This window comes from Hibiscus syriacus, unplaced genomic scaffold, assembly GCF_006381635.1.
Source record: "Hibiscus syriacus cultivar Baekdansim isolate YM2019G1 unplaced genomic scaffold, ASM638163v2 tig00000340_pilon, whole genome shotgun sequence".
In the NCBI taxonomy this organism is placed as follows: Eukaryota; Viridiplantae; Streptophyta; class Magnoliopsida; order Malvales; family Malvaceae; genus Hibiscus; species Hibiscus syriacus.
This window is the reverse complement of record NW_024061783.1, coordinates 3,159,269-3,219,778: the sequence shown is the minus strand read 5'-3', so window position 1 is coordinate 3,219,778 and position 60,510 is coordinate 3,159,269. Positions and strand designations below refer to the sequence as shown.

The 60,510-nt window shown below is 35.8% G+C and overlaps 2 protein-coding genes, 1 long non-coding RNA gene and 2 pseudogenes across 4 annotated transcripts; 4 read left to right on the top strand and 1 right to left on the bottom strand.

Annotated features, from left to right (window-relative positions):
- The first annotated feature begins 11,695 nt into the window (after positions 1–11,695).
- LOC120195892 lies at positions 11,696–19,476 on the top strand (annotated as a pseudogene).
- A 462-nt stretch (positions 19,477–19,938) lies between these two features.
- LOC120195713 (serine/threonine-protein kinase UCN-like) lies at positions 19,939–21,220 on the top strand. Its single transcript, XM_039197671.1, has one exon. The coding sequence runs from the start codon at positions 19,982–19,984 to the stop codon at positions 21,218–21,220; it is 1,239 nt and encodes a 412-aa protein (XP_039053602.1). The 5' UTR covers positions 19,939–19,981.
- A 2,353-nt stretch (positions 21,221–23,573) lies between these two features.
- LOC120202897 lies at positions 23,574–33,567 on the top strand (annotated as a pseudogene).
- Positions 32,029–53,771, bottom strand: LOC120202906. Its single transcript, XR_005523768.1, has 3 exons — positions 53,752–53,771; positions 43,611–43,613; positions 32,029–32,192 (listed from the first exon to the last, which is right to left on the bottom strand). It is a non-coding gene; the product is annotated as an uncharacterized LOC120202906 (long non-coding RNA).
- Positions 51,808–54,266, top strand: LOC120202883 (transcription factor bHLH122-like). Of its 2 annotated transcripts, none has more exons than XM_039203244.1 (7): positions 51,808–52,143; positions 52,309–52,849; positions 52,969–53,237; positions 53,339–53,515; positions 53,664–53,729; positions 53,822–53,890; positions 54,143–54,266. In XM_039203244.1, exons 2-7 carry the CDS (start codon positions 52,312–52,314, stop codon positions 54,194–54,196), a joined length of 1,173 nt encoding a protein of 390 aa, XP_039059175.1. In that variant the 5' UTR covers positions 51,808–52,143; positions 52,309–52,311; the 3' UTR covers positions 54,197–54,266. The 2 variants fall into 2 exon arrangements, with proteins under 2 accessions (XP_039059175.1, XP_039059168.1); XM_039203237.1 differs by having other exon boundaries at positions 51,823–52,143; positions 52,963–53,237; positions 54,143–54,265.
- Positions 54,267–60,510: the final 6,244 nt, after the last annotated feature.

Here is a 60,510-nt window from a genome sequence, read left to right as displayed (position 1 = left end):
CGCAGCCTTCCCTTAAAATGGCACACATGGAACCACACAATGTCAAAGGATGAAAAACTGCATTAATTAAATCATGCTAAAAGTTCCTTTATTTAAGAAACATGCCAAGTTTTTCTCTATGTATATTTTTTTGCTTTAGATTTCCAGTTTCTAAATGTTGAAAATAGCTCCTAATTGCGCATATGAGTGTAATTAGCATTAATTAATAAAAAAAGTGTAATTAGCTTTAATAAAATAAGTGTAATTAGCAATTAAAAAGTCACGGTTTAAAGGAATCGTTGTTATTCCTAGAGGTTACTGGTTCGAGCATCAGCGACTTCAAGAAGGTGATTGAGATTCATTGTCAAATGATTGAAAGTATTTGGAACATATACTATTTTATAATCATCTTAACTTAATAAATAAAAAAAGTCACAGTCTTTTTCATATTTCAAATTGATTTGAGTATATATATATAATGAGTATAATTATATTATTAATTGAACTATAGTGATATTTTTAATTTTTCATTAATATACATGACCACTTCACACATATAAAGTTCGAAATTAATATTTAATTCTTATATTTCACATAAGTTGTGAATTTAGCTTCGATACTCATCAATTTTAGTCGCAATATTTTCAAAACATTTTAATTTTAATCCTAACTCAAATGATTCAATGACGATATAATTAAATTACTTAAACTAAAATTTTTAAAATTTAGATAAAATAATACCTTCTTTAACTACCAAGAACACCAAATAAATTCACTTGTACGATGCTTATTTGAAGTGTACATAAGTCGGTGACATTGAAAATTGGTACTAAGAGGCGACTACCGTAGAAGTTTGACTATGCGCGTAACTAGTTAATGAATTATGGTGAGATTTAGAAGTGATTTATTTATATAATTGTAAATTTTCAAGTCTCGTGTCTTCATTTATTAGGCATAAATACCTAAAAGAACATGCAATCAACATTATATAAATACATATGGTGGTCCTTTCGGGAAATTATAGTTTATGTTTTGTCAAACAAAATAAAAAACGAATTGTTCGATTGAGTGAAAAATTGAAATGGGTGATTGAAATGATAGATAAACATTTTTTTAATAATTTGAGTGATTATAAGGTAATATTTGTTCATACGGTAGATGAATATTATACTATTTAATCAATAGGTTAAATTATACGTTTAGTACATAAACTATCATTTTTTGGTCTATTTTTAATACCTAAACTTTTAATTATTAAAATAAAGCAAACACTAAATGTTAGATGTGGTTTTTAAAATTTTGAAAGTTTAAATACTAAAACGGATCAAAACTGATAATTTAGGTATTGAGTTTACCCTAATAAATCAAGACGATGTTTATAACTCTAGAAATAAATCAAGACTGATATAAGTCCAGATGTGTCACAAGGACCCTCTATAAAAACGAAAATAACACATATCCACTGGTTGTCTCATTCGCCCACACACCTGGCACTGAGGTCTAGATGATGAACTACCACGACCCCTGCCTCTGTTATTACCATATTCAGAATTGATACGGTGACCAGCCTGTCTAGTATTATATTCAGTATGAGCAGATCGATTATAAGAAGACCTAGAGGATGCGTCAGTGGTAGCATGTTGAGTGGCGACATGAGCATCTGCATTAACAGCGTCAACAAGATTAACTTGTCTAGCATCCGCATCAAGCAAAATTGTGCTAACAGTACTTAGATCCGAAAAAGTAGAACTAGCAGTGATGACAGTTATAATGGACTCGTATTCGGGAGGCAAACCATTGAGGACAACAGAAATGTGTTCATGTTCGGAAATAATTTCACCACAACTAGCAAAAGTATCACAAATACTTTTAATTTTCATTAAATAATCCCTCATACTAAGGTATCCCTTGTTGGATATATGAACTGCAAAACTACACCGTTAGCACTGACTGAAAATATAAACAGTAATTAAGAAGAACAGATTCGTAAACCGTGTCGTGGTAAGAACCACTGCCTTAGAAACGAATTCGCCTCGATGTGTGTAATCGCTGCAGTAGGCGGACCGTCCCCCGAGGTTAACACGGTCGCTCCGAATTCCGTACACCCGAAACCGGAGTGGACTGCTGGTGGTATTGCACTTCTGATCGGAAAGCACTCAGAGAGAACTCACAGAGAGAACTTTAGAAAACACTTTGGTAAGTGAATTGTGAATGTTTTGGAGTAAGTTGAGAAGCTGAATATAGCTCTCTATTTATAGGCTAGAAATAGGGTTAAAGTCGTCCATAAAATTTCAGGATTAAACCTCTTATTTGTAACAGCTGAAACGACTAGATGAACCTGACTCAGAAATAGTCCAGGTTCATTGTATCATTATTCAGCTGTTATAACTCCCCGAAATTATATCATGTAACCCCTGGAATTAAATCAAATAACTCCTGTAACTCCTGATATTAACAGCTTGTCTCCTCTGTACAAAGCTGTAAATCAGTCCAGGTACATCTTAACGTTTCTGATTTAATTTAGGAATAAACTGTTTAATTTCTGATAAAAAATAATTCAGCTGTTATTATTTGAAATTCAAACAGTCCTCAGCAGCCTATAAATATCAGTTGATATCTTTCACATTTTCCATTTGTTTCTTTCAAAGAGAAATTCCTCAAGAATTTTCTCTAAAAAGATAGTATCCGCGCGGACGTGTCGAAGACACGTATTACCACGACCACGACCACGACCACGACCTCGACCTCGACCTCGACCACGACCACGACCACGAGCCGAGCCGAGCCGAGCCGTGCCGTGCCGTGCCGAGCCGAGACGAGACGGACGGACGGCGGCGGCGGTGCGCGAGAGCCCCCCTTGTTATCTATCACTCAACAAGGAAGTGGAATGTCAAGCCTTAAATACCATTCCCAATAGTGTTTCCAACACTATGTGGGATTGAGCATTACCAACATTCCCCCACTAATGCGAAAGAAATCTTCTGAAACTCGAAAACAAGCTTTCCAGAAGAGTAATAGCGAGATTAGTTGCTTAAGCACTAGTGAACATATCTGGAACTAGTACATAGTGATGATGAGCAATCCTTCTCTTAGATAAGTGAAACTAGTCTGGAACTTTCTAAGATCAGGGTAAACTCATAACACACAACTAACCCCTTCATCCACCTGAGTCCTCGATGTGTAAGATATATATACAAAAGTATATATTTGGCCATCTTACCTCAGGATTCTAGTAAGTGTGCTAGAAAAATAGCCCAACATTTTTCATAGAAGGCGGCTAACCCTTCTCACTTACATAGGTTATTTCATCAAGTTTATCTCAACATAAACCACCCTTTAAAAAGGAATATGAAATAATTAAGAGCTTTTATAATAGCTCAACCTCACAAAGGGTATGGTGACTTTTTTCAAGTTCATTATAAATGAACCACCCAAACTCTGGGCTAAGAAGTCATTAAGAATAAATATTCAACCTCATTTATCGGTAAATTCAATAAGTCCTTCTCACTAGAACCATCCAAATACTTGGATTTGAATTTATTAAGAGTTTAACAAACTCAACCTTTCTGTCGGTAAGTTCATCATTTCCTACCCACTCACTCTGGGTTATGAACTTATTAAGAATAGATATTCAGCCAAAATCGGTAAATTCATCAAGTCTTTCTCACTAAGACCACCCAAAGCCTGGGCTATGAATTTATTAAGAGCAATTAAGCTCATCCTGGGCATGCACATTATTCATCATAGGGATAGGCAGTAGGAATGTGCACTATGAGTCTTTCCATGGTTTCGTTTGACCACATGGAACTTAGATAACTAAGTTGGGTATCCACCATGAATTCCTCAACCAATGGGCTTTAGACCCATCCCCCTCGACGAATCTAGGACCAGCTTCCGACTTAACCCTTTGGTAAGTGGATCTGCTAGGTTCCTTTCCGACTTCACATACTCTAAAGAGAGCACTCCATTCTTTATCAAGTGTCTAACTGATTCATGTCTTATGCGAATGTGTCTTTCTTACCATTGTAAGCTTGGTTCTTAGCCACACATATCGCAGCTTGTGAATCACACAACAATGAAACTGGAGGAGTCGGTCTTCCCCACAACGGAATATCTGCTAACAAGCTTCTGAGCCACTCGGCTTCTTGCCCAGCTAGGTCAAGAGCTATAAACTCTGACTCCATGGTAGAACGAGCAATACAAGTCTGCTTTGATGATTTCCACGAGATCGCTGCTCCACCCAAAGTAAAACATACCCGCTCGTAGAGCTTACCTCATCATTATCAGAAACCCAGTTGGCATCACAATATCCTTCCAATACCGCAGGAAAGCCAACAAACTCAAGTTTCCAATTCACAGTACCCTTAAGATACTTTAGTAAGCGTTTAAGCGCAATCCAGTGCTCACCACTCGGATTATGAGTATATCTACTTAGTCTACTCACAGCATAAGCAATATCAGGCCGAGTATAGTTCATTAAGAACATTAAACTTCCGATTAATTTAGCATATTCAGTTTGGGAAACACTACTTCCTTTATTCTTAACTAGATGTATGCTAGGGTCATAAGGAGTTCGAACAGGGACGACATCAAAACTGTCAAATTTCTTTAGCACTTTTTCTATAATGTGCTTGACATAAAGAAAATCCCTTCTCAGTTTTGGTAATTTTGACTCCTAAGATTACATCTACTTCTCCCAAATCTGTCATCTCAAACTTAGTGGACAAGAAATTTTTAACTTTGTTAATGGACTCAATGTTAGAACTGAAAATCAACATGTCGTCAACATAAAGACTTATGATAACACATTCAGTTTCAAACATCTTCGAATACACACAAGCATCCGAACCATTCACAACAAAACCAAAACTAAGAATAGTTTTATGAAATTTCTCATACCACTGTTTAGGAGCCTGCTTAAGTCCATAGAGTGACTTTTTGAGTCTACAAACTTTGCCTTCCATACCAGGTGCCTCAAAACCTAGTGGCTGCTCCATGTAAATCTCCTCATCTAGATCCCCATTCAAGAAAGCAGTCTTAACATCCATTTGATGTACCTGCAACTTATGAATAGAGGCTAGTGCAAATAATGCACGAATCGTTGAGATTTTTGTAACGGGAGAGTATGTATCAAAGTAGTCTAAACCAAACCTTTGAGTGAACCCTTTGACGACTAACCTTGCCTTGTATCGCTGAATCGAACCATCTGGCCTTAGTTTCTTCCGGAAGACCCATTTGTTGGAGATTGGTTTGAATCCCTTAGGCAAGTCAACTAATTCCCAAGTATGATTAGACATTATCGATTCTAGTTCATCATTAACAGCGCTTTTCCAAAAACTAGCATCGATAGATCTTATAGCTTCTTCAAAAGTTTTAGGATCCTCATCTAATAGAAAAATTTGAGCTATAGGATCTGAAATGAAGTCTAAATCATTTATCTCAGAAATAAAGGAAGTAATAAAATCTGGTCCAAAAGAGGTTTCAACTCTTGCCTTTTACTTCTTCTAGGCTCAAAATCATTTTGTTCAGAAGACCTAGCAGGTTTACTAGAAGAAGTTGATGGAATATATTCTATTTGTGTTTCAATATTTATTCTCGGTTCCTTTAAAGGAAAAGTATTTTCAAAGAAAACAGCATCTCTTGATTCACAAATAGAATAATCTTGTAAAAGCATGAATCTGTATGCAGCACTATTCGTAGCATACCCTATAAACACTGCATCAACGGTTTTAGGTCCGATGGTGAACTTCTTAAAGTCTGGCAAGCCCACTTTAGCCAGACACCCCCACACTTTCAGGTATTGTAAATTAGGAGCGTATCCTTTCCACAATTCATATGGGGTAGAATCTAATTTCTTATGAGGAACTCGGTTCAAGATATGAGTTGCCGATAGAATGGCCTCCCCCCACATGTTATCAGATAACCCAGAACTTATTAGTAAAGAATTCATCATCTCTTTTAAAGTTCTATTTTTCCTTTCGGCTATACCATTCTGTTGAGGAAAATAGGGGGCTGATGTTTCATGAATTATGCCATTCTTTTCACAAATATCTTTTAAGAAATTAGATCCATATTCACCACCTCTATCAGATCTAACTCGTTTGATTCTCCTATCTAACTGATTTTCAACTTCTGCCTTATAAATAAGAAAGAAGTTTTCAGCTTCATCTTTAGTTCTTAGGAGATAAACTTTTGTATATCTTGAATAATCATCTACAAAAGTTATGTAGTAGTGTTTTCCTCCTTTACTTTCAGTGTTTCTAAAATCTGCTAGATCAGTATGAATGAGTTCTAACAGTTCAGTCTTTCTATTAGAAACAGTCTTAAAGTGAGGTTTAGTATGCTTAGCTTCTACACAAATCTCACATTTGTTAAAGCTAGTTGTGTCTAGTTTAGGCAGAACATTCATATTCATTAATTTCTTTAAAGCATGAATATTCACGTGTCCTAATCTAGCATGCCACATATCAATGGATTCAACAATATAAGCAGAAGTGGTAGCTTTATTTTCATTAAATTGAGTTTCTATGACAAATAAACCATTGCTTAAAAACCCTTTCCCCACATAATCACCATTTCGGGAAAGTACAAGTTTATCTGCCTCAAAAACTAACTTAATGCCTGCCTTATTCAGAAGCCCACCACTTATCAAATTTCTACGCAAGGCAGGTACAAACAGAACATTATTTAAAGCCAGAGTTTTACCAGAAGTCAGCTTGAGTAAAACCTTGCCTTTGCCTAGCACTTCAGAGCTGCTAGAGTTCCCCATGTACACACGTTCACCAGTGTTTCCATCCTCGAACTCAGTGAAAAACTCCTTCCTTGCGCAGAAATGCTTCGAAGCGCCAGTGTCAACTACCCATTCTGAACTGTTCTCCACCAGATTAACTTCTGAGACCACCGCAGCAATGATCTCATCATCTTCTTCTACAACGTGCATCTGTGGCTTGTTGTCATTCTGGCGGTCTGAGCGGTGTTGGCATTGGTAAGCCTTGTGGCCAGGTAAACCGCAGACATAACACTTGAACGTCTTTCCTTCCGGTTTGGCCTTTCCTGACTTCTTGAAGTTGGTAGCCTTCTGTGGTTTCGTCTTTTTGTCTTGATTCCCACGTTTCATGATCTTCTTAAATTTGGACTCAACCAAGTTAGCTCTAAAAGATAAATTACTCATAGAATTAGTAAGCTTATCTTTTAAACGGTTGGCTTCTTCAATCTTCATATGGCCCACAAGTTCTTCAAGCGAAATGTCTCTTCTTATGCTTAAGAGAGTTACGGTAATCGGACCAGGACTTGGGCAGTTTCTCAATGAGTACATTGGCTTGCAGCACCTCACACATTTGCATCCCTTCAGCGATGATGTCAGCGACTAAGTTCTCATAGTCATGGACTTGATCCATTATTGGCTTGTCGTCTGTCATCTGGAATTTGAGCCATTCGCCGACAACGTACTTCTTGATCCCCGCATCATCCGCACCATACTTCTTGTCGAGAGTGTCCCATATTGCCTTGGCACTCTTTTCTCTAAGGAACATATCAAATAGTTTATTTGACATGTGGCTGAGCAGATGTCCTCGTACCGTCTTGTTATCCTTCTCGAATTTCTCGTAAGTAGCGAGAGCGGCGGCGGCAGTTGCTAAGGCATCATCATTGAGGACCACATCAGCATCATTACCAACAGCTGGGGTTGGCGGCATGGTAGGTGGTGGCTTGAGCAACACGTAATCAAGATCAAGTTGCTCGAAGAATATAAGAATTCTTTGGGACCACCTTCTATAGTTCTTTCCATCAAGTGCATCGAGCTTGGAAAGATCGGGAATGAGTTTGCTCAAAGGTGTCGACATGATTGCAGTTTATGGGAATTCGTTTCTAAATTGTTGGATATATGAACTGCAAAACTACACCGTTAGCACTGACTGAAAATATAAACATAATTAAGAAGAACAGATTCGTAAACCGTGTCGTGGTAAGAACCACTGCCTTAGAAACGAATTCGCCTCGATGTGTGTAATCGCTGCAGTAGGCGGACCGTCCCCCGAGGTTAACACGGTCGCTCCGAATTCCGTACACCCGAAACCGGAGTGGACTGCTGGTGGTATTGCACTTCTGATCGGAAAGCACTCAGAGAGAACTCACAGAGAGAACTTTAGAAAACACTTTGGTAAGTGAATTGTGAATGTTTTGGAGTAAGTTGAGAAGCTGAATATAGCTCTCTATTTATAGGCTAGAAATAGGGTTAAAGTCGTCCATAAAATTTCAGGATTAAACCTCTTATTTGTAACAGCTGAAACGACTAGATGAACCTGACTCAGAAATAGTCCAGGTTCATTGTATCATTATTCAGCTGTTATAACTCCCGAAATTATATCATGTAACCCCTGGAATTAAATCAAATAACTCCTGTAACTCCTGATATTAACAGCTTGTCTCCTCTGTACAAAGCTGTAAATCAGTCCAGGTACATCTTAACGTTTCTGATTTAATTTAGGAATAAACTGTTTAATTTCTGATAAAAAATAATTCAGCTGTTATTATTTGAAATTCAAACAGTCCTCAGCAGCCTATAAATATCAGTTGATATCTTTCACATTTTCCATTTGTTTCTTTCAAAGAGAAATTCCTCAAGAATTTTCTCTAAAAAGATAGTATCCGCGCGGACGTGTCGAAGACACGTATTACCACGACCACGACCACGACCACGACCACGACCTCGACCTCGACCTCGACCACGACCACGACCACGAGCCGAGCCGAGCCGAGCCGTGCCGTGCCGTGCCGAGCCGAGACGAGACGGACGGACGGCGGCGGCGGTGCGCGAGAGCCCCCCTTGTTATCTATCACTCAACAAGGAAGTGGAATGTCAAGCCTTAAATACCATTCCCAATAGTGTTTCCAACACTATGTGGGATTGAGCATTACCAACATCCCTTGCGTTGAGAATGTAATAGTCTCGTATACGACATCAGCTTAGATGTTGTTTTGCTGCTACATAATCGATGCAGCGTATTCCATATATCAGAAGCAGTACTAAGACCGATTAAATGAGGAAGAGTCTCGCCAACATTCAACAACAACCAGGTAGCTACAGCACCATCCTGCTCTTCAAACCTCTCAAACTCAGGATTAATGCTAACATCATTCTGAGTAACATATTGATGAGGACTGGGAATGTTGCTATCTATGAATCGAAGTAACCTATGAGTTTTAATGATCAAATACACTTGTTGATGCCAGAGTAAATAGTTATGATCGTCCAACACTACGTTAATTTTTTTAGTGGAAAACAATTTAGATGTGGCCAATAAATCAAAATCAGAAACATTACTACTATCGGCCTGAGTGTGTAGAGGTAAATCAGTATCACTTGGATCAGTGTTCGTTATACCAGAAACCAAACTAAGCAGCAAAGTAAAGAGCCAAACAAGACGAGGCAAGCAGAATGAACACAATCACACGATTCAAACGTTAACACGAGTATAAATATCCGATTATGAGAAACATAAAAACAATAATCGAACGAGCAAAGAGAGAAGATGAGAGCAAATGCAACCACACGATTGAGATACACAATCGAAGAATTAGAGAAAATCACAGAAGAAAAAGAACAATCTCACCAGAATCAACCAAAAGAAACCCTAACGAACCAGACTGGATGTGCAAAAATTCCCAAGTTACAATTGAGAAACCCTAGTAAAGTTTTTGGCAACCAGAGAACTCCAAACACTAAGTCATTATCTGGAAACTGAGATATCAAAAAAGCTCTGATACCATAATAGAATCTGACTGGTAAAGAACCACCGTAGAAGATAAAGTAAATGACGAGGGAGAGACTAACTGAAATGAAAACAATAAAGGGAAAAAATATGTTTTATTCCATTGATCTAAAATATCCACCATACAAGAGATATTAGGAACTCATATTTATAGCTCAAGACTTAAAGCCCAACGGCCTAACAAAAAAAATAATTGGCTTAACAGCTTGCAACCGACTAAAAGTCTTCTAAACTATCTATATGATTTGTATACTCTGGTAAATCTCTACATATCACTAATCAAATACATACATTAGAATAAAAATTACAAATAAATGAACAAATGAGATATGATTATTCTATTATTGTTTACGACGACCCTGCATCAAACCTACTAAATATTTTCTAAACCATAAAAAAGTAAGTGGATTTTTTATCAAACCTTGTAAGGATCTTAATATATATACGTGGGCAAGATCTAATTACATTGTATAAAACTCTTTAAGTTTTAAAGATCGAGATTAATGGTAAAAACGAGAAGATATTTACTGAAAAAGAATAAAGAGTTAGTTTTAGTATTTGATTTTCCTCAATCTAATAATTTTAAAAATGTGTAAAACTAAAATAGTTATATACAGTGTAAATGATATATATATATATATATATATATATATGGTTACAAACGAAATGGAAGGAAAACAGTGTCTAAGCTCCATGTTGGCTAACAACCATGCTGCCAAGAGCATCGAGCTCTAAAACTCCATGAACACGAGGTGCGTATTGGGGCACGTAAGGATGAAACGAGGGATAGACGAAAGTAGATGTTTCTTTTAAAATTTTAATTTTTTTATATTTTAAATTTTTTGAACTATTATATATTAATAATCTATTTTTTCCTTAAACTTTATAAATTTTTTCTCTAAAATTTTTTAATCTCAACTTATAACATAAAATTTTATGTCATGAGAGCCAACCATATATATATACACACGCATATAATTCATGTTATAGAAATGTATAAATCCGCATCGTATTAGGTATAGATCCATGTATACTGATATTTCTAATGAAGATGGAGTACTTTTAATATTAAATATGTCGGATATTTTGGGATATAATAATGCATGTCCGTACGCACACTCCTTCAACACATGCAGGGGGACTCGGGGATCTACAAAAAAGAATTGGGTTGTTTTTAGGGAGAAATTTCTGGGGAAATTAGGGTTCATGACTTTGATCTCGTCTAACCTGATATATTTGAAAGAGAGAGAGAGAAAGAGAGAGAAAGAAAGAGAGAGAGAGAGAGAGAGAGAGATGAGTTAGCTTTACGTAGAGTGGTCAATGTAGATGATTTGCAGAGTGTGGGAATGCTGGGCTTTTAGGAGTCATGCTTGCTTCGTACGAGGCCCCCGAGATAAGCCATGTGGGATGTAGAAAGAGAAACTATATATATATATAAGTTTAACAAGGGTTACAAGGGATTGGATTTTTCTTAGATGGAATGGCGGGTTTGTCTTGCTATATTATACAATCAACCCTATCATGATTAAGTGTTGGGAAATGTTGTTTCTGCACTTGGAAATGACCCCTGCAAAAAGGGTCTTTTAACAAAGAAACTCTCTTTTAATATGCTCATGTTTGTATGTATGTATATATATACATACTGTATCTTGTATAACATTTTCTTCTCCTTTCAGGCCCTTATCTTCTCTCAGGTTTAGTTTTCCTTCTAAAATGTCTTAGCTTGCCACCATAAAAGCTTTAACCGAGAAGACAGAAGAAGCCAGACCGGTCAAACTCAAACCCTTAAACTATCTCATCATCATTAACTTCGGTTAAGTTTCCTTTTTATGATCATTTCTGTTGTTGATGGTCGCTTGATCATCTTGTGTTTCCTTTTCTTCACTTGCAGATGACATTTGATTTGTTGTTGAAAGGCTAAAGCACAGTCTTTTGAAATGGGTTCCATGAATTCGAACAACTGGCTTTCTTTTCCTCTTTCTCCCACTAATTCTCCTTTGCCAACGCATTTGCACTCCTCTCAGACTCCCCATCAGTTCAATCTAGGGTTAGTGAATGATAACATGGAGAATCCCTTCCAAATTCAAGGTAGCATCTTTCTCTTTGTTCTTATTTTTATGTTTTTGTTTTAATCTAACTGGATATTTTGACAGAATGAAACTTGATAAACACGAGTGAAGTTCCAAAGGTTGCAGATTTCCTCGGAGTTTGGAAATCCGAAACTCCTTCGTTAGATCTCGCGTCGGCCTTCAACGAACTTCATCAATCGAATGATTCTGACTATTCGTTTCAACATAACAACATCGTCCAAGTGCCCAACACTATTCTAACACCTCCTGCCGAGTTCCAAGAAAGTGCTAACAATTTGCAGTCGCTTACATTATCCATGTGCAGCGGCAAGGGATCATCAACCACAGAAACCATCACCGAAAACAGTACAAATACCATCGAGGCTCCCCCGAGAAGAACCTCGGACACTTTCGGGCAAAGAACATCCATATACCGTGGCGTAACAAGGTGAGTTTTCCTATAATTATCCGTCTTAAATTTGGATTTTGAAACTATATATATATGTTGAAAGTGCAGGCATAGATGGACTGGAAGGTATGAAGCTCATCTATGGGATAATATTTGTAGGAGAGAAGGGCAATCAAGGAAAGGAATACAAGGTAGAGTTTGAACTTCTTCTAGGGTTCCATTTCAAGTGAAAATTTCATTGTTTGCTAACCCATTTCTCCATTTTTATTTTTTTCATGGTTACCTTGACGACTTTACTTCATTAAGTTGAGCAGGTGGATATGATAAAGAAGACAAAGCAGCTAGGGCTTATGATCTTGCTGCACTCAAATACCGGGGAACATCCACCACCACTAATTTCCCGGTATATAACATAAGTGAAGCACTGCAGATCGATTAAAGTTAAATCTCCAGTTTTAAACACTGATTTTCTTCTTGTACATGATTTTCTAGATTAGTAATTATGAGAAGGAGCTTGAAGAAATGAAGCACACGACTAGACAAGAATTTGTTGCTTCCATTAGAAGGTACACACATACACATAAATTTACATACAACAAGAGATTCATTTTGCAGGTTTTGGAAGTGTACAACAATTATATATATATATATATATATTTGTTATATCTCCCAACATAATTTCATATCTTCGGACTTACTCTCCACTCAACAAAGCCTACAAGAAGCTCATATCTTCTAGGTAAAGGCCTCCGAATCAAGTATAGTAGATAGATATGATCTCTAACAAGTCCATGTGATCTACTAGAACTGCTGAAAATTAAACTAACTTTCGGTGGAAAGTTGGATTTAATTAATCCACCGAATGGCAAATGTCAAAAAGGGTGGCTTTGTGTTGAAAATTAACAATGATAGAAATGCACTTTTAGTCATTGTAATTTAGGGTATTTACAAATTAGTCCTTAAAGCTAAATACCCTAGCTCATTTAGCTTCAAAATCATCCTAAATCATTCTAGCTTTCTTCCAATACTAGAGAGAATTTAGAGAGTTTCTTGAGAGTTGTTTTCTTCTTTTTTTTATCAAGAGAGAATTAACATTGTTTTCTCCTTGGTAGATAGAGAGAGGTTGTAATTCCTATTTTCTCATAGTGAAATTCTTCTACCGTTGCCCGTGGTTTTTACCCTAAATTATTTAGGGGTTTTCCACGTAAATTTTGTGTCTCTTTTATCTTCATTTTTATTTTCTCAAATTATCAGTTGCGATCTTGCTCTATCCGATAGCCGTCTTCCGCAACAATTGGTATCAGAGCCAGATTTGAGTATGTAATATCTGCTTATTGTCTTTGTGGTTGCCACCAAAAGGTGGATCCTCCAACATAAGAAAATAAGAAGTTATTACCCATTCTTTGAAGGTTCCAGAGAACTATTCACGATAGTGAAATAGTGGGAGCTATCCGTAAAAGAAGCTATGGCAACGAAATTTGATATTGAAAAATTCAATGGGAGAAATTTCTCATTGTGGAAATTAAAGATGAAGGCCATCCTGAGGAAAGACGGGTGTCTAGCAGCTATCAATGAAAGGCAGTAGATTTCACAGATGACAACAAATGGAGCGAAATGGACGGGAATGTTATGGCAAACTTTCATCTGGCATTAGCAGATGAAGTATTGTCAAGCATCGAGGAGAATAAGACAGCTAAGGAGATATGGGATCATCTCACCAAATTGTACGAGGCCACATCGTTGCACAATAAAAATTTCCTGAAGAGAAAATTGTACACTCTCCGGATGTCAGAATCTACTTCAGTGACGGAGTACTTAAACACACTAAACACTTTATTTTCTCAGCTTACATCCTTAAGCTGTAAAATAGTAGAACAAGAACGTGCTGAACTTCTACTTCAAAGTCTACCGGATTCGTATGATCAACTCATCATCAACTTGACAAACAGTAATGTCACCAGTCTAGTCTTTGATGACGTTGCAGCTGCTGTTCTACAAGAAGAAAATCGGCGCAAGAACAAGGAAGACAGACAAGTAAATCTGCAACAAGCAGAAACATTGACAACGATGACAACGATGAGAGGGAGATCAACAGAACGTGGCCAAAGCAGCAGTCACAAACATGGTAGATCGAAGTCGAGAATCAAGAAGAATTTAAAGTGCTACCACTGTGGAAAGAAGGGTCACTTGAAGAAGGATTGTTGGAGTCTAAATAAAAACTCCAATCCACAAGGCAATACTGCAAACACTTCAGATGATGGAGATGCTCTATGCTGTGAAGCGTCAACCACCGTGGAAGGTAGAAAGAGATATGCAGACATATGGCTCATTGATTCGGGAGCAACATATCACATGACCTCAAGAAGAGAATGGTCCCATCATTATGAACCTGTCTCAGGAGGATCTGTGTATAGTTGCAATGATCATGCCTTAGAGATCATTGGCGTGGGAACCATCAAATTGAAGATGTATTATGGAACAATTAAAGTTGTTCGAGATGTGCGGCACGTGAAAGGCCTGAAGAAAAATTTATTATCCTACGGATTGTTGGATAATAATGCAAGCAAGATTGAAAGACGGAAAGGAATCATGAAGGTGTTCCATGGAGCGTTTGTGGTTTTGAAAGGCGAAAAAATAGTTGCAAACTTGTACATGCTGAAAGGAGAGACTTTGGTAGAAGCAGAAGCCTCTGTTGCCTCATGTAGTTCAGATTCAGCAATGCTATGGCATCAGAAACTTGGACACATGTCAGAACAAGGAATGAAAGTCCTTGTGGAGCAAAAGCTACTTCCAGGCTTAACAAAGATATCACTTCCTTTGTGTGAGCATTGCATAACAAGTAAGCAGCACCGGTTGAAATTCAACACATCAAATTCTAGAGGCAAAAGTGTTCTAGAATTGGTTCACTCTGATGTATGGCAAGCACCAGTTACATCCCTAGGCGGAGCAAAATACTTTGTCTCATTTATTGATGACTACTCTAGGAGATGTTGGGTGTACCCTATTAAGAAGAAGTCAGATGTGTTTTCCACTTTCAAAAACTTCAAAGCGCGGGTGGAACTTGATTCTGGAAATAAGATCAAGTGTTTCAGAACAGATAATGGAGGAGAATACACAAGCGAAGAATTTGATGACTTTTGCAGGAAAGAAGGCATCAAAAGACAGTTCACAGTGGCGAACACTCCTCAACAAAATGGAGTGGCAGAGCGGATGAACAGAACCTTGTTAGAAAGAACAAGAGCAATGTTGAGGGATGCAGGCCTAGAAAAATCATTCTGGGCAGAAGCAGTCAATACCGCCTGTTATTTGGTGAATCGAGCTCCATCAACTGCAATAGAGCTGAAGACACCAATGGAGACGTTGACTGGTAAACCAGCTGATTATTCAAACCTCCATATATTTGAAAGTACTGTGTACGTGATGTACAACTCCCAAGAAATCTCAAAGCTGGATCCAAAATCCAGGAAATGCAAATTCTTGGGGTATGCTGATGGAGTCAAGGGGTATCGCTTGTGGGATCTCACTGCCCGCAAAGTGATCATCAGTAGGGATGTTATCTTTGTAGAAGATAAATTACAAAGAAAAGAAGACAATGATAGCACTGAAAAGTCAGAGCCTACACAAATACATGTGGAAAAGGAGGTTGAACAAGGAGATTCTTCTGAAGCAGAACCAGCACATGATGAACAAGAACTAGAGACTTCTGAAGCTCCAACAACTCGTCAATCAGATCGTGTGAGAAGGCGTCCCAATTGGCACTCAGATTATGTTATAGAAGGTAATATTGCATACTGCCTTTTAACAGAGGACGGTGAGCCATCAACATACCATGAGGCAATAAACAGCTCAGATGCTTCACTGTGGATGATGGCGATGCAAGAAGAAATTGAAGTCCTTCATAAAAATAATACATGGGACCTTGTGCCACTACCACAAGGAAGGAATCCAATTGGTAACAAATGGGTCTTCAAAATCAAGCGAAATGGTGACGATCAAGTTGAGAGGTATCGTGCAAGACTGGTGGTCAAAGGATATGCTCAAAAAGAAGGTATTGATTTCAATGAAATATTTTCTCTTGTGGTTCGACTAACAACAGTTCGAGTAGTTTTGGCAATGTGTGTTACATTGAACTTACATCTAGAGCATCTAGATGTTAAAACAGCTTTTCTTCATGGAAATCTTGAAGAAGAGATTTACATGCTCCAGCCTGAAGGTTTTGAAGAAAAAGAAAAGAAGAACTTGGTTTGCAGGTTGAACAAATATCTGTACGGTCTAAAGCATGCGCCGAGGTGTTGGTATAAGAGATTTTATTCCTTCATTATGTGCCTTGGATACAACAGACTTAATGCAGACCCTTGTGCTTATTTTAAGAGGTCTGGTGATAACGATTTTGTTATATTGCTGTTGTATGTGGATGACATGTTGGTTGCAGGACCCAACAAAGATCATATTGAAGAATTGAAGGCACAACTGGCTAGGGAATTTGAAATGAAGGACTTGGGATCAGCAAACAAGATTCTAGGGATGCAAATTCACCGAGACAGAAGTAATAGGAAGATTTGGCTTTCACAAAAGAATTACTTGAAGAAGATCTTGTCACGATTCAACATGCAAGATTGTAAGCCAATTTCTACCCCTCTTCCTATTAACTTCAAATTATCCTCCAGTATGAGTCCTAGCAGTGAAGAAGAGAGGATGGAGATGTCTCGAGTACCGTATGCATCAGCAGTGAGAAGTTTAATGTTCGCTATGATATGCACAAGACCAGACATTGCACAAGCAGTGGGAGTGGTTAGTCGGTACATGGCGAATCCAGGCAAAGAGCATTGTAATATTGTAAAGAGGATCCTAAGATACATCAAAGGGACCTCAAATGTTGCATTATGTTACGGAGGATCAAACCTACTTATAAATGGGTATGTCGATTCTGACTATGCAGGGGATTTGGATAAAAGCAAATCTACTACAGGATATGTGTTCAAAGTTGTTGGTGGAGCTGTAAGCTGGGTTTCAAAATTGCAGTCAGTTGTGGCTACATCCACAACAGAGGCAGAATATGTAGCAGCTACACAAGCCAGTAAAGAAGCAATTTAGTTGAAGATGCTATTGGAGGAGCTTGGGACAATCAAGAGTTTGTCTCTCTGTTTTGTGACAGTCAAAGCGCCTTGCATCTAGCAAGGAATCCAGCATTTCATTCAAGGACAAAACACATACGAGTTCAATACCATTTCATTCGTGAAAAGGTGGAAGAATAGACGGTAGATATGCAGAAGATCCATACCAAAGACAACATAGCAGATTTCATGACGAAGGCGATCAATACCGATAAATTTACTTGGTGTCGATCCTCTTGTGGCCTGTCAGAAACGTAAACAACATGATGGTACAAGGTAGAAAGAATTGTGTGAAGATATGATTGTTTCAATCAAATCTTCAAGTGGGAGATTGTTGAAAATTAAACCAACTTTCGGTGGAAAGTTGGATTTAATTAATCCACCGAATGGCAAATGTCAAAAAGGGTGGCTTTGTGTTGAAAATTAACAATAGTAGAAATGTACTTTTAGTCATTGTAATTTAGGATATTTACAAATTAGTCCTTAAAGCTTTAACTATAAATACCCTAGCTCATTTAGCTTCAAAATCATCCCAAAGCATTCTAGCTTTCTTCCAATACTAGAGAGAATTTAGAGAGTTTCTTGAGAGTTGTTTTCTCCTTTTTTTATCAAGAGAGAATTAACATTGTTTTCTCCTTGGTAGATAGAGAGAGGTTGTAATTCCTATTTTCTCATAGTGAAATTCTTCTACCGTTGCCCATGGTTTTTATCCTAAATTATTTAGGGGTTTTTCACGTAAATTTTGTGTCTCTTTTATCTTCATTTTTATTTTCTCAAATTATCAGTTGCGATTTTGCTCTATCCGATAGTCGTCTTCCGCAACAAGAACAAATTCAAGATCTAATTATTAAATCTATTTAACCCGTTCGTATACAAATAGTTATAATTATTTTATATCTATTATCATTAGCTATAATCGCTATGAATATTCCTACAAACTGATAAGGGGACCGAACCTTTTGCAATCTACTCATATTCTCCTTCCTCTTCCTTTTGATCAACTACCTCTTACAAAAAAACACTTATCATCGATCACTATGACTCTCCGTCCACATTGAAAGAAGTGATCCACCAACAATGGATGATACCAATTTATCCCAACGATCTTTAATTTGTTTATAATGTTTTATATACCAGGAAGAGCAGTGGTTTTTCAAGGGGTGCATCGATGTATCGTGGAGTAACGAGGTTTATTACTGTCAACGTGAACAGCGCCCCATGCATGATCTTCTTCTCCACCTCTAACGAACATGAATCTATAAACAGGCATCATCAGCACGGCCGATGGCAAGCGAGGATTGGCAGAGTTTCCGGAAACAAAGATCTTTACCTAGGAACTTTCAGTAAGTTCATGATTTTCCCCATCAATAAAATGACCTAGACCGTCCTTAATCATGATTTGTTACTCAATTACAGATACGGAGGAGGAAGCTGCGGAGGTTTACGACATTGCGGTGATCAAATTCCGAGGACTTAATGCGGTGACGAACTTCGACATGAATCTTTATGATGTAAAAGCCATTCTCGAGAGCAATTCATTGCCGATCGGTGGAGCTGCTGCTAAACGACTAAAGGAATGTCAAGCACTTGAATCAACGAGGAAACGGGAAGAAATGATAGATCTCGGTTCGAGTTTCCAATTCGGAAGCTCAAGCAGTAGCAGGCTACAAGGTTATCCTCTAATGCAAGTTACATTCGATCGTCAACCTCAACCGTTGCAGACATTACAAAACCACGAAATGAACTCTCAGTACGCTCAAGACAACTCTAGTTTTCACTAGAATTACATTCAAACGCAGCTGCAATTGCACCAGCAGCAATCCGCTGGGTCTTAATAACTTGCAGCACTCGAGCCAGGGTTCACAATTGTACAATAGTTACATCCAAAGCAACCCGGCTTTGCTCCACGGCTTGATGAACATGAGCTGCTCTTCGGCCTCCGTCGTTGACAACAACGAGAGCGGCTCTAGTGGGAGTTACAGCGGAGGGTATCGGCAGGAAACACGGTGGGGACAACTGAAGAGCTCGGTTTTGTTAAGGTTAACTACGACATGCCTTGTGGGAGCTATGGCAGCTGGTCTGTTGACTCGGTTCAGGGCTCGAATCCCGGTGTTTTCCCGATGTGGAATGACTAAGAAGACTAACAAGTAACAACATTTAAAGTTCCAAGTTTTGGAGACAAATCAAAATCATTGTGAACTAATAACAGTTTAATTTTTCGAAGCAAAAAAGGCTTATAGGCTTAGCTTTCTCCTTATAAAATTATAAACTTTAATATCTTAATCTAAACTTTAAATTTTAATCACCTAATCTTACACTCTAAATAATATAAATAACAATAAAATAAACATAACGTAAATGAAATTGTATACAACATATATATTTAACAATTTAACCAACAAAACATCAATTCAATGCGTTGTTAGAATTAGGTTATTAGTTTCGACCTTCAATTTCTTTTCTTAATTTGGACTTTAAACAACTCATTTCACTCACCAAACATGTCTATCTACACATAATCCAACTCGATATTTAGATATAAAAAGATAAGTATTAGTATATAAATATAATCAAAAACAAAAACTAGCTTCAAAAACTCTTTTTTTTTCTTTTTTTTTCTTCTCTCTTTCTCTCCGAGAAATGGAAAATAATCCTTCATCTTTACCGCTATTTCCACAGGAGTTAAATTTAGAGAACCTTAAAGCCACCAAAATTCTAGGCAACGGAGCAATGGGTACTGTCTTTCTCGTCCACGACACGGCCGCCGACCCAACCGCTCGTTCCCCGTTTGCTCTCAAAGTTGTTCAGCGATCCAAACACGACGCCGACCGTCGTGCCTGTTTGGAGATTGCGGTGTTGGAGAAGATTTCCGCCGCCGACCCCGACTCTCAACACCCATTTCTCCCTCGTCTTTTGGGTCACCTTCAGACCGCCGAGCTTCTCGCTTGGGCCGTCCCTTATTGCCCTGGCTCCGACCTCCACATCCTCCGTTACCGTCAAATAGACCGGGTTTTCTGCCCCGTCGTCATCCGGTTTTACCTGGCGGAGATTCTATGTGCTCTCGAGCACTTGCATTCCCTCGGCATTGTTTATCGGGACCTCAAGCCGGAGAACATTCTCATTCAACAATCAGGTCACGCGATGCTGACGGATTTTGACCTTTCACGTAATTTAAAGAAGAAACCATTATCGGAATCCTTAGCCGACGAGAAAAAGGAGGGGAATTTGTTTCAACGGATAAATTTCATACGATGCATCCCTGTCGTACCCAATATCAGAATCGAAAGAGCTTTTAGTAGAGCGAAATCGGCACGAGTAAGCCCGGAGGGTCGACGGAAACTGAGTTTCGCAGACGAGGAACGTTCCAAGTCCTTCGTGGGAACAGACGAATACGTTTCGCCGGAAGTATTACGCGGACTCGGACACGAATTCGCCGTCGATTGGTGGGCTCTCGGGATTCTATCCTACGAGTTGCTCTACGGTACGACGCCGTTTAAAGGAGAAAACCGGAAAGAGACGTTTCGGAAAATCCTGACCAAGGAACCGGATTTCATGGGAGAACGAAACGCTTTGACGGATTTGATCGGACAGTTATTAAAGAAGGATCCGAAAAAGAGACTCGGGTATCACGGAGGCGCGTCGGAAATCAAGGAGCACGCGTTCTTTAGAGTGTTGAACTGGGACCTATTAACAGAGGTCTTACGACCGCCGTATATTCCATCGAGAGACGATTGTGACTTGACGGAGAAGATGACGGAAGAAGAAATAGATATAAGGGAATATTTCGAGAAAATGAAGGCTCCGTCGTCAATGCAACAGTTACCATTACCGCCACCTTCATCGCAGCTTATAAGGATCGTTTCTTTTACGGAGTTCTAACGCCGGTGTGAGATACAGTGCAGATAAAAGAACGTAGAAATGGCGGAAATTAGCTGTATAACATAAAGCTGGTAGTACCAAAAGTAGCAATAAAAGTAGACCAAGAAATGCAGGAAGAAGATTTCACTCCATGGCCTTACAACTGCCCTTTCTGGAAACTTTTAACCTATTTGGGGATTATATTTATACTCTTCTTCCTTTTCGGTAAATTATAAATTATGTAGAGTCATTATTAACCTAAACCAATTTTAAACTCTCATGTCATTAGAATAACTACAGAATAAAAAGAAAATTTGTCAAAATTAAGATTAACGAAATAAAAGGTAGGGATTAAATTATAGAATAACTAGAAAGTATATTTCTTTAATAAGTTATAGAAAATAATTAAGTCATCAACCAGCTGAAAAGTGGGATTCAGGAACACTCTATTAAGTCAGATTTCAAGAACCAAGTTCATCAACAACATTAAGCTTTTGACGAAAAGTGGGGAAATAGAACTTTGAAAGTGGCTTTGTGAAGTCATCAGCCAGCTGAAATTAATTCGGATAAAGTCAACGTCAAACTCAACATGCTAGGATCGCGCATGAAAAAACGGATTCGCACTCATAGTGACAGCACTTGTACTATCACTCCACACATCTAGAGCCTCAGTACAATAAACCCTCATATCTCCAAATAAAGCTTGTAGCCACATTAGTTCAGACAACGCATCAACTATCCCACGATATTCGACCTCTGTAGTAGATTGAGAAACAGATTATTGTTTCTTTGAACACCAATAAACCAAATTATCACTGATATACACACAATAGCCGGACACAAAGCGCCTATCATCATAATTACTTGCCCAATCGGCATTCGAAAAAGCACGCAATGCAAGAGAGTTCCCAGAAGTACAAAACAAAAGACCATAATCCAATGTACACTCAATTATCATAAAATACGTTTAACGGCTAACCAATGAAGTTCACACGGTTGATGCATGAATTGAACAACACAAACAACACTAAAGGAGATGCCGGGCCTAGTATGACTAAGATACAAGAATCCACCCACTACACTTCGATAAACCTGAGGATCATCAAGTGGTAGGCCACCACCAGGAGAACATATATCAACGTAGGAGCAGGTCTAGCATCACCCATATCGGTAAGTTCCAATAGTTCTCAAATATAGTTGTGTTGACTTAAAGCAAGGTTCCCTCACAACGTTCAACTTCAAGACCAAGAAAGAAACTCAACTCGCCAAGGTTTTTTAGAGAGAATTCTTTACCAAGAACACGGACCACATCTTCAATCAATTAATCACAACTCCCAGTGATACCCAATGATAACAATGTTGTCACAATTCCTTACCACCATCTTGTTTAACAAATAAAGATACATCCACATGTGTACCAATAAAACCAATACTAAGCAAAAAAAATTAAAGCTTAGAATATCAATTTCAAGGAGTTTGTTTTAATCCATAGAGAGTTTTTTCCAACTTACACACCAAGAGCTCACCTTTTTCCAAATTTTTCTCAAACCCGAGTGATTGAACCATGAACACATATTCAACCAACTCACCATTAAGAAAAGTATTATTAACATCTACTTGTTAAAACTTTTGTTATGCACCTCAAATGACAAGACCACATTTACTGTTGACGACTTCATAACTGGACGAAATGTGTCGCGAAAATCTTGATCCGTGACTTTGAGAAAATTCTTTTGCAACAAGTCGAGCCTTATAACAAGCCATCAAACCATCTGGATTTCGTTTGACACGAAACAATCACTTACAACCAATAGCAGTCCTATTTTCAGGCAACAAAACAAGTTTCCATGTACCATTCTTTATAAGTGCTTCATACTCATCAACAACAGCTTGATTCCGTAGAGGTGAGGCTAAGGCATGCTTTATCGTGGCCAGTTCAACCTCCGCTTGACACACTTTCATTGCATGAAAAACACGAGGCTTAAAAATCCCAAATTTACTACGCGCAAGCACGGAATGAGTATTAGACAGCCCCCGAGAACTCGTCGCAACCTCATGCTCAGGAATCAAACCAGCCTGCAAACTAGATGGATCACTATTTATACGATCATTTAGCTCCAAACCATCATCCAACCAAGCAGGGCCCACTACATCACCATCAATCAACGAAGCAGGAGCCACTACGTCACCATTATCCAACAAAGTTGGAGCCAATGTTGTTGGGTAGTCACCACAAGAATTAGCATCACAAATCTGTCCAAGAGGTAGAGACCCACTAGCAACATCAACCGGGTGAACAATACCCACTCTAAGACTTTGGTCATGCGGTGAATTTACTTATGTGCCTTCCCCACGCTCTCTTCTTCCCCTAGTAAATTTTCTTTGTTTTCCAATTGTATAAATCCCTTTTTTTCTTTGTTATTTACTATGCAAAGACAAAAGGCATTTCTTATCTTTCACGGGATGGTTCTTTTATTTGTCGTTTGATTGTTTGGGTTTTTTGTATAAATTCAGGGAATTGAGAGTCACATGTTGCTCTATCCTTTAAACTATTACATGAAATAGTATTATTCAAGTTTTTGTCTTTATTGCCTTTTTCTACTCTTGTCATTCACTGAGTTCTTTTTAGCTTTCTGGGTTTTATTGTTGATAAAGTTGGATATTTCTTTGTGGGGGGAATATCCAATTCTATAAGGTTTTGCTTTCTGGGTTTTGGATAATCATCATTGCTTTTCCTTAAAGTTTGAGAATTTTCACTTCTGATTCTAAGAAAAAATGAAGGGATTTGTTCTGTTTCTAGCCATTGCTGTTTTTTCACTGCATGGTAATGGTGTTGTGAGCAAAGAGTGTACAAACATCCCGACTCAGCTGTCATCACATAGATTTAGTTACGAGCTGTTGAAATCCAATAACGAAACATGGAGACAGGGGATGTTTTCTCACTACCACTTAATACCAACCGATGACTCTGCTTGGTCTGATTTGCTACCGAGGAAGATTTTGAGAGAAGAAGATGAATTGGGGTGGCAAATGATGTATCAGAAAATTATGCACCCTGGTCGTTTCAACTTGGCTGCAGATTCTTTGAAAGAGGTCTCACTTCATGATGTTCAATTGGATTCGAATTCGATTCACTGGCGAGCACAGCAAACCAACTTAGAGTACTTGTTGATGCTTGATGTGGATAATTTGGTTTGGAGTTTTAGGAAAACTGTTGGTTTGCCTGTTGAAAACTGAGTCAAGAAACGTGGTAGCAGCCGGCTGCTACTATTTTTGTCAAAGTTTGGCAAGGATTTTGAATTTAAGTAATGACTAATTACATTTTAGTCATTACACTTTAGGGTATTTTCAAAGATTAGTCCCTAAGTTTTAACTATAAATACCCTAGTTCATTTAGCTTCAAAATCACCCAAAATCTTCTAGTTCTCTCTCAAGTGTGTTGTGTAAACACCTGTAAATTTTCTCTTAGAAAAAGATCTGCAGCAGCCCGGAGACGTAAGCACAATTGGCTGAACTCCGTTATCAATTTCGGGTATTATTTTTCCGCTTTTATTTCGCATTCTCACTAATCTGGTTATAGGGAAATTACTCGTACTCGGTTTATTTCCTAACAACTGGTAATCAGAGCTTTTGGTTGTGAATTTTGGCAACTTTCTGTGAGGTTACTATTCATTACTATTCATGTGAATAGTGAATTTCGTGAATAGTGAAATTCGGTCGGCGATACGAGTTTGTCGACGGAGGTGTTCTAATACACGACGGTTCGTAGAAATTGTCAGAAACGATCCAAACGAAGCCAGATTCGAGTGGGAGTGATGGCTGCAGACGAAGGGAAGGTAAAAATTGAAAAGTTCGATGGTGCGGACTTTGGATTTTGGAAGATGCAGATTGAAGATTTTATGTACCAGAAAAATCTATATCAACCTCTTTCAGGAAAGCAACCAGAGGGCATGAAGAATGAAGACTGGGCTCTTCTCGACAAACAAGCCCTCGGAGTTATCCGACTGACGTTATCCCGCAATGTTTTCAACATAGCAAAGGAAAAGACCACGGCGGGTCTTATGGCGGCTCTCTCCAGTATGTATGAGAAGCCATCAGCCTCAAACAAAGTTTATTTGATGAGGCGATTATTCAATTTGCGGATGACGGAAGGGGCATCGGTGGCACAACACCTAAATGAACTCAACACAATCACAACCCAGTTGAGTTCAGTAGAAATTGAATTCGATGATAAAGTTCGAGCTTTAATTCTCTTATCATCTCTACCAGACAGTTGGAATGCTACTGTTACAGCAGTCAGCAGTTCGTCGGGAAACAACAAATTAAAATTCGACGATGTTCGAGATCTGGTATTGAGCGAAGAAATTCGACGGAGAGAATCGGGTGAAGCATCAACCTCCTCAGCCTTGCACACGGAGTCTAGAGGGAGAACTTCAGAAAGAAATTCAAATTGTGGCAGATCCAAATCCAGACGGGGAAAATCAAGAACATTAAATAAAGATTTTACCTGTTATAATTGCGGCAAGAAGGGTCACTTCAAAAGAGATTGCCGAGCACCGAGGAAAAATACTGGTGCACAGGAATCTGCAAACGTGACAGAGGAGATAGGTGATGCCATGATTCTAAGCGTCAACAGTCCGATTGAATCATGGATCTTGGATTCAGGGGCATCTTTCCACTCCACCCCATGCCAAGAAATCATGGAGAACTATGTCAGTGGTGATTTTGGGAAGGTTCATCTTGCTGATGATAAAACCTTAAAGATCGTCGGAAAATGAGACATCCGACTAAAGCTGCCAAACCAGACCACCTGGAAGCTGACAGGAGTGAGACATATTCCTGGCCTCAAAAGAAATCTGATTTCTGTTGGACAGCTTGATGGAGAAGGATATAGCACAACCTTTTCAGGCTGTGAATGAAAGATTACCAAAGGAGCACTCGTCATTGCTCATGGTAAGAAGACTGGTACTCTCTATGTAACCTCAAATTTAGAGAATATCATTGCAGTAGCAGATGCTGATGGAAAATCAAACCTATGGCACCAAAGGCTTGGCCATATGAGCGAGAAAGGGATGAAGACACTTTTGTCAAAAGGGAAGCTACCGGATCTAAAGAATGTAGATGTCGGACTATGCGAGGATTGTATCTTTGGAAAACAAAAGAAAGTCAGTTTTGCAAAGATTGGCAAGACACCCAAGACAGAAAGGTTAGAATTGATTCATACTGATGTATGGGGACCATCCCCGGTTCCATCTCTTGCAGGCTCACTATATTATGTCACCTTCATCGATGATTCAACAAGGAAGGTGTGGGTTTATTTTCTGAAAAAGAAATCAGAAGTCTTTGATACCTTCAGAAAATGGAAGGCCATGGTGGAAAATAAGACTGGTTTGAAAGTCAAGCGGTTGAGGTCTGAAAATGGAGGAGAGTACAGAGACAGTAGATTCAGAGATTTCTGCGCAAACAATGGGATCAAGATGGAGACAACAGTTCCCAAGACACCGCAACATAATGGTGTAGCAGAGCGCATGAACAGAACTCTGAATGAACGTGCCAGAAGTATGAGGATACATGCCGGCTTGCCCAAATTTCTATGGGCTGAAGCAATCAACACTGCAGCTTACTTGATCAACCGTGGGCCCTCAGTTCCTTTGGATGACAGAATACCAGAGGAAGTTTGGAGCAAGAAAGAAATAAACCTTTCACACTTAAGAGTGTTTGGTTGTATTTCTTATGTACACATAGACTCTGCTGAAAGAAGTAAACTTGATGCTAAGTCCAACAAATGTGCCTTTGTTGGTTATGGCGGTGATGAGTTCGGTTACCGGTTTTGGGACTATGAAAATCGGAAGATCATCAGAAGCAGAGATGTCATTTTCAATGAAAATGTGATGTACAAAGACAGGTCAACCGCAGAATCAAGTAATACCAAAGCTGAAACAAAGGAATTTGCTGAGTTCGAGGAGATTTCTGGAAATGATGTTCAGATCAGTCCAGAAGCAGTTCAAGAAGAATCAGGCACACCAGAACTGAGACGCTCCTCCAAAATTCCTAAACCAACCCAACGGTATTTGCCTTCTTTGCACTACTTGTTGCTGACTGACAATGGTGAACCAGAGTGCTATGATGAAGCAATGCAAGTGGAGGATTCAGTCAAGTGGGAGTCTTCCATGAAAGATGAGATGGACTCGCTTATGTCAAATCAGACGTGGGAATTAGCTGAATTACCACCAGGCAAGAGAGCGCTCCATAACAAGTGGATTTACATGATCAAAGAAGAGCACCATGGGAGCAAACGCTACAAAGCAAGATTGGTTGTCAAAGGCTTTCAGCAAAAAGAAGGTATTGACTACAATGAAATTTTCTCTCCAGTCGTGAAGCTGTCTACAATCAGACTGGTATTGAAAATTGTAGCTGCAGAGAATTTATATCTTGAGCAGTTAGATGTAAAGACAGCTTTCCTTCATGGTGATTTGGAGGAAGAAATCTATATGAGGCAGCCAGAAGGCTTCATAGAGGCAGACAAGAAAAACCTAGTATGCAGGTTAAAGAAGAGCTTGTATGGTTTAAAACAAGCTCCTAGACAGTGGTACAAGAAGTTCGATAACTTCATGGGTAGCAGTGGTTTTACCAGATGTCAAGCAGATCATTGTTGCTACATCAAGAGGTTCGACAACAACTTCATTATTTTATTATTGTACGTTGATGACATGCTCGTTACAGGCTCAGACATGCAAGAGATTATCAACTTGAAGAAAAAATTGTCGAAGCAGTTTGATATGAAGGATCTGGGCGCTGCAAAGCAGATTCTTGGGATGAGGATCAAGAGGGACACAAAGTCGGGGACTTTGATGTTATCACAGGCTGAGTACATCAACAAAGTACTCTCCAGGTTCAACATGCAAGATGCTAAACCAGTAAGTACACCTTTAGGTGTTCATTTCAGACTCTCCAAAGAACAGTCACCAAAGACAGAGGAAGAACGTGCACACATGATGAAGGTGTTGTATGCCTCAGCAATTGGAAGTCTGATGTATGCCATGGTTTGTACCAGACCAGATATTTCTCATGCAGTGGGAGTTGTTAGCAGGTACATGAATAATCCGGGCAAGATACACTGGGAAGCAGTCAAATGGATCTTCAGATATCTGCGGGGTACCACAAACAAAGAACTTTGTTTCAAAGGTGGAGATACGATATTGACAGGCTATGTAGATCCTGACTTAGCTGGAAATGTCGACATCAGAAAAAGCACTACAGGGTATGTCTATACTCTAGGAGGAACCGCAGTGAGTTGGGTTTCTCAACTACAGAAGATAGTTGCTCTCTCCACAACTGAAGCAGAATATGTCGCTGTTACGGAAGCCAGCAAGGAGATGGTTTGGCTCCAAAGTTTCTTGGAAGAGTTAGGCAATAAACAAGAAAACAATGTCTTGTATTGCGACAGTCAAAGTGCTATCCATCTAGCGAAGAATCCGTCTTTTCATTCCAGGACGAAGCACATACAATTGCGATATCATTTTATCCGGTCTCTTCTGGAAGATGGGATTTTGAAACTTGAAAAGATTAGTGGAGCTCAAAATCCGGCAGACATGTTGACAAAGATGGTGACCACGGACAAACTGAAGTTGTGTTCAACTTCAGTTGGCATGCTAGAGTAACAAGACTAGAAAAGCTGTTGCATTGATTGAGGTGTGAAGACAGATTAAAATCAGTCTTCAAGTGGGAAATTGTTGAAAACTGAGTCAAGAAACGTGGTAGCAGCCAACTGCTACCATTTTTGTCAAAGTTTGGCAAGGATTTTGAATTTAAGTAATGACTAATTACATTTTAGTCATTGCACTTTAGGGTATTTTCAAATATTAGTCCCTAAGTTTTAACTATAAATACCCTAGTTCATTTAGCTTCAAAATCACCCCAAAATCTTCTAGTTCTCTCTCAAGTGTATTGTGTAAACACCTGTAAATTTTCTCTTAGAAAAAGATCTGCAGCAGCCCGGAGACGTAAGCACAATTGGCTGAACTCCGTTATCAATTTCGGGTATTATTTTTTCGCTTTTATTTCGCATTCTCACTAATCTGGTTATAGGGAAATTACTCGTACTCGGTTTATTTCCTAACATTGCCAACTCCTGAGAAGCCATATGGAGGGTGGGAGGCCCCGGATGTCGAACTCCGGGGTCATTTTGTTGGTAATCATCGCTTTAGTTCGATATCATTGCTATCCAGATTCCTTAATTATATTGCCTGTTAATGTAAACTATTGTCAGATTATAGTTATCATGAATTTTAGTTACTTGTTGCTCTTTTAGATGGAATTACTTTAGAACCTTTAGAAGCCTAATGAATGGATGAAGTTGATTCTATTAAGTATTGTTGTTGTTATAATATGCTTGAAGTGAGTTTGATTCTCGAGTTTTATTGCTACTTTTCGAAGTTTATTTCATGTTGATTGTAAATTTCTAATGCTTGAACTGTCTTTTGGATGTTGAAGGGCATTACTTGAGTGCAACAGCACAGATGTGGGCTAGCACTCACAATGACACTCTCAAAGCGAAGATGTTGAAAGTTATTTCTGCCTTATCTGCCTGTTAGAAGAAAATGGGGACAGGATATCTTTCAGCATTTCCGTCTGAACTTTTTGATCATTTTGAAGCAATAAAACCCGTCTGGCCTCCATACTACACCATTCACAAGGTGAATTCTATAGTTCAATGGTTTTGAAATATACTTGTGGGGTTCTGTTTTAAGGAGATGCATAATAATAACTCCGAACTTGGGTTGGTTTCGCAGATCTTGGCAGGTCTCTTGGATCAATATACATTTGCTGATAATGCTGAATCTTTAGATATGATGAAATGGATGGCCGAATACTTTTATAACCGTGTTCAGAATGTGATTACAAAGCATAGTGTGGAGAGACATTGGCTGTCAATGAAGAAACTGGTAGCGTGAATGATGCCTCTATAGGTTGTTTACCATAACGGTGAGTAAACTGTTTCTTATAATTCCTTTAGCTACCTGAGTTCTTTATTTCATCAACGTGGTTTTAAATTGTCAATCTGCTTGGTTGATTTGACTGCTTTCCAGCATAGCCAGATTTTAATGCATTTGGAACTTCCATTGAGTACAATATTCAGGAAACATAAATTTAGTTGTGCATATGGCATGTCAATCGAACTAATCCATGCTTATGAGATGATAATCAATTACGAAGAAAATACACAACTTTGGAAAAAGTAGTACCATCATTGCATAAAATTTTCCTAATATGACCGATGTTCAATGCCATCCTACCAGGTTTTAAGGCTTGTGCACTTGATAGAAATTTCCATGTGAGGGTCTAATACATAAAGAATTTGCTATTATGCTCTGTGTTAACCCTCAAAATTTATTCACAAGAAGAAAAATTGTTGAATCCTGATTTTTTATAGGCAATGTAAATTTTGTCATCTAGCATTCAGACTTGTTGGCGTTCTTTGCACTCTCATTCCCAACGTAGCTGATGAGTTCTATAATGATGAATTCTATGTGATGAGTTTTTCATGCTACTTTGGGCAGGGAGATCCACAGCATTTGTTGTTGGCTCACCTTTTTGACAAACCTTGTTTCCTAGGATTGCTTGCAGTTCAGGTAACTTTCATGACTCCTCGTCTAAAACCTCTTGATTTTTATATCAGTCTGCTGGTTTTGTATGTATGCAACCAGACGATTTAAGCCCAAACCAAATTTATGATGTTCTGTAATTCATATCTAAACCATTGAGAACTCGGCAATGCCATGGTGCTTCAGAATGTACATGATACTGTGTACATTAATTCCTGATCTTTTGAAAAAAAAAAGACTTCTTTTTTTCTTCTAGGCTGATGACATATCAGGCTTCCATGCTAATACACATATTCCGATTGTTATTGGAGCTCAAATGCGGTATGAAGTGATGGGTGATCCACTTTACAAGGTAAATATCTTGTTATGCGTTTATTCCATTTGAGGTACTGTACCGTTTATTCTACAACCATAGCATTTTAGGTGCTCTTGGGATTTCTTTCTCCATAGTTTAGGGGTTCTTCATTAAATGACGGTAGTTATCGATGCTTCAGTAAACATTTAATTGCATTTTTTTCGTCTTTTTTGATGCCAGGCTATAGCAACTTTCTTTATGGACATTGTTAATTCTTCTCATAGCTATGCAACAGGAGGAACATCTGTCAGTGAGTTCCGGTACTAACTTTCTCATTTTACAGATTTAAGTTGCTGTTTCATATCAAATAATGTTTTTCATCGACTTAGTTTCGATGTGCTTTCCCGATGAATGGTTTAAAGAAATTGTCTGGAGTTAATTTAATTACCTTCGTTTGTTTGTGCCGGCTCTACCCTCTTGTGGTTTGTTGCATTCCTATATCAAGGTCTGACCCGAAACGATTGGCAAACACGTTACAGACAGAGAATGAAGAGTCTCGTACTACTTATAACATGCTGAATGTATGTTCATCACTCTTTAATCCTTGAAGGTCCTTCGCCGGTATCCTCTTATGACCCGCTGAATCACATGTTTTTGTGGCGTTTTAAATCTCTCGGCACTTGTTTAGATGGACCAAAGAAGTGGCATAAGCAGATTACTATGAGCGTGCCCTCACAAACGGTGTATTAGGGATCCAAAGTGGAACAGAACCCGGAGTGATGATTTACATGCTACCCCAAGGTCGCGGGGTCTCTAAGGCTGTAAGCTACCACAAGTGGGGAACACCATTTAATTTTTTCTGGTGCTGCTATGGCACAGGTTGAGGACCATTTCACACGACGAATGAAGTGCGATAAAATTTTCTCCGAACATCATCCAGTATGTGTCAAGCACTCTTGATTGGAAATCCGGAAATTTTGTGCTTAACCAGAAAGTTGATCCAGTAGTTTCTTGGGATCCTTACTTCCGCGTCACGTTGACTTCCTCTTCGAAAGAGGTATAAAGCAACTGATTTATTTTATGGTTCAATCAGCTCTTCATTGCATATATATATATATATACACACAGATATATATATATGCGTATTTACGTATCCATCCATACATATGCTTGACTCTATGCAAGTGTGCACATACTTGATTACTTATAATATGGAAAGTAAATGAATATTGATCGTTTGGAATCTTATTTATGTAGGGAGCAGCGAAATCATCTACCTTGAATTTAAGGATACCAATCTGGACTCGATTGAAAGGGGCCACGGCAACATTAAATGGTCAGAATCTAGCCATACCAGCACCAGGTATGAAACATGGGTGCTCTTGTTTACTATGAAAATTGTCGGTTCCTTCTTGTGTTCTCTTTCTATCTTATACGAACAACGGGAAGTAATATGAATTACATTGTTTCAGGTACCTTCTTACCAGTAAAATCGAGTGCTGGAGATAAATTAACCCTTCAGTTGCCGATTAGTTTGAGAACCGAACAAATTAAAGGTATTGTAGTTGTATGATAAACTCCCAAATACGCTATAATCTGTAAGTGATTCTATAATCTGCAAAACCTTAACTTCTTTAAATAATGTTTCAGATGATCAACCTGAATACGGTTCTGTTCAGGCAATACTCTATGGTTCTTACTTGCTTAGCGGTTATAGCAGTGGTGACTGGGACATAAAAACTGGTTCAACAGTTTCATTTACAGACTGGATAACTCCGGTTCCTGCTGCATATAACAATCATCTTGTTACTTTTTCCCAGAAGTCGGGTGACTCGACTTTTGTCATAAAAAACTCAGACCAAACAATCCAATTGGAGAAACTCCCCGAAGCTGGTACCGATGCTGCTTTGCATGCCACATTCAGGCTCATCTTTGATGATGCACCGGAAAAAATTTCAACCATTGGAGAAGCCATTGGTAAAACTGTCGAGCTTGAGCCATTTGACTTGCCAGGAATGGTTTTAGTGTATCAAGGAACGGAAAACAACCTTGCAGTTACCGGTTCTCCTAACGACGACGCAACTTCTAGTTTTCGTTTAGTTGCCGGATTGGATGGAAAAGTTAATAGCGTGTCCTTGGAATCTGTAAACCAAGAGGGGTGCTACGTATATGGCGGTGTAAACTATTGTTCCAGTCTTGGCATGAAGCTCAGCTGCAATTCAGCATCCTCCGAGACCGGATTCAAGCAGGCAACCAGCTTTGTGATGAACAGCGGAATACGTGAATACCATCCAATCAGCTTCGTCACAAAAGGGCAAAGGAGGAATTTCCTTATGGCACCATTGCAGAGCTTCAGAGATGAATCTTACACCATTTACTTCAACACTCAACCATAATATAGTCTGATACGTATCGAGCCGGAACAACACGTCATACTACAAGCATACAATAAAATTCATCTTTCCGGTCTCGGTGGAGTCCATTGTAACTCTGATGCCGTGCAATTGTGTTTTTCATTCATTTACATTCAGTTGATTGTGTTAGAAATGAATTAAACAGCAAAGAATGAAGATATTCTTTATTCCAAGTATGTGGTCTCAAAGGTTGAACAGATGATGAAATCTTTGATATTTGGTTGATAAAAGGGAAGGTGGCCTTAGAGAAAGGGCAAAGCCCCACAAAAGGGTTCACGTTATGAGCTTTCACGTTATGAGCTTTAAATGTACTATTGAAGTGAAAGTGACACGATCCTGACAAGAAAGGACATTGATCCAACTTGGACAAATTGCCCAAAGTACATGTATTCTCAATTCTCACTAATTTTAATCAAATGAGTATCTAAAATATTTTAAAATAGATAATATTTTATAATTATCTTAGTTTGATAAAAAAAAAATTACGAGTTTAATTCAAATATGTAAAATTCAAATTCATATACATAATAAAAATCTAAATGAAAATGTTCAAAAGTATTTTTTTAAATATATTTCAAATAATAATTTTAACGTCTGAATCTGTATCATCCCTAAATCCTGAATTGGTGGCAAAGAAAGAATGGGGTTAAAGATTTTATACCAAAAGTGGAAATATTGGGCATTTGGTGGCATTTACATTTTGGGTGAGAATCTATTCCTTTTGAGTGTTAGATTTGATCCAATCCAAAAAAAAAAAAACGATTTTTCACTGTTGTGTAAGTCCATCCAACATTGTGGGAATCTACTTTCCTACTTCTCTATTCTTTGGAATGGCATAATGCCAAAAATAGCCCCCCAATATTTACCAAAAATATCATTTTGACCCTTACTCTTTTTTGGAAGTATTTTGGCCCCCCAACATTTCACTTTGGGGGGGGACTCCTTCTATAAATGAAAATCATTAGTAAACACATGATTAACGCTCCAAAATAGGATATTTTTAACATAAAATGAAACATTGAGTGCTAAAATGTCTTAAAAAATAATAAGGGGCAAAGTGATTATTCTGTCAAATGTTAGGGATCTTTTTGCCTAAAAATGAAATGTTGAGGGTCAAAATGCTCTAACAAATAGAATATAAGGCAAAATTACCATTTTGATAAACGTTGGGGCTAATTTTAGCATTATGCCGTTTGGAATCTCACAACTTTACATTAAGATTCATCCAAGTTATTCGTTTGATTTTATTCATAAATAAAATAAATTTCAGATTTTTCTAATTTGATATAATTTATTATTTACTAATAAAATTTATTTATTTTTTTAATTCCAAAATATATTTACCATAATCATGTCTCAAAATATATTTTTAAATTTAACTATAAATTCCATCTTACTTGACGTTAATTAATAAGTTTTAGAATTTAATTGTCATCTCTTATAAAGACAAATTTTTCCAATGGTTGGTAAATTTAGCCTCTCTATTCAACCATAGTTTACGGAAGGTTCACATGCGAAAAGATTTGGTGAATAATATCCCAAATAATTAGGAAAATATTAAAATAAAATAAAAAAGTCGGTTCACATGCATTATATATATTGCATTATATATATATATATATATATATATATATGACTTTTACTATTGAATACCCTAAGTTTTATCACGTGGCATAAAATGAAAATGTATTCAATGGTGCTTAAATTCCTCGCCACTCAATGATGTTTGTCATTTAGTGGCTTGAATTACACATAAAACAAGATCTAAAACTAAACAAAATTTAAGCTTCAATTTACATTTTTGAAGTCCTAATAGCTTCTTTAAAAAAATATATGTATTTAATTTATTGATTAAATAATCTAAATTGGATATTGTAAAGATCTATTAGGAGGACGATGCTTTCAATTCAATTGTTCCATTCATAATATTAAATTTGAGATATTAGATTCGAGCATAGTATATATCAGGGGTATGAGAGTCTTTAAATAGATATTACCTTGTATTTATCTCAGATTATCAAAAAATCAAACTCATAACTTTACTTAAGGGACATACTATTTTATCTCTCAACTTATTGTTGATAAAATTACAATAATTAACATACAAGATTATAATAATATTAATAAAGAGTAAAATGAGAGCATAACTTTGAAGGTAACTAATCGGGTTATGACCTTTAAAAGTATTAACTTTTTTAAAATTTAAAATTAAAAGTTTATATAGCAAATAAGTACATAAAGTATACTATTTTTTTCATTTAAGTGTTTAAAATATTTTGTGGTCAAAATAGATACTTAAAATATTCAATTTTTTTATCTAAGTACTTAAAGTATTCTTTAATTAATGTTACATGTCAACTTTTTTAGAATTTAAATGAAAATGTTTGAATAGTTTAGGTACCTGACATAAAATACTTTGAGTACCTATTTTGACTTAAAAAAATAACTTTTGATACTTATTTTGATCAAAAAAATACTTTAGGCACTTAAATCAAAAAGTAGATATACTTTAGGTACTTATTTGTGATTTAAGCCAAAGTTAAAATAATAATAAAATTATTATTTACCTTTAATATATATAAATTTAAATATTTAAAAATACTTTAATAAATAATATTAAATTTCGCGACTAGTATAACTTCTCCACCTTTACTTTATTTTGGACGTTGTGTATTGAGCAAAATTAATTTTGAAGGCGTACGAGGGAGGATTAACCGGCTAAGAAAGGATTTTTTTGGGACATAGCTAAACAAGGATTGTTTTTCATAATGTGATTTGGCATTCGGGGATTATATAAAAAAAATCACCAAAAACTAAAACAATATCGACTAGACATCGTTTTCTCAAATTTTATTGGACTAGCACCCTTTCTAATAGAGGAAAGGAAGGTGTGTTTCGTGAAACGCGTCATGTATACATGGAGGGAAGGCGCATTGTAAGGGACGCGTCTTCTATAGATTTTTGCTATGTTGGTGCCACAGTGGAAGTAAAGGATGCGCCTTTGAAGGCGCGTTTCGTGGCACGTGTTTTTGAATTCCAAAAGCATGTTTAAGGTTTTTGATTTATGTTTTTTATGTTAGAATAGTTTAGGGTTAGGGTTTTTTGTTAAAAAGGTTTAGGGTTATTTTTTAAATAGTTTAGGGTTATATTAAAATTAAAATATTAATTGTAAGAAATAAACCTTAAACCAAAAAAAATGAATCTTAAACATTAAATTATATATATATATATAAGAAATCAACATCTTGTAAAATAAACAAGCTCAAATCACATTAATTGAAAGTACATGAAAATAAAATCACATAAATTAAAATATTAAAAAAATATAATTACATAAGTAGTGGTCAACGGTTAAGTTATGATAATAGATTGACGTTTTTTCCTATTGTGACCTAGGTTTCTGCAATGTCAACATCTTTTGTTTTCTTTTGATATCTCTCAAATATTTATATCACAATGAATTCGAGTATATTTTGGACGACCTGACTCCCTTAAGAAGAACAAATATAGTATAATTGTAAGTCAAGTCTAAATCTCATTTGGATCTTTTTCATTGCCTATGGGGGAAACTCAAATTCATATACCTTGAATACTTGTGAAAGTTGATATACGGGGTCAACATAACTTTTATAGTCTAAATAGGAATGTGAGCAAGCTAATATTACATATGAGCATGGATACTTCAGAGCCTGAAAAAACCACAATCACACCACATTTCTTGTAGGTTAACTCTAAAAGAGTTAGATTCAATCCCTTGAAGAGGTCGTTGCATTTTTGTGACACGAAAAAATTCACGGGTGCGAGAAATTTTTTAACAACATTCCATTTGATGCTACAACTTTTTTCTGTAGATCCGCTACTAATCTTGGGTGATAGACATGGTCGTTTTGCATCCAAGTAAGAGCTTGCCCTCTAGCTTGGCAAAAATCTTACCCAAATGAAAATACGTCATTTTAACCAAAGCAGTTATTGGTAAATGACATGCCCCTTTAAGGTTGAATTTTTAACCTCGTCCAAGTTGGTTGTTATATGTTCATATCGATATCCACAATCGTATGCATTTGTCCACATTTCTTTGTTGATGGCTTTGATGTAATTGTATTCATCCTCATTTTTTTCCTTGCAACTCTTGAAGCATAAACTCAAACCTTTGAGGTAAGAGTTCGTAACCTAAGTCATATGTACTAGTTAGTGTGATCCAGAAATAGATAAAATGAAAATGATTAAGAAACAAAATTAATTACAACTAATTAAATTCTATTGATATCTCGTTCTTGAATATGTTCTACGAGACGGTGGTTGTCTATTTTGATGAGGGTTTCTTCTTATAGATTGGTCTTCCACTTCATTATCCTCGTCATTATCATCATCAGTTACATTTTGTTGATTAGGGATGGATGACGATGCATGACTTGCATAGAATAAGGACTTTGGAAGTGTATGACTAACCATCCTACCACTCAATGAGAACTGCGAAAATTGTGAAAAAAATTATATTGATGTCTGCAATTCATATTGAAGTGGAGGTGTTTGTGGTGGAGCACCACCCGCCAAATAAGTAGCATATAAAGCAAATATTGGATCTGTAACACCCCAATTTAGGGGCTAAATTTAAGAAATTATAAAGTGATGAATTTAATTGGTATTTTTGGATGAAATCGGGGATTAAATTGTAAAATTTCAAAGTTGGAAGACCGTTTTAATAAGTACATGAAGTTCAGTGACTAAACTCTTGGTTTACCCATTTTTTATATAGGATGAATTATAAATTTCTTCTCCCCGTGCGCAGGTTCTCTTTTTTTCCAGTTTTGTCTTCTCCAACTACCCTCCTTTCAACTCCGATCTACTCGCCGTCCGACCTCCGATCGACGAGCCGAAACCACCATCGTGTTCATTGTCAACCGAGGAACAAAACCCCTCAAACCTTTCATCGTGAATCATCTTCGTTCGTCGTTAATTTCAGTCGGAAGTATCGTCGGTAATAACTCGGTTTTAGTTGGTTTTTCATCGATTCACAACGATCGGGTCATCCGTTTACGACACCTCCCGCACCATCGTGTTCGTTGCATCGTTCCGAGTTTGCCGGTGTCATCCTTGGTCTCCGTCGACAGCAGCGCGTGAGGAGGTGAAGTGGTCAAAGTTTCCGATTTGTTGAAATCGAGCTCTCCGCCATTCAAAATTGTGAACCGAGCTTTGTAAGTATCTTGAAATCACTCAAAATAATTTTTAAGAATTTTCCCGTGATTTTTAGGCAGCCGAAAGGGGTCCCACGCGCCCCCACGCGCTGCCACTACGCGTGAGGATGGTCCAAATGATCGATTTGACTGGTTTTGGTGCATAGTTGACCGGTCATAACCCGACCCGACTCGTTTACCCGACCCGACCTGTTGACCCGACACGTTGACCCGACCCTTTGACCCGTTGACCGTTGACTAGCGTTGACCACTGTTGACCGGCTTTGACCGGGCATTAAACGACCTTTGACTTCGATCGAGTATACCTATCCTAACATTTTTCGATGTTCCAAATCTGATTCCGCTATCCGTTTTTTGAAATTCAAACCCGAAGGTCTCGAAATTACCGGTCAAACCCGTTGACTTTGATTTTGACCGAAAATTCCAAATTTCAGAAAAGTCATATTTTATGCTTTCGACGTCCTGAATCCGAATCCGAAGTCCGTTTCACCAAATTCGAACCCGGTAAGCTGTCTTTCACTGATTTATCACCCGATTCGATCTGTTTATCGCAATTAAGCTCCGTTTCTGATATAATTTATATTGATATGTATCTGAGGAATTATTGGAAGTTGAATTGAAGATCAAAGGCATTCGAATGGAATTTTTATGGTCGATCAATATTGCACGGAAATCTAGGTGATACTTTACTACCTCTTTATGCTTTATGGAACATGTTTATATTGATAAATGCATGAACAAGATAATGTTGGTCACTTTGGTGGAGTTGAATAATTTATACACTCGATATGATGTGATATAAATTCTGTAACTAATTACGGATCGAATGACTAATATAAGAAATTGAGGAATTGTTAGATTAAATTACAAGGTTGTGATTAGTGATAAAGAAATCAGCCCTGTATCTGTAACTTATAATTTATTTCATCAAAGGTTAAATGTTAAAGGTACTTGGATGAGAAATTATGAGAATACTCTGGTATGGTAAAATTACGAAAATACCCTTATGTTATAAAAAGACAAGATTTGAATATGGAAGTTAGATAAGAGGATTTTACGGACATATTGATCTGATAAAAATATTGATGTGCATAAGAAATGTTAGTTTTATTTGGAAATTATGGATAACCGATTTTAATCCTATGAGAGTTTGTGAAGGATACTAGAAGTTTGTTAAGAGAACCGTTTCAAGATCAGAGAGTATTCAAGAAAGCAATTAATCATAGGATCTCTAAATTATATTATTTTCGTTAAGAGCTAATATCGAAATTATCTGGTTAAGAAATTACGGAAATGCCTTAAGAGGTAGAATAGTCTGAGTTGACACTGAATGAGAAAATACTTAGAGGATTCGTACTTAACTCGATTAAGTACGTATTTGATTGTTAAAATCCTGACTTAGTGCAGGAAAATTCCTGATGTTCCGTTTGTAAAATCTGAGAAGGCACTTAACCCGGAAATATCCGAGTTATGAGTAAATACCTGAAGAACAATTTGTCAGGGGTGTTCTGTTGTCAGAATTGTTCGAAAGGACTGAAATAAATGATAAGATTGATTTTAATAGTAAGATCAGACGGAAGGAAATGATTAAAGTACACTGAATCTGTACAATGACCAAAATACCCCTGTAATGAAAATGACCCAAGAATATCACCAAGCTCAGGAATGATTGGATATCCTCGAGCTCTGAAATAAATGGAATAAAATTGATTACCAAAATAACCTTATGGCCTAAACTAAGTAAATACCTTGGATTAATTAAGGAATCCAAATAAGCATAGGTATTTAACTACCTTTAAAAGTTATGGAACATAACTTAAGTGAGCCGATCAACCTTAATAATATGTCAGTACCTGAACGACATAGATATTACTTGAATGCATGTTCGTCTACTCAAGTTTAGCTCAATAATAATTTTGGAAGTATTCAGCTCAGCTCAACTCTAGATTGCATTCGGTACTAAGAATTGTATATTTGTTCGACAAATCAACCACGAAGACCAAACTAAACTGAACGGAAGTACAATATGTATCTGAAATTCAGAAACGTACGGAATTACTCTGGAAAATCCCGAAGTAACTGGAATAGACTTGAATGCTAAATGAACTAAGCAACCTCAACCACTAAGGATTAAGTAAGTGATGTGAATGAGTCTGGAAACGTTAATGAACATACACAATGTACTATTCTTCTGGATCATGAACTACAAATCAAGCACGTCAGTATTTCATGATATATTGGAAGCGTAAAAATAAAATAAAGACATTGGAAGATCTATTCAGTGATGATTCCAAAAATGATCTATGGACAAGAGTTTGTGGTATTAAAGAGTAAATACCCTGGAAGAACAATGAATTGATCAATCGACAAGCATTAATTTTGGGAGCTATTCATTTAAGAATTGTTTGATAATCCGATCAATCGACATAGATTGTAAATGTCCTGAATCTTCATTTCTTCCTTACACCTCAAGTTATATTCTGAATAATTGATGATTTTGTCAGTTATTGAACTATTCTAATAGTGATTCTGAATTCCGATATTCTATCGGCATACTGAATAACTGTGTTTCTCTGCCTGATACAGTACCTCTAAATAATACCTGTAAACTCTGGTGTGTTCCCTAATTATATAAATATTTTATCTGATTTCCGAATTGAATTCTGTTCTGATACGTTATCTGAATTCTTTTCTGATTCTGATCTGGATTCTGTTCTGATATCTGATATGAATTCTGTTTTGATTTCTGATATCTCCGTTTACCGACGGAGAAATGTTTTATCTGGGGGGTTTATTGTTGGAGGAAGATTACTGCAGGCTCCTCGGTTGTGTGCTCAGGGCCTTACCGTTACTGGTTGTGTAGGGTGTATGGTTCCGGGGAACCTACACAAACAAATTGTGAAAGGATGGGGGTGTATATATATATGCTTTAAAAAATATGTATATTTTTACTGGTTTTATGGGAACACACTAGATAACCTGTTCTGATCTCCTGAACTCAGTCATCCGAAATATTTCTCTGAACTGAAAGCTCATTGTCCGTTACCACCTGAAATATCAGTAGGATCTTGGCTCAGCATAAAAATCTGTAAATGTTCGGAAACAATAAGGAAATATATATTTATCTGTATCTGAACGTTCATCAGCATCATCTGGTAGTTCTGTATTACTGAGCTTTTCGAAGCTCACTCTATTACTCACATTTTCAGGTTAAAAGAATTGTACCAGTGTAGCTATCGACATCACTAAGGGAGTTCTTCTGGCGTTGTTGCAGAGTATGGTACATGTGATTAGGGGGCATGTAATTGTATTTTGATTTATATACGAGTCTGGACGTATGTTTTATTTTTAAATAGTGACAATTGATTTTATAAGTTACACGTTTCAATAAAAGTTTTAAATTTTCCGCTATTTTTACAGTGGGTCGCTCCGGTGGCCCAAATGTGACACCTCAGATCGAATCTGGTTATCCTTATCGGTCTGTGGGGGTTACATTTAGTGGTATCAGAGCTTTGGTTTGAGTCAAAATTTTCATGATAGATCGGCCGGTCAAATGTCAAAATATGTATAATCAGTACATGCCCCTATTACTGCAATCGTACCTCTCTGAGCCGAAACTCCAGGGCTAAGTCTCTATCTGTAACAAATAAACCTAAGTTTCTATCCTTTAAGGCTATACTTGTATAAAAAGGAATACCAATATCATCTGTCTAAACGCTGTAAAGTATCTCATGAGCCATGTGAGAGTTATTCATCTGAGAAATTCTGACTCGACTCTGGAAATGAAATTGGGATATATTAATGCTTTATGAGCCTATTCTCGTGACCAAGACTGAATTGATTACTAAAGGAAATTTTCGTTCGGATTCTTTTATTGAAATGAGATAGAGTTCTGATAAGAATGTATACTCAACTAGTTAAGGATTAGTGGATGATCCGTATTTCTATAAGAGCTACATGAAAGATATGAAAGAACTGATGGAAGTTTCATTTCTGCAATTATGTGACACGAATGAATTTTGGGGACGAAATTCTTTTAAGGATGGGAGAATTGTAACACCCCAATTTATGGGCTAATTTTAAGAAATTATAAAGTGATGAATTTAATTGGTATTTTTGGATGAAATCGGGGATTAAATTGTAAAATTTCAAAGTTGGAAGACCGTTTTAAGAAGTACATGAAGTTCAGTGACTAAACTCTTGGTTTACCCATTTTTTATATAGGATGAATTATAAATTTCTTCTACCCATGCGCAGGTTCTCATTTTTTCCAGTTTTGTCTTCTCCAACTACCCTCCTTTCAACTCCGATCTACTCGCCGTCCGATCTCCGATCGATGAGCCGAAACCACCATCGTGTTCGTTGTCAACCGATGAACAAAACCCCTCAAACCTTTCGTCGTGAATCATCTCCATTCGTCGTTAATTTCAGTCGGAAGTATCATCGGTAATAACTCGGTTTTAGTTGGTTTTTCATCGATTCACGATGATTGGGTCATCCGTTTACGACACCTCCCGCACCATCGTGTTCGTTGCATCATTCCGAGTTCGCCGATGTCATCCTTTGTCTCCGTAGACGACGGCGCGTGAGGAGGTGAAGCGGTCAAAGTTTTCAATTTGTTGAAATCGAGCTCTCCGCTGTTCAAAATTGTGAACCGAGCTTTGAAGTATCTTGAAATAGCTCAAAATAATTTTAAGAATTTTTCCGTGATTTTTAGGCTGTCGGAAGGGGTCTCACACGCCATCACTGCGCGTGGAGATGGTCCAAATGACCGGTTTGACCAGTTTTGGTGCATAGTGGACCGGTTTGACCGGTCATAACCCGACCCGACCTGTTGACACGACCCGTTGACCCGACCCTTTGACACGTTGACCGTTGACTGACGTTGACCAAAACTTTGACCGGCTTTGACAGGGCATTAAACGACCTTTGACTTCGACCGAGTATACCTATCCTAACATTTTTCGACGTTCCAAATCCGATTCCGCTGTCCGCTTTTTTAAATTCGAACTCGAAGGCCTCGAAATTACCGGTCATACCCATTGACTTTGATTTTGACCGAAAATTCAAAATTTCTGAAAAGTCATTTTTTATACTTTCGACGTCCTGAATCCGAATCCGAAGTCCGTTTCGCCAAATTCGAACCCGGTAAGCCGTATTTCACTGATTTATCACCCGATTCGATCTGTTTATCGCAATTAAACTCTGTTTCTGATATAATTTATATTGATATGTATCTGAGGAATTATTAGAAGTTGAATTAAAGATCAAAGGCATTCGAATGGAATTTTTATGGTCGATCAATATTGCACGAAAATTGAGGTAATACTTTACTATCTTTTTATGCTTTATGAAACATGTTTATATTGGTAAATGCATGAACAAGATAATGTTGGTCACTTTGGTGGAGTTGAATAATTTATACACTCGATATGATGTGATAGAAATTCTGTAACTAATTACGGATCGAATGACTAATATAAGAAATTGAGGAATTGTTATATTAGATTACAAGGTTGTGATTAGTAATAAAGAAATCAGCCCTGTATCTGCAACTTATAATTTATTTCATCAAAGGTTAAATGTTAAAGGTACTTGGATGAGAAATTATGAGAATACTCCGGTAGGGTAAAATTACGAAAATACCCTTATGTTATAAAAAGACAAGATTTGAATATGGAAGTTAGATAAGAGGATTTTACAGACATATTGATCTGATAAAAATATTGATGTGCATAAGAAATGTTAGTTTTATTTGGAAATTATGGATAACCGATTTTAATCCTATGAGAGTTTGTGAAGGATACTAGAAGTTTGTTAAGAGAACCGTTTCAAGATCAGAGAGTATTCAAGAAAGCAATTAATCATAGGATCTCTAAATTATATTATTTTCGTTAAGAGCTAATATCGAAATTATCTGGTTAAGAAATTACGGAAATGCCTTAAGAGGTAGAATAGTCTGAGTTGACTCTGAATGAGAAAATACTTAGAGGATTCGTACTTAACTCGATTAAGTACAGATTTGATTGTTAAAATCCTGACTTAGTGCAGGAAAAATCCTGATGTTCCGTTTGTAAAATATGAGAAGGCACTTGACCCGGAAATATCCGAGTTATGAGTAAATACCTGAAGAACAATTTGTCGGGGGTGTTCTGTTGTCAGAATTGTTCGAAAGGACTGAAATAAATGATAAGATTGAATTTAATAGTAAGATCAGACGGAAGGAAATGATTAAAGTACACTGAATCTGTATAACGACCAAAATACCCCTGTAATGAAAATGACCCAATAATTTCACCAAGCTCAGAAATGATTGGATATCCTCGAGCTCTGAAATAAATGGAATAAAACTGAACACCAAAATTACCAAAATAACCTTATGGCCTAAACTAAGTAAATACCTTGGATTAATTAAGGAATCCAAATAAGCATAGGTATTAGACTACCTTTAAAAGTTATGGAACATAACTTAAGTGAGCCGATCAACCTTAATAATATGTCAGTACCTGAACGACATAGATATTACTTGAATGCATGTTCGTCTACTCAAGTTTAGCTCAATGATAATTTTGGAAGTATTCAGCTCAGCTCAACTCTAGATTGCATTCAATACTAAGAATTGGATATTTGTTCGACAAATCAACCACGAAGACCAAACTGAACAGAACGGAAGTACAATATGTTTATGAAATTCAGAAACGTACGGAATTACTCTGGAAAATCCCGAAGTAACTGGAATAGACTCGAATGCTAAATGAACTAAGCAACCTCAAGCACTAAGGATTAAGTAAGTGATGTGAATGAGTCTAGAAACGTTAATGAACATACACAATGTACTGTTCTTCTGGTTCATGAACAACAAATCAAGCACGTCAATATTTCATGATATATTAGAGGCGTAAAAATAAAATAAAGACATTGGAAGATCTATTCAGTGATGATTCTGAAAATGATCTATGGACAAGAGTTTGTGGTATTAAAGAGTAAATACCCTGGAAGAACAATGAATTGTTCAATCGACAAGCATTAATTTTGGGAGCTATTCATTTAAGAATTGTTTGATAATCCGATCAATCGACATAGATATTAAATGTCTTGAATCTTCATTTCTTTCTTACAGCTCAAGTCATATTCTGAATAATTGATGATTTTGTCAGTTATTGAACTCTTCCAATAGTGATTCTGAATTCTGATATTCTATCGGCATACTGAATAATTGTGTTTCTTTGCCTGATACAATACCTCTAAATAATACATGTAAACTCTGGTGTGTTCCCTAATTATATAAATATTTTATCTTATTTCTGAATTGAATTATGTTCTGATTCGTTATCTGAATTCTATTCTGATTCTGATATGGATTCTGTTCTGATATCTGATATGAATTCTGTTTTGATTTCTGATATATCCGTTTACCGACGGAGAAATGTTTTATCTGGGGGGTTTATTGTTGGAGGAAGATTACTACAGTCTCTTCGGCTGTGTGCTCAGGGCCTTACTGTTACTAGTTGTGCGGGGTGTATGGTTCCGGGGAACCTACATAAACAGATTGTGAAAGGATGGGGGTGCATATATATATGCTTTAAAAAATATGTATCTTTTTACTGGTTTTATGGGAACACACTAGATAACATGTTCTGATCTCCTGAACTCAATCATCTGAAATATTTCTCTGAACTGAAAACTCATTGTCCGTTACCACCTGAAATATCAGTAGGATCTCTGCTCAGCATAAAAATCTGTAAATGTTCAGAAACAATAAGGAAATATATATTTATCTGTATCTGAACGTTCATCAGCATCATCTGGTAGTTCTGTATTAATGAGCTTTTCGAAGCTCACTCTATTACTCACATTTTCAGGTTAAAAGAATTGTTCCTGTGCAGTTATCGACATCAGTAAGGGAGTTCTTCCGGCGTTGTTGCAGAGTATGGTACATGTGATTAGGGGGCATGTAATTGTATTTTGATTTATATACGAGTCTGGACGACTGTTTTATTTTTAAATAGTGACAACTGATTTTATAAGTTACACATTTCAATAAAAGTTTTAAATTTTCTGCTATTTTTACAGTGGGTCGCTGCGGTGGCCCAAATGTGACACCTCGGATCGGATCTGATTACCCTTATCGGTCTGTGGGGGTTACAGGATCCATAGGCATGGTTGTATAATATCCACCATGGGGTGTCATAAAACCCTACAGGCTCTGTACATAACCATACAATGGTGGTATCTAAACCGACTACGGTGGCATCTAAATGTGGTGCGATGACATCTGAACCGGCGGTCTACACATATAAACTGGCGGGCTTAGGATGTAAACATGTAGTGATGGTGGATACTGTGATGGTTCTAGTGGCGCTGTTGAGGACAACCCGGAAGCGTCTGCTCTTCGTCCACAAGTAGGGGAACGATGATATTGTGACGGTGGACGTCTTTCTCGAAGACGATGAATTACTCTCTCCTCTCGTGCTCCCTCTGAAAGTAAGAACGATTTCTCGTTTTCATTGAACCATTCAATATAGTCATCTTAAATCGAGGAACCAGTTTCTAATATGTATTGCCAAAGGGGCAAGAGTTGATATCAGTTATCCCACTGCGCTATCCAATTTCTATGTTTCACCACCCAATTAACCTTTTTTTTGCCTCGGCTATCAATGTTATGCATATTGTCGAGATTTCTAGGTGCTTCAGGAATATATATTGTGAAACCAAACTGACAAAACACATGGTCAGTCGGATGTCACTCAACAATAACATAACAAATAAGAGGCACAACCGCCACCCATACGCCCACTCAGCTCAAGTGGGATGCCAACTCTCATTTCGTCGTTCAAATAGGGCAACCATTGGAACTAAAACAAAAATATATATATTTCTTATCAAACTTAAAATGAGATTATAATTATATAAATATAATTAAATAAAAAGATTAAAATTTAAAAGTGTACCTCTAAACCAATTTTGTGATCAATGAATAATCAGATATCTTGTAATTCCCAAATGATATCACGACGATATTTTCTATTTGATGACCACCTTTTTAATATAAAAATATATGTCATTCTATAATCAAAAAATTATTTAAAATAAATTATGTATTGAAATTACCATAATAGAAACGAAAAGACAAATGGTTGATTCACAATCGGACATAAAAAATGCATGTGATACCATGCCTAAGATTGGAGAAGAATGAGACAGAAACCAATAGCAGTTTTATTATATCTCGTTACCCGACACAATTCTCAAAAAAAAATCTCAAACCTGTAAAGCCCAACTCAATATGTAAGCTACTTCAAAATCGATGAGATGCCGCAACCACATACAATGGACTTGGTTACGAGATTTGTCGGGCATCAATATCCCTCCTATGATTTGTAATATGTATGCCCGGGAAAATTATTTTACCTCGTTCTTGGAACAATTTTCTTTAAACTCTTTATGATTTGTAATATGTATACCCGGGCAAATGATTTTGCCTCGTTCTCGAAACAATTTTCTTTCAACTCTTTAAAATTAGTTTGCAGCCACGCTAACGTTATTCGGCCACCGTTAAAATCCGTCAAGGAAGCTCCAAGATAATCCATGCACATAGAATGTCAATTATCATACGCCACACCACAAATAACAGTTACATCTATCGGGAGCCCCAACTACATTGAAACATCCTCTAGGGTATTGGTGCACTCCCCATATGACAGATGGAATGTGTGTGTGTCTGGCCTCCACCTCTCGATTAATGCAGCAGTAAGGGTGGGTTTAAGTTTACAACCTCCAACAATTTTAGTTACATAACCAAATCTAGCCATAGATAAATACACACGACGTTGTGTGTTCATCTTGTTGTTACGAATAAAAACTTCTAATATACGATCAATTTCATAATAAATAAATTCTAACAATTAAAATTTTATATAATATTTAAAAAAGTATTTAAATAAATAAAATATTAAAAAAATTAAAAATAAAATAGTTTCATATTCTTACCATATTGGCAAAATGACTCGAAATATGATCAACATCCAATCGCAATATCTCACCTTCCATTTTTTAGATAAGTAATAATACAAAAATTAGTTTTTACAATTAAGTAATAAAATAATAAGAATTTATTGACTAAAAATAATATATATAAACAAAAGTATACATTAAGGATAAGAAAGAGAAGAAAATGAATGACTTTAGGTGTGGTTTGTTAAGAGGTGGGGAGGGGTTTATATAGGAGGAAACAGCGGGAATAGGGGGCAGGAGAGGACGAGAAGGGGTAGATGCACCCCCTGCAACGCGATTTTCACGTGGCTCGAAAACCCAACGAAGACGCATCCCTTGCAAAGCACCTTCCAGTATGTCCACCAAATCAGCAGCATGCACGTTCCTTGCAATGTGCTTTAGCATATTTTGTCAGAAAATATGTTAGATTAAATTCAAGTTATAGTTGACATTGATATTATCGTAATGTATGAGAATAGATAAATATAATTGTATTTAATTATGATGTTTTTCTGTTCTTTGACGAGAAGTATTTAAATAGATTAAATAAATATATATTTTTTAAACGTGTAATCAAATCTATTAAAATATATGAGCTGTGACGTAAGGCGTAGATTAGTTTTTATATTTATTTATTTTTCTTTTATTTTAATATTTGGCGAAAACGTGGTATATAATTATAGGATTTGGCATCCAATAACTCAGCTAGCTTCAGCATTATTTGTTAAACTATTTAGTATTTGTTAAATGGCAAAATTATCCTTCTGCTAAACATTCATTCAAAGGATAATACTGTCTTTGTCCATTAAAAATTTATAACACCCTTAAATAAACTAATCCGTAGTCCCTCTATGCACGACATATAAATGGACGCGTGGTCCTCAGTGGTCCCCATTGACGATAAAAGCCAATTGTTTTGATTTTATTAATGAGTATAGTATACATTTTATTATTAAAATTTATAAAATTGTCATTTAATTATAAGAAAATATTTTATTAAAATTTTCGATCATTAAAAGTTATAAAATGATCATTTGATTATTTATATATTTTAAACTGTTGACTGAGATATAATAAAATATAATCTTGAAATCTTAAACGTTAGTTCTGAGATCATATTTTATTATTACAATCAATATATTAACATACATCTTAGACGACCGTTAATTTTTTAACGAAAAATAATGAGTTTGAAATATATGAATAATTGGGTGATCATTTTGTAACTTTTAATAGTCAGGTGACTTAAAAAATTAACACCCTATAATTGAAGGACCATTTTTTTAACTTGTATTAACAAGAAGACTCAACAAAGAACACTTTATAGAAAGTTATGTATACTTTTTTAGATATAATTACATGATTAAAATGTGTTTAAACAATTATTTTGATTTTATTTAATTGTTTTTGCTATTTTAATAAAAAATTTCAATCGAAAAATCATCAAATTATTTATCTTTTTTCTTTCAGTTCAAACTCGTCAAAAAAATCTCAAATATATTCAAATTCTAGTCAAATTTCAATAGAAACTATAAGTAAAAATCTTTTTTGATACGTTAATATCAATCGTCAGACCAGTTTAAAACTAAGTTATACTAATCTTCTGACCAAATAATTCCTTTTCATTATTGGAATTTATCGATAATCATTTCGTTCATAAAAAAATTTGACATTGATGGATACTGTAAATTTGGAACATTAAAAAAATTCTTTGAAGAAGTCTTTAACATATCACTTCATTTTTTTTTAGTGATAATGAACATAATGAAAGTGAATTAAAAGTATAGTTATTATAACAAAGTTTTAAAAAGTTTGGCGACCAAAGTGAAAGCACTCTAAAATTTCAATGCTTGTAGTGTGGTTAACCGAAAATGTTATTAAGGGGACAGCTCACCGGCACCGGGAGTTGCTTGTAATTTTTTTTTTTGTTATTTAATTTTGTTAATTCTTTAATAATAGATATGACCATCCAGCTCAGTTGGTAGAGCTCAAGGTTCTTAACCTTGAGGTCGTGGGATCGAGTCCCACGGAGGGCATTTCATAATTCGGAGGTCTCTTACGGAAGCTGCTCTCAACCTGGTGTTGGGATAGCCTACTATTTTATCTCCCCCTTACCCATACATATGGGAAAAAGGGACACCTATTTTTTTTTAATTCTTTAATAAATTTTATATAATATATTCGGGTATTTTTTACAGCCATTTTTTTTAATTCTTTAATAAATTTTATATAATATATTCGGGTATTTTTTACAGCCATTTTTATTGGTGGGATATTTTTTATTTTATTAAAAAAAATCATGGTTACCTTCTAAAATAGGGCACATCTATGTCCTCTCTGCTGGGGTTGTCCCATTAATTGAGTTTAAAATTGTGAAGAAATGGCAACCCAGAAATTTTATTATCTTCTAGTTATGCCCATAAAGGATATAAAGTTTTATGTCAATGTACAAACTTTTAAAGTTTTAAAGAGCAACGAAATATAAAATAAAAAATTATTTAAAATACGTAATAATTTAAAATGTTCAATGAAGCGATTGTCCATTTTTTTATTATCGATTATTTGACAACAAACGTTCGGTCACTCCTTACAATTGTTAGGGCTCGGATCTATAATCTTTAAAAACAATAGCGATTTATTTAACGTTTGTGATAATTTGATTCATGCAATCAATATCTCGATTTGTAATATTACTCAATGACAGCATTATATAAATTAACCATACTAAATCTGAGTGACCAAATTCTTTTTGAGGGAAAATTCAAATACTCACAAAATTATTTTATTTATATTTAGTATTTTTGTTCATAAATACTTGATATTTAAATTAAAATTAGAATCACAACTATTTGTGTTCCAGTATCAAAAAATAAGAAAAAAATAAAAGATTAATATTTATAGTTTTATTTTGATTTTAAAAAATTATCAAAATCAATTAAACTAAATCCGAAGCAGTTGTTTTTAATCTTTCTCCGTAATCATTTGAATCAACAGTACTACACATCCGGCAACCCGGAAACACATGTCAAGTGAAAACTGGAGAAAAGAAAAAGATTAAGAGAAAGTGGAGAGACAGAGGTAGGGAGGAGATTTATTTTGTTCTTCTTCTTCTTCTTCTGTTGTTTGTGTGCTGTTTAAATCATGGATATTCTTTTCATTGAGCAGCTCGCTCTTTCTTTTATTATTATATCATCTTTCACTAATTAATGTTATATTCTTCGGGTTAGTGCTCTGGTTTTCAAGAATAGAAAATTGGGTTTCGTTCAGATTTGATTGTAAGTGTTGTTTTGTGGCGAAGAGCTCTGGGTTATCTTTTTCCCAGGCTCCACTCTTTTGGGAGCTGTTATAGGTAGTGCTCGAATTTCAGGCCAACCAAGTTCTCGGGATTCCCGCTTTGAAGTTATTGAGACAGATCCACGTGAAAGCAGCTCATGTTTTCTGGGTAATCACTTTGTTAAATTTGATGAAGTTTTCCTAGAAAATATTTTTTTTCCATTAGCTACTTTCTTGGGAAACAAACGGATTTGTTTCGTAGTGGATCCTTCTAGGCACTTTGATACTAACTACTGATCTGATTGAAAACTTTCCTTTTTGGCTGTTGGAGAAGGGAATGGAATCAGATCTTCAACGCCGGAATCATTATCATCAACCTCAACAACATCAAAAACAGATGAACTCTGGCTTGACGAGGTACCAATCTGCACCCGGTTCATATTTTTCGAATATCTTGGACAAAGACTTCTGTCAGGAGATTCTAAACCGGCCGTCGAGTCCCGAAACAGAACGAATTATCGCCCGGTTCCTATCGAGCGGTGACGATGCCGGTGGCGGAACCGGAGATAATCCGGAGAACGTTTCTGACCAGAATCTCGGCTCGATAATGCCGAACTCACCCGTGAGAGAAACGACAGTGAAAATCGAGCCGCAGATTATGACGCAAATGAATAATCAAACAGGGGTCATTCATCAGCAGCAGCAGCAGGGGAACTATTCCTCTGTTCCAAAGAATTTTTATCAAAGCCAACCAAATTCAACCATGGATTACCGGGTTCCGAGCTCGACAAAGATGGAAAATTGCAATAATTCGAGTCTTATTCGGCATAGCAGCTCCCCTGCAGGGCTATTCTCCAATATAAACATTGAAAATAGTAAGTCTTTTTTGCATGTTTCATGGAAGTACATACAGATCTTCATTTTAGAATTTGATTTATATAATAATTAGATTAATTATTTGAATTGAGATCTTCAAAATCTTATGAAGTTGCAGGCTATTATGGAAGCATTAATAGCAGTAACATAGAATCAGCACTTCCTTCGGCAAGCAGGCCGCCACCCTCTAGGCTGATGAGTCCGAAACCGAGCTCCGACAACGTCGTACTGCCGAGACAAAATCTTCGCAGCAATTATTCCTCGGGGTTTCCGGTTTCTTCTTGGGACGACTCGATGATGGTTTCCAATAACATGTCCGGCGTAAAAGGACTCAACAAAGACGATCGATCGCTTTCCGGCTTCGACTTCGACAGAACAGAAACTCAGGTAGTACACATTTAATATAATGTGGCCTTGGTCACATACATCAGAAGTATTCCAAGCTAACAACGGCTCTATGCGCGCATTTTTTGGTTAAACTGTAATAGAACACGATGGGGGCCGGAAACCATCCGCCGCCACTTTTGGCTCATCATTTGAGTTTACCGAAGAGTTTGCCGGATATGTCGGCCATCGAGAAGCTGTTGCAGTATCAGGATTCGGCTCCGTGCAAGATCCGAGCCAAGAGAGGGTTTGCCACTCACCCTAGAAGCATTGCCGAGAGGGTAACGTTTCTTAAGACATTTGTAACAGTATATCCTTTCCCCATTCCGATTGCATTTTTGCATAGAGCTTCAACTGAAAACAATAATGCAATCGAAACCGGAAAAATAGACAACATTTGATCTTTATTTCAAGTTTGTTTCCTTTCAGGTAAGAAGAACCAAAATAAGCGAACGCATGAGGAAGCTCCAAGACCTTGTTCCAAACATGGATAAGGTACAAAATTCTTGATTCATACATACATAGATACATACATACATGGGATTTTCTTTGGGGGTAAAACTGACGTTTTTTCCCCATGTTTGAAGCAAACAAACACTGCCGACATGTTAGATTTGGCTGTTGATTATATCAAAGATCTTCAAAAACAGGTGGAGGTATGTTCAGGGATAGATCGAGAGGTTCGAGAGCAGCTATCTTATGAAATTTTTAAATTTTCACGTAGTTTAATATTTCTTACATTTTGTTCATGAATAGTCTAATTTCATCTCAAAATTTTATAATTTATTTCCGACATAAAACCTTTTATCTGTTTTCAAATATGTTTATTGTGACGTCTAAATGGAAACACACAAACCCTTTTTTTATATTTCCATTTTGATCCATTCATCTTGTTTTGATAATTTCAGACACTGTCGGAGAATCGAGCAAAGTGTTCGTGTGGTTACAAGCAGCAGCAATAATATTTATCTAAAATCCAGCCCCATTGAAATTATGATAGAAACCGGTTCGGCTGTAAAGTAACACGTGATTTTTATGTGGTAATGATTACTATTTAATGTAGGACTCTTCACGTTTAAAGGCTCTTTGCTTGCTTTTTTTTTTTTCTTGCATGTGTTTTCATCTTTCGACCGACATAATTCACGTGAAAGAAGGAAGAAAAAAATCCAAAGAAAACAATAGGGTTTCCATTGTGAGGTGTAGAAAACAATATATATTTTTTATTTTGAAATTCGTTTGATTAATTCAAATAACTCATTAACTTAGATAATAGAAATGATAATAGAAATGTACGTGTTCGTGTTTCATAAATAACTCATTAAGTAATAGTTTGATTGGTGAAATTCGGAGCACATTACCTCCCAATGTTTCATATATATTGGATCAAAAAGACTCCTCGATGAATGAAAATCGTTAATTAACTAGTGTTCAACATCTGGATCTGACTCAATAAATACATGTAGAGTGAGATGATTGCATCAATTTTTTTTAGAAACACAAAAAAATATTTTAAATAATATTTATATTAAATTATTTACAATAAGAGTGGCACGTATTTATTTTTTTGGGTAAACTACATAAAGGTCACTCTTTTTTGAGTTTTATTAACTTTTTCTTGCTGAATTAAAAAAAAACATAGGATTTAGTCACTTTCATTAAAATTAAGATGTGATCACTTAATGTTAACGACTGTTAAACCTTTAACGGTTTGCTAACATGACACAATAAATATATAAAATTAAAATTACATCATTTCCACGTAGATAATACATGGATTAAGTTTTGGTCATTGTTCTTTTATATTTGTACACTTTTGGTCATTTACATTATCATTTGATTAAATTTTGGTCACTTATTGTTTTATTCAGTTTTGGTCACTTGAAAATCAGGTACTCGGAGGCCAACGTGGTGGCGGTTGTGCGACAGATCGCGTAGGCAGCAAGGGTTAATGGTGATTCATAGAGATATAGAATCAAAAAATTGCTTGCTCTTGAGCCAAAAAAAAAGATTCGACATTGAAGATCATGGATTTTGGATTGAGTTCAGTGGATGAATTTACGGATTCAGTTATCGGGTTGTTTGGATTCATTGATTATGTTTCATCGGAGACGCTTTCTCAAGAGAAAATCACAACGAAGAGTGATAAATGGTTATTTGGATCCATTGATTTATCTTCTTATTCCTTGTTGTATTTGACATTATGCAATCTCGAACTTTGGAAAATGAATTTTAGTTTTATAACTTGTGTTGTTATTATTTGTTATCAAAAGTTGAAAATCTTTCATTACTCTTGAAATGTAGCATGAGTCATTGAAAGAAGGTGAAGTAGAGAGAAGGTTAATAATAATGGGGTTGGGAAGAAAACCTGTTAAAAATGGATAAATTAAAATGTTGTCCCTAAACTAATTTGAAATTATAAAAAAAACTCATAATTAGTATTTTGTCTAAAGTATAGGGTTAAAATAAAAATTAAACTATTTTACTAACGGGTCATGTCATCAAACTAACAACATTCAACGTCCAAGTAACCAAAACTTAATAAAATTATAACGTAAGTGACCAAATCTTAATAAAATGATAATGTAAGTGAGCAAAAGTGTACAAATATGAAAGGAAAGTGACCAAAACTTAATTCACGTATTATCTACGTGGGAATGTTATAATTTTAATTTTATATATTTATTGTGTCACATCAACAAATCGTTAAAGGTTTAACAGTTGTTAACTTTCAATGACCACAACTTAATTAAAACGAAATAAAAATGTCTAAATCTTTTTTTTTATTGAATTCATCGAGGAAATATTTATAAAATTCAAACGAAAGTGATCATTTCTGCAGTTTACCCTTATTTTTTATTAAATTCAAAAATAATTACAAGTTAAAATATATATTTAATAATTTAAACAAAAGGGTAGCTTGGTTTAGAGGTTAAATTATCTTCATTCCAAATGTGTGATTCAGGTTTGAGGCCTCCTCCAAAAAACAAAGTTTTAATTCTATGTTTATACAAGCACTAATCAGAGTAAAATACGTGTAAGTCTCGAATTATATGAATCTCCTTAAAAGAATACTATTTTGATAAATAATTTTCTAGCGTGTTGTTTTTATAATTAAGTTCAAAATCGGTATATATGGATAAAAAAACCGTTAAGAAACCTTACTTTTACGAGATATTATTATTTATTATTTAATCATTAGGTGTAAGCCGAATTTTTGTAGGACTTACGTCCGTTTATTTTAAGGAAATATATTTTAAAAACTAATTATATTTTTTTTAAAAATATTTTATAATATTCAGATGATGTTGTATAATTTATTTCATTAGTTGATAGATTTTTAAAAAATTCTTTATTATAAACTAAAATGTAATAAATAATATTATTTACTAATAAAATAATAATATTATTTTCAAATATTAAAATATTTTATTTAATAATATTATTAAAATATTATATCTACAATTTTAAATAAAAATATCAGTATTATTATATATTTTTTAAATAAAAATATTATAATTATATTAAATACTTAATAAAATAAAAATAATATGTTATTAAGTGTATTACTTACTTATTAAAATAATAATATTATTAAACTATTAAAATTTATAATATTAAAATAAAAATATTATATTATATTTTAAGGAAAATATATTTTAAATATTTAGAAATTAAATAATATTATTTTTATAAAATTAATAAATAATATTAGTTTTATTAATAATTTATTATATATTATTAAACTAAAAATATTATATTATATTATAAAATTATCAACAAATATAATTTAATAATTAATATTTTTATTAAAATGATACTAAAATAATATATTACTATTAAATATATGAAATAATAATGTTTTGAGTGTTTATGTTTTGAAGTGAAAAGTTTGAAAAATGACTTATGGAAACTGTAAGTCATTTTTCAAAAAATGCAAAAAAAAATTCAGTATCCAAGAAAATGAATTATATTGACCATCTGTTTTCCGTTAATCAAATATTGAAAAATAATAAAAATATTTTCAGAAAAATCAATTACAAAAAAAAAAATTAATAAACTAACCCTTAACCTTACTTTTGGTTCCTTTAGATCAAAGGCTTGTTTATTGGACAGGTGTAACAATAATCTAAAATTTTAAAAACTTAGAACCAAAATTAAAATTATGAAAAGAAAAGGTAAAAATGTATCCGAGGTCTTTATACTTTTAAAAAATAATGTATCCCTCGTATAATTTCATCGTAAAATTAATTATGTTAATGACCCCTTTGATGATATGTGGTATTACGGAACCCTCACATTTGATATGGTTAGCAATTTAGTCCCCGGATTCATGTTTGATAATTATTTGAAAGTTTATTTATCTAATTTAATGTTAATTCGACTCCGATTAAATTCTGATTAGTCAATATGATATTTTTTTTAATCTAATTTACGATTAAACTGAGTCATGATGCTACGAATTTAATCTATCTTCTTCTCGAATTCTTTAAGTTTTTTTTCTTTAAAAAACAATGGAAAAATGCATATACAACACATTTTCAACGTAGACAACATGAAGACGCAAATGGCCAAAATATCCATTTTTCTTAAAGCTATAATTAAGGGTGAGCAACGAAACCGAGAAAACCGAAAAACCGACACGAACCGAGTAAAACGGTTCGGTTCGGTTTGGTTTGGCTTTAAACGGTTCGGTTTTCGGTTCGGTTTAAAGGCTTCATTTTTTTGATTCGGTTCGGTTCGGGTTTTTCATATGGAACCCATTTGTTCCATATTGAACCGAATAGGCAATTTTTGTAAAAAAAAATTATAGTTTCAAGTGATTTTTTCATTGAAAAACCGAAAAACCGAACCGAACCGAACCGAAAAACACGAACCGTTAAAAAACCCGAACCGAACCGAAAAAACCGGTTTTGATTTTTTCGGTTTTTTAACTATTCGGTTTCGGTTTCGGTTTAAATATTGAAAAACCGTTTATTTCGGTTCGGTTCAGTTTTTGGTAAAAAACCAAACCGAACCAAACCGAATACACCCCTAGCTATAACTGCTTAAGGATAAAAGTCCAACATCAAACATGATCCTTTGTTTCTTTCTCATCCTTGCCCAAAAAAGTAAGTGTAATTATATTTATAATTCTAATGGTTGTTATAACATTAATGGTAAATTGGATGATGAAGATTAATCTCTGGAAACCAAATAATTTATGCTGACAAGCAACAATTAGATTCAAATATGAATTCTTTTAAAGAGTAGAGAAATGATACGAGCAAAGGAGAGGTTAAACGACTTATTTTGAACAATAAATTAAAGTTGTTTTTTAAGCCTGAAATATCAGTTGACTCGTAATCCAAGTTTTTATAAATCAAGATGTCTTCTTAGGTATAAAGTGTATATTAGTTACTTCTCTAACATATATCGAAACACCTCAATCAAGCGTCGAGAATCCAATACATATCTGTTTTAGCAAAAGTAACACATACATAAACGTATACCTGTTTATTGTTGTAAGCTTTTGGTATTTTCATGGTACTCTTCCCTTACCAACACATGCTTGCAAAGTAAGTGTTCCTTACTGACCCATATAGCTTTTAAAATTCATGGCGTATATTTCTAAAAATATTCAGCAAATTCTTAAATCATGTGTCGTTAACGTAGGAGAAAGAAATTTTCTGAGCAGTTTCTTTATGCATTCTAGTTATGAGCAGTACACTATATCATGTTTATAGATGAATTTACTGAAGTAATATTATTTTTTTTAATTATTTAATAAAATAACATTAAAAATATTTCTTTTAAATAATATTTATGTGACTGTGTGTAACACCCCCAACTCGTACCCGACCCGGATACGAATATTAGGTGTTACATTAACTTTTCAAAACATTTACTTTTACAAAATAATGGAAATTTCCAACTTTTATTACATAAAACGGCATAATTTAAACAATTTCAACCAAAGAGTTTACAAAACGTATCAAAACTTATACAATTTAAATCTTTTAACTACATGCCAACTACATTCCATATAACAAAATACATATATTCAAATACTTTTCTGATCTGATCTTTGGAAATGAGAAGCTGACCTGACCTGACTATTCATGCTCATCTTCTTGCTTCACGGAACCTACGTGTGAAACACTCACACACTGAGTCGATGACTTAGTGAGGCATATAAAACGAATAATAGAAACTGTAACTACTTAACACTGCATGTACATTTCATACAACACAATGCTTATATGCACACATATCATCATTTTTCATTATTAACATTCTTATCATTAATTCATATAAGCATATACTCTTATATCTAGCATTCTTAACCATCATATGACTCATTTAACCAAACAATAAACACAACATCATATAATTCTTGTAATACATTTCACATCACAAAGCATAAACGTCATACAATGTCTTTGTTGTTATCTCTTTATTAGCCCATGTATACTTTTGAGAACTAAAGATATGTGAGTACATTGAGGTTGTGCACATATGTTGTCACCACAGCTCGTATAAATTCCCACTAGGGGCATATAGAATTTGTCCCGAAGGACCACATATATGTCCCGAAGGACCACATAGAAATCTCCTTAAGGACCACATATATATTCCAAATGACCAAATATGTATCTCAAAGAACCGCATATATGTTCCAAAGGATTACATATATGTCCCGAAGGACCACATAGAACCCTCGACTCTTGGCATGCCAACTATACCCCTAGCTCTCATATCACATAACATGGGCATTATCATTTATGTTTGTCATGTATTCATACATTCATATCACATAAGCATATAATCTTATAGATCACTTTCACATAGCTTATATCATACTTTCATGTAATCACACATCTCTTGTCACATGTCTTGTATCTTATAATCACGTAATCATATGACATATTATCACATAGCTCATAGTCACATGGTTTATCTCATAGGAATCTATTCACATATTTTATAATCACATAGTTTATACCATTTCACACATAGTCACATATATCAATATTATTTAGCTTATTTCACTTTTCATATATTCTCATAGTTCATAATCACATGGTTTATATCATAGTCACATAACATGTATTCATACATATCATATAACATATACAATAACATATAACACATATACTCATATCAAACACATACTTATATTCATGAGTTCATGCAGTCTATTATAGGAAATAGACTCTTCTCAAGTCTTATTTCCATTAAACATCATATACTAACTAGTATGCACTCACCTTAGCCTCACTAGTCCAAATCATGCACT

Excerpts from the sequence above, each read along its gene's own strand:
- LOC120195713 (XM_039197671.1), top strand. The coding sequence starts at position 19,982 with ATGGAAAATAATCCTTCATCTTTACCGCTATTTCCACAGGAGTTAAAT.
- LOC120202883 (XM_039203237.1), top strand. The coding sequence starts at position 52,312 with ATGGAATCAGATCTTCAACGCCGGAATCATTATCATCAACCTCAACAA. Across the intron at positions 53,238-53,338 it reads TCGACAGAACAGAAACTCAG|AACACGATGGGGGCCGGAAA; the intron begins GTAGTACACATT and ends AAACTGTAATAG. Across the intron at positions 53,891-54,142 it reads ATCTTCAAAAACAGGTGGAG|ACACTGTCGGAGAATCGAGC; the intron begins GTATGTTCAGGG and ends TGATAATTTCAG.